General features: G+C 33.5%; 4 protein-coding genes across 6 annotated transcripts; 3 read left to right on the plus strand and 1 right to left on the minus strand.

Moving 5' to 3' along the window:
* Nucleotides 1-2,050: 2,050 nt before the first annotated feature.
* Nucleotides 2,051-57,327, minus strand: LOC112779912 (serine carboxypeptidase-like 50). Its single transcript, XM_025824267.3, has 2 exons — nucleotides 55,656-57,327; nucleotides 2,051-2,104 (listed from the first exon to the last, which is right to left on the minus strand). Exon 1 carries the CDS (start codon nucleotides 57,047-57,049, stop codon nucleotides 55,724-55,726), a length of 1,326 nt encoding a protein of 441 aa, XP_025680052.1. The 5' UTR covers nucleotides 57,050-57,327; the 3' UTR covers nucleotides 2,051-2,104; nucleotides 55,656-55,723.
* Nucleotides 2,987-7,161, plus strand: LOC112776297 (FRIGIDA-like protein 3). Of its 2 annotated transcripts, none has more exons than XM_025820396.3 (4): nucleotides 2,987-3,204; nucleotides 3,846-4,880; nucleotides 5,230-5,402; nucleotides 6,484-7,161. In XM_025820396.3, exons 2-4 carry the CDS (start codon nucleotides 3,848-3,850, stop codon nucleotides 6,901-6,903), a joined length of 1,626 nt encoding a protein of 541 aa, XP_025676181.1. In that variant the 5' UTR covers nucleotides 2,987-3,204; nucleotides 3,846-3,847; the 3' UTR covers nucleotides 6,904-7,161. The 2 variants fall into 2 exon arrangements, with proteins under 2 accessions (XP_025676181.1, XP_025676180.1); XM_025820395.3 differs by having other exon boundaries at nucleotides 3,006-3,204; nucleotides 3,838-4,880.
* Nucleotides 9,337-15,508, plus strand: LOC112775038 (FRIGIDA-like protein 3). Of its 2 annotated transcripts, XM_025818513.2 has the most exons (5): nucleotides 9,534-9,708; nucleotides 10,526-11,583; nucleotides 12,429-12,601; nucleotides 14,037-14,453; nucleotides 15,216-15,508. In XM_025818513.2, the coding sequence occupies exons 2-4, from the start codon at nucleotides 10,536-10,538 to the stop codon at nucleotides 14,451-14,453; spliced, it is 1,638 nt and encodes a 545-aa protein (XP_025674298.1). In that variant the 5' UTR covers nucleotides 9,534-9,708; nucleotides 10,526-10,535; the 3' UTR covers nucleotides 15,216-15,508. The 2 variants fall into 2 exon arrangements, with proteins under 2 accessions (XP_025674297.1, XP_025674298.1); XM_025818512.3 differs by lacking the exon at nucleotides 15,216-15,508 and having other exon boundaries at nucleotides 9,337-9,708; nucleotides 14,037-14,671.
* On the plus strand, nucleotides 21,626-25,039 carry LOC112775183 (feruloyl CoA ortho-hydroxylase F6H1-3). Its single transcript, XM_025818674.2, has 2 exons — nucleotides 21,626-22,208; nucleotides 24,246-25,039. The coding sequence occupies exons 1-2, from the start codon at nucleotides 21,694-21,696 to the stop codon at nucleotides 24,823-24,825; spliced, it is 1,095 nt and encodes a 364-aa protein (XP_025674459.1). The 5' UTR covers nucleotides 21,626-21,693; the 3' UTR covers nucleotides 24,826-25,039.
* Nucleotides 57,328-72,089: the final 14,762 nt, after the last annotated feature.

Here is a 72,089-nt window from a genome sequence, read left to right on the forward strand (position 1 = left end):
GTGTTATTTGTATTGATTTAAATATTTGGTGTTATTAGACAATATTAGTATTAATTGTGGTTATGCTTTAATTTTAGGGAAGAGTTGGTTCTTGTTATATTTTTCTAAGTGAATTTTACCATGTCAAATAATGGTTGGAGTCTTAGACATTTGGATATTTTCACATGCTAACTTACAAGAAGGTAATGTTAACGGCCCGGTTTTCACCCAATTTTTACCCGGTATAATTGTGGCCCAAAAGTGTGTAGGTTTTATCGGGTCTAGGACCGAGTTCGGGTCTAACAAATAGGCTGGTATATATTTCAGGTCGGGTCTGGGTCACATCAAACCCGGTTTTCACCCGTCTCATGAACACTCCTAGTCAATATTTAGCTTTCAGTATATTTTTTGAGAATAAAACTTTATGTCTAAGCAAAATACTTATCTAAATTTATCTAAATTATTATAACAACTTTTTAAATTACGCGTTCCTTTTCCTTTTTTAAAAATCTCCGTGTGTAAAATAGAAGATAAGAAGAAAAACTTACGTGCATGAATTTAAAAGAAGAAGAAAGAAGAAAAAGAGGAAGAGAAAGAGAAAATAGAAAAGAAAAAAACGAAGACAAATAAGTTGCGTGATTAAAAAAAAAATAAAAAATATAAATATTAAATGATTATTAATAAAAAATTATTTTTTTAATCACTTTCTATAAATATAATATTACGTCTTAGATTCTTATCTTAAGAGTTAAAGTTTTTAAATTTAAAATAAATTATTCTATCTATAGAAATTTATAATTTATATTAAGTATATATTAAAATAAGTTATTAATATAAAATATATATTAAAATATAAAATATATATAAAAAAATTTTAGGATATAAATAATATTTTAAAAAAATTTATAAGTGAATGACAAATTATTTTTCATATTCAACCATGAACAGTATTGAAAATATACTGGACTAAATATAAGGTCATCAGTTAAAATAGTCCGAAAACATCACACATATGTTCATTGGGTCTTGAATCGAACGCATCAATTTATTCTAAAAGAATATAATCATAAGTTAAATTAATAATTCTTTTGTTATTTAAATAATAATATAACTTATATGAATTTATGACGTATTAAATTATTAACGAGTACCAGTTTTATTTTCTGTCCAAAAATGACAAATGTTAATTCATTTTTTTAAAGAAATAATATCTTTTAAAATAAAAGAAAAATATTAGATAAATAAATAATTCTTTTACGTTTTTTGTTTCTTTTTTTTCCTTCTAAAATTATTATTTAACAATATTTAAATTATTAGATATTTAGATCAATTTAATTGAATTTAATTATTAAAATAATTTAGTCATCTAACATTATTATTTCCAAAGTTAACTTACTATTATAAATAAATAATAAAAATTACACTAAATTAAATTATAAATTATAAATTTAAATTATTAATATAAAATATAATAAATAAAAATTTAAAATTTATTTAATTAAAAAATATAGCAATTCTTAGTCATTACTCCTTGAGATGCATTTGTTTACTGACACAAAACATTAAAATAGGGATACATTGGCTAATTTTTTTTATATTGATTAAATATATGTGTAATACATTGTTATTGAAAGATTATGTGTTTTTTATATGGTATTTTATTTAAATTGGACGATCCGATTTGTTTGAAGAAAAAAATAAACTACAAATCGGAGGGTTCGATTTGTTTGAAGAAAAAAATAAACTACAAATCGGAGGATCCGATTTATATTTTTTATTTTTTTATTTTTTAAAATAAAAATTGGACGGTCCGATTTCAACATTAAAAATTTTTTTATTTTCGAAATCATAAATCGGACCGTTGTGGTTGTTTGTTTAAAAAAGAAAATAATACAAACAAATCGGTGCCTCTGATTTGTATATCCCATACCAATGTAAAACACACCTCTCCTCACAACTTTTTGTTATATTCCTCTCTCTCTCACATGAAAAATAATAAGCGGGACACAAACATATAAAATTATGTTTTTTTTTTTTTACCAAAGATATGAGACTCGAACCAGCAACCTCTTAATTGAATATGGGAAGACTATGCCATTTGAGCTATAACTCATTGGCAAATTATGTTTGACAGATAAGATATAAACATAAATATTGTGTCTAGAATAAGAGTGGCAAATAGGCTAACCCTCCCCACCTTAGTTAGGTGGTCCCAAATTTTTTCCTTGTCCCGTCTAATGGCAGGTTGGTGGGTTAATCCCGCAAATTCTTTTTTTTTTAATTAATTTTTTAAAATTTTTTATTAATAAACCATTAAATATTAAATAATATATGATTCCACAGCCATTTTAATAAATTTATAATTTCTAAAAACATAAAAAATGTATAATTTATAAATTCGCACACATTCAAATCTTTACAATTCTTAATATATAATAAACATAATTATCAATTAAGTTCTTTGAAACAAAATAATAAAATTATTATAAAAATAAAATAAACATTGTCCAAAATATATAATTAAACATCTAAATCTCAGATCAATCAAATATAAAACATAATCTAGATTATAACTTAGAACATTTTCTATTATCATCAATTAAAAAAACAAGGAATCCGTCGGAAAAATCCGTCCCACCCCGCAGATTAGGCCGTGCGGGTTATGCGGCCTTTTAAGAAAATTCAAATTTTCAATCCGACCCGCCTCTTTTGGTGAGTTACGCAGACTGCTCCGACAAATTTCGGCTCGTTTGTCACCCGTAGTCTAGAGACACTAAATTAATATATTTTATATCTATTTTAACATAAAGAACATAAAAACACCAATAAAAAACATAATTTATTTTTTTGTTTTTTATTATTTTTATTAATTTTTTATTATTATATTTTTTTTCAAATTGTTTAAATAAAAAATAAAATAAATTATACTTTTATAATTTATTCTAATTTATTATTAAATAAAATATAAAAATTTAATATTTATGTCTTTATTCTTCGATGTGTTACTGACTTATTGTCATATTTTATCTTAAGTACCAAACCGGGCTTAGTTAACAAAAAATTAGTGTCTCTCTCTCGTGGGAGTATTAAAGCAGAACAGCACACAAGGCTCGTCCTTTCTCTTTCTTCTCTTTCTCTCTCTCCGAGGGTTGCTGCACTTGCGCACACCAAATGGATTGAGAAGAACTCATCTTTCTTCTACTTATTTCTCTTCCGATCATTCAGGTAACTCTTTTCCACTCTATTGTCGCTTCATTTTTCTTATTTTGGGTTCACTTTTTTTCCTTCTTGCTCTAGATTTTTCTTAGATCGGCTTTGTTTGGTTATCTGGAACAGCAATCCAGTTATCCCGTTCATGAATTCGATTTCGTGTTCAACTAATTTCATAGACATTGCACTCAAAAAATCACTCGTGTAGCTGCTGTAAATGGAATTTCTTAATTTTCGTTTTCTTTTTCTTTTATTTTTTTGGGGAAATTCATTATTATTATTCATTGGAAAAAAATGGAAATTTAGTTAGTTATTCATAAGAAACGTTTTAAGTTTTAATTTCTTATTTGTTGCAGTCTTATCTTTTTCCCTTTCGCGTTTCAATTTCTTGCCTCAATTGTTAGTGGAAATTTTATGCAAATTCTGCTCCCTCTTTTAGGGTTTTCGTCATGGTGGCTCCAAAATTTAGATCCTGAACGGTTTCAACCAATTTTGCTATAATGGATTATCGATGTGGGATTATATACTAGACTAGATTCTAGTTCTGAATTTTCTTTTTCTTTATTTTGTAATATACTTCTAGACTTGGTGGTAGGATGTTGCTCAATTGAAAGTTTTGTATTTGTTCATTGATTTTATCTTGTTCAGCTTTGTAGCTATGGAAGACCCTGAGTCAGTTGCCACACTGATAGATTCTACAACTTCTAAGATACAACAGCTCCAGAAGGCCTTTGCTGAACTTGAAAGCTATCGAGCTGTCACGCTCAACTTGAAATGGAAAGAGCTTGAGGAGCATTTTCATGGTCTTGAGAAGTCCCTGAAGAGGCGTTTTCATGAATTGGAGGACCAAGAGAAAGAGTTTGAGAACAAAGTGGTGAAATCTCGGGAAATGCTGGAGAAGCGCGAAGCTGCTGTATTTGCCAAGGAGCAAGCTTCTTTGGAGAAACTTCAAGAGAAAAGAGATGATGCTTTATTCGCTATTGTTAATGCCCGAGAAAAGCACAGGAAGGTTTCATCAAAAGAATCAGCTATTGTCTCTAGTGTGAGTCAGGGGACACTGGGAGTGGAGGAAAAACCAGTGGAAGCTGCATCTGTTGCGGGGGAAGGGAACTTTGGAGATATGAAATGGAATGTGGAACTTATGGCCTATCCAGAGTTGGTTAAACTGTGTAAAGAGATGGATGCTGGAGGTCTTCACAAATTCATCTCGGATAATCGTAAGAACCTTGCTGCTGTAAGGGAGGAAATACTACATGCATTACGAGTTGCCCCTAATGCTGCCCGTTTAGTCCTGGATTCTCTGGAAGGGTTTTACTGTACAGAACTGTCAAATCAGGATGTAAAGAAGGATGCTAACTTGTTGGGTCTTCGTCGAACCTGTATCATGCTGATGGAATGTCTAAGTGCTTTCTTGGCCAACTCAGATTTCGCTTCTAATGTAATTTCAGAAGATATCAAAGAGAGGGCAAAGGCAGTTGCTGAAGACTGGAAGCCTAGATTGGAGGCTCTTGACATGGATGCCAGCAATGGGAATTCCTTGGAGGCTCATGCCTTTTTGCAGCTTATTGCCAGCTTTGGTATTGCCTCTGATTTTGATGTTGATGAGTTATCCAGGCTAATTCCAATGGTGTCTCGCCGTCGCCAAACCGCTGATTTATGCCGCAGCCTTGGGTTATCAGACAAGATGCCCGGTGTGTATTTTTTTTTTACCCATATATAATGTCTCTTATGCCATCCTGCGTGTGACTGAACATTTGAGTGGTGTGTACTAATATTCTGGGATGGTCAAGGAAAGTTGATCAATGACAATATATATTATATAAGTTATATGCTGAGAGAACTAATGGAACTGAGCAGATTATAGTGCTGCAGTGATGGACTTAAATTAGATAACAAAATTGCTAGGAATTGTCCCAAAATTGCTCATGTGAAAGGCATGCATGGATTTACCATTTGTATCAATTAAAGAAGGAAACATTAAATCTCTTCATTTTGATACTTATTTTTATTCTGTTTTATTTATTTATTATTTGTGTGCAGGTGTAATTGAAGTTTTGGCGAATAGTGGGCGACAAATTGATGCAGTTAACCTGGCTTTTGCATTTGATCTTACAGGACAGTTTTTGCCAGTTCCTTTACTGAAATCTTACTTAAAAGATTCCAGAAAAGTTTCTTCACCAGTCAGAAGTGTTAACTCTTCTCCTGCTGCACAGGTGTGTTGTTAAGTCTCAGCTGTATTAAGTTACTATCCCTCTGATGTATTCCTTTAACAATTTGAATTAGTTATCTGAAATATTGTTGAGTACATCCAATTTTATGTCCATCTTTAATGGAGATCCATCATCCATAATAGTTTTGTTGTTCTAATGAAATATTGACTTTATTAGTTGCAGATGTAGAGGAATCATATAAATTGTTTTAGATTATCTTCACAGTATATGTTGAGTCAGTTATTCCTCCACAAACAGCTCTTATTCATATACAAAATAGTGATTAATTCTCTGTATATTCAGTTAATATTGCTGAAGTTTCAGTGGAAAACGAGCATGAGGCTAGTACAGTGTGGAATATAGCAAATAGAAAGTAAAATACCATAGGGCTATTAGAGGTGCCCCTGCTTCCCAAATTTCCAGAAGAGTGTAACTTATTCTTCCCACAATCCCTTGACACAATGATAGCGCATGTTAACAAAGTATAGGTTCAGTGTCCCTTCAGTGGTCTTCTAAGTTCTTCTAGCACTCATTTCAGCCACAACACTTCAAATATCCCATGTTTCACGGCTCTGAATACAGCTTATGCATAATTCTGGCCTTAACATCCCGTTTTTAGATCTTGTAGTCTCAACAGAGACGGTTTTTCCACCATATCGAAACCTCTGATTTGGTTCATTGGTGTTTCAGCAAGCCTATATCCCTGTGTTGAGTGTACCTGCAACTTGCAGAGGTTTCTTGATTTCTTTTATGCCATAGATCTGTGGGAAACCTTGTCACCAAGTGCCCTTTATATCATTCTGGAATTCCACCTTGATTGTGATTGACCTTAAATAGTAAATACCAATTGGCAACCTATAACTGCTTGCTTTCTTGAGTTGCCTAATGGTTGTCCCTGAATGAACAAAAGCACATATATGTTGTTTCTTTTAGATCCTTAAGTTACCCACTTGATGCACAAAAGCATATATATGTTTTTTTTTTAGATCCTTAGGTTACCCACTTGATGCTCGAGTTTTATTTGGTTTGTGGATCTAATTTGTTTTTGTTTTTAAATATTGTTAACAACCTGCTGTTAATTCAGATTGAGGTTAACGAGCGAGAGCTAGTTGCTCTTAAGGCTGTAATCAAGTGCATTGAAGAGCATAAACTTGAAGATCAGTATGCTCTTGACCCTCTCCAAAAACGAGTTCTTCAACTAGAGAGGGCCAAAGCGGACAAGAAGAGGGAAACTGAAGCTACAAAGCCTCAACCTAAGAGACCCCGCGCCAATGGCGTGGGATATGGTCCCCGAGTTACTAACTTCCCTTCTGACAAAACCTCCTATGCTAGAGTTGCTGACAGGTACCCACCACAGTATGTTTATGACCGACCTTACATGTATCCTGCACCAACTGACAATCATTGTCCTCCTCTCTTCGGTTCTGCCACGTATAACATCTCTGCTAGCCATGGAAACTACTTTGGAAATGGGTATCAGTATCAAGCTACATATCTCCACTAAGTTAGCAAGCAGAGATGGTGAATGCATGACTTTGATCCTTCCCTTTAATGTTGTAGCCTTAAGTCTTAACCCTTAAGCAGCTGTTGTATTGTATGTTGTACTTTATCAATGTAATATTTAAGGATCCTGAAAACGAGATAAAATGACATGTTAAAATTTAACTTCGCAGTAGAACATATTCTGAAATCTGATCCTCTAATGTATTATGTATGCACGATCTGTTTAATTTTTGTAAAAGACACCTTGTTGACTTGTAAATCTTTCTGATTTCTTAGTTTGTCGTTTCTAAGAAAGCGTTTCCTTTTTGTTCTTAGACTGAAAAAGATGGAGATATAGTGTGATCGTAAAAGCCTAAAAATGTCTCGCGTGTTAAATTATATTATTATTATTTTGTAGGGTTACTAAAATTGGCTTTAAAGCATTTTTGTCTATCTATATCATGTTTTGTCTTTCCAGTTTAAAGTACAGAAATTATCTTCTTTTTCTATGAAGAACAATTTTGTGATTTTTGTCACTATTGTTGCTTTTTTACAGTTCGAAATTATAGATCAGCCTTAAATACTCTTGAGCCACTACGAGACATATTTTTTATAGGATGTATGTTTAACGGTGTGATATTTACATAAATTGACATTGATATTATTTGAAATTTAATTATATATGTGAAATCAATTTGGGTTCCTGAATAATCAGTTCATTGGTTGCTTAACTAAATATGATTAAGTTACACTAAATTTTTTATTTTGGTTTTTGTTCCGATAGTTATCTGAAACTGGGTTGTTTTAGATTTAAACGTGAGGTCCAGACTTCTTTTGGGCAATGTTCGACGTCTCCTTTTGGACTCTAATGCTTAAGTTAACAAGAGTTTTAGCAAGTTTTTAGTAGATTAAGTTTTGAATATACTTAAAGGCGTCAGTGTATTTATAGTATAATAGATAACAACCTTTTAGAGAAGATCTTCCTTTGAGGGTGGATAACGGAAAGTTTGTGGAAATCTCTCTTTTAGATAAGTGGCAGATATTTTAGAAGTTAGTTATTTATTCAAATAAGTAGAGTTGAACTGCCATCGTAATGCTCGACCTCCGCGACCTCTGCGAGGTCAGATAAGTATAACAGTAGTTGAATCTCTTGAATAGACTTTTATTCATTTGGGTCTAGCTATATTTTTTGAGTCCAAATATATACATTTTTGTATAATATTATGATCGAAATTTACTCACTTAAACAATTGCATATTCTCCCTTTCAATATTAATTATTCATTACTTCACCTCCCTTAATAAAATCTCTAGTTTAAAATCTTTTCTTGTAAAATTATTTTTAATTGATAATTTTAATAGGTAAGATGAACATAAATTGGTATTTTTCTTAATTTGACATAAAAATTGATTCATCTAATAGAAAAGAAATTAATTTAATAATGAGTAAAGTATCGTTTTTGTCTCTAACGTTTGGGGTAAGTCCTAAAGTTGTTCCTAAAGTTTCAATCGTCCTATTTAAGTCCCTAACATTTCAAAACTGACTCAATGTTGTCCTGCCGTTAGGGATCCGTTAACAGAATTGACGGCGGGACAAAATTGAGACGATTTTGAAACTTTAGGAACTTAAATAGGACGAAAACGTTGGGGACAAAAATGATACATAGAAATAAATTTTAATTTTATCCTTCAATAATATCAATTTTTTACTATACATAGTATTCAATTATTTTTTAATCACATATAAGTAAATTACACTTAATCATATTACTTTCATTTTAAATAAATTAATTTTTTTTATAATTTTACTCTTAAAGATTTTTAGTTATCATGAAATATTTGTAGAATGACTAGTATATAAATTTGCAGAAAAGAAAAAAAATAATATATATACAATAAAATGTAAATTATACCTTTTGTCTCTAATGTATCAAAATTTTTTAAAATTATAAAAAAATAAATTTATTTAAAATAAAAGTAATGTGATTAAGTGTAATTTATTTAGATGTAATTAAAAAATAATTGAATACTATGTACAGTAAAAAAATAATATTATTGAAAGATAAAATTAAATTAAAATTTATTCTTATGTATTGTTTTTGTCCCTAACGTTTTTGTCCTATTTAAGTCCCTAACGTTTCAAAATCGTCTCAATTTTATTCAGTCGTCAATTCTGTTAACGAATTCCTAACGGCAAGACAATATTGAGTCAATTTGAAAGGTTAGGGACTTAAATAGGATGATTGAAACGTTAAGGATAATTTTGGGACTTACTCCAAACGTTGGGGACAAAAACGATATTTTACCCTTTAATAATTAAAATTTGTTAAAAATTAATCCTACTAGAATTTATTTAGAAAATAATTTGGAATATTTATTTTTTATAAATTTAATCCATAATAAAAGAAACTTATGATTGGATTAGGTACGTGATGAGAATAATCAGAGGAATGTTTGTCGAAGACGTGCAGCTCAGACAACACTCCGTTGTGACTAGTCAGTCCTCAGTAGTCAGTAGTAACGAGCAGCAGCTAAACGCCAAAACTAAAACGGAACGGAAAACGAAGTAACTCAAAAATGCTTTTGTCATGCACTGCGTAGAAAAAAAAAAAAACAGAAAAGAAAAAAAAAATAAAAAAATAAGACAAAGACCGCACAGTGTGCCACACACAGTGAGAGTGCTGAAAACTCTTTTCATTAAACCACACCACACTACCACCTCTTCCTTCTTCTTCTTCTTCTTCTTCCTCTTCTTTGAAGAGAGAAAGCATGGATAGAGAATTCTCTCACTCACTTTCTTAATTCATCTTCCTTCACAGATCAATCAGGTGAGCTCAATCTTACTTGCTTTTTCTCCTTCTTTTTTATTTTAATTATTATTATTTTATTTAAAAAGTAGCATTTTAATTTATTGATTGATTTTCTTGCTATCAGCTTAGATCGGCTTTCTTTGTTTCTCTGCAACAACAATCTACTCTTCTATTCTATCGTTTTCGTTTTCTGCTAGAGTTATTTCGTCGACATTGCAGTTGGCTTTCTTCTTTTTTTTTTTTTTTGTTATGGTTTTAAAATTCTGAAATTCATACCTTGGTTTTAATTTTATTATTTTTGAAGTATGTTTATTGTTCAAATTTTGGAGTATTGTCCTTTCTTTTTTTGTGTTGTGCTAATTGTTGAACGTAACTGTCTGAGGACGATTTTTCTCCTCTTTCTAAATTTAGGGTTTGCTTCTTTTTGTGACTCATTCGATCCTATACCTCCGATATGTTGTTTGTATGTTCTAGAATCTAGAATAAACCTATTATATGTTTACTCAGTTCTATATAATATGTAATAGAAATTGTTGAAATCTGCTGGGGTTTTTTTATTTAATTTAATTAATTTAATTTTTAATTTCTTGATATCTTGTGTGTGCACTTTGCAATGAAATGATTATGCAGTTTTATATGAACAACTGAATTATGGAGAAGTGCCTTAAGTTCTAGTTCATTGTCTGATTTTCAGCCTTCACTTGGATGTTATTTATAAAATTCAAACTGAAAGCGCTATAATTACACACTTGCTGAGATTGTTTTATGCTTCATTTTAGTGGCTCCCAATTAATCAACTATACGTAGCTTAATTTTGTTTTTGTGCTGCATTCAGCTTCTTTGCCATGGAAGACACGGATTCAGTTGCTACACTGATAGATTCAACAAGTTCTAAGATAAAACAGCTCCAAAAGGCATTTGCTGAACTTGAAAGCTATCGAGCTGTTACACTTAACTTGAAATGGAAAGAGCTTGAGGAACATTTCCATGGACTTGAGAAATCATTGAAGAGACGCTTTCATGAATTGGAGGACCAAGAGAAAGAGTTTGAAAACAAAGTGGTGAAGTCTCGTGAAATATTGGAGAAGCGGGAAGTGGCTGTTTGTGCCAAGGAGCAAGCTTCTTTGCAGAAACTTCAAGATAAAAGAGATGCTGCTGTGTTTGCCATTTTTAATGCCCGAGAAAAGCACAGGAAGGTTTCATCAAAAGATCTGGACATTTTCCCCGGTGGGAGTCAACGGACACCTGGAGTGGTGGAGAAACCAGTGGATTCTGTTTCCACTCCTGCTGAAGGTAACTTGGAAGATGTAAAACTTTCTCCTGAAGGTGGAAATGTGGATCTATTATCTTATCCAGAGTTGGTAAAGCTATGTAAAGAAATGGATGCTAGAGGTCTTCACAAATTCATATCTGATAACCGTAAGAATCTTGCTGCTATAAGGGATGAAATACCACATGCATTAGGATTTGCTCCTAATGCTGCCTGTTTAGTTTTAGATTCTTTGGAAGGATTTTACTGTGCAGAAGCGTCAAATCAGGATGTAAAGAAGGATGCTAACTTATTGGGCCTACGCCGAACCTGTATCATGCTGATGGAATGTTTGTACGTTTTCTTGAACAACTCAGATGGTGTCTCTAATGAACTTTCAGAAGATATCAAGGACAGGGCAAAAGCAGTTGCTGAAGAGTGGAAACCCAGATTGGATGCTCTAGATGTGGATGCTGGCAATGGGAATTCCTTAGAGGCTCATGCATTTTTGCAACTTCTAGCATGTTTTGATATTGCCTCTGATTTTAACGAGGAGGAGTTTTCCAGGTTCATTCCAATGGTTTCTCGGCGTCGCCAAACTGCTGATTTGTGTCGTTGCCTTGGGTTGTCTGAGAAAATGCCTGGTGTGTATTCGTTCATTGATAATGTTCAATATTGTCTAAAATCTTATAAAACCACCTAAGTTTTTGACACTCTGCTAATTCTCATATATGAAGAACGGAACCTCTAAAGATTGTCTTCATATCAGTATTAGATATGTTCCATGAATGATGGAAACTCCTCAAATATTTTTGGTACTAATATGTAGGATTTCTGGCAAAAGGTACTTTTGTGTCCCAAATATATTGGTGAAATCAGTCAGTCTTCTAAAGAAAATTGATAATCAATTTAGTCTCGATCAAAAAATTCTAAAACTAGTTTGGTCCTTTAAGGAGAATGAAGTCAGTATAACCCACAATCACGGTGATAATATGATTTTCTTTCCTAGAACTCTGTATTTAGTAATTTTATGTTTATTTTTTTATTTTATTATTATGACAATCTTGATGGATGTTCCCTTGCTGAATTACTGAAATGAAAATCTAAAGGAAACATGAATTGTGATTAGTTGATGTCTTGATGACTCTTCTGCTTCCCTGAAAAATGACTGAAGTTAATTGAATGGAATATGCTAATATCTTGGATGTTCATTGACAAAATGATGGATGCAAATTCTCAAATTTGATACCTAACTGATTCTCAAGTTCGATACAAGTTATTAATCTGATATATGTGTCACAAGGCTTTCTCCGTAATTAATGTATTACGGAGCAGCAGTGATCAACCCTTTTTATGTGAACAAAGAGCTTATGGATTTTAACATGCGAGTCTCTTGCATGAATCTAGCATTTGTACCAATAAGAGAGTCCAGCAACTAAAGTATTGCACCTGTTTGTTCTAATGCTGCATTCACTTTTTGGATGTGCAGGTGTGATTGAAGTATTGGTGAACAGCGGGCGGCAAATTGATGCAGTTAATTTGGCTTTTGCATTCAATCTTACAGAACAGTTTTCTCCCACGGATTTATTGAAGTCTTACTTGAAGGATGCCAAAAAAGCTGCATCTCCTTCCAGATGTGTTAACTCATCTCCCACTACACAGGTACGTTGTTGAGTCTCTGCTATATTATGGATAAAAAATATTTTGGTAGAAATTATAACCACCTTTGCCAAAGGAAAAAAGAAAAGACAACTGTAGGGACCAAAACTATATTTAAACCATTAATCGTTCCCTCTCTTTATTTCCTTTTAACGATTTGAATTAGTGATCTGAATTCTGAATTATTGGTGAGTTATTCTGATGTTACGTTCACTTTTAATTGAGGTTCCCAAATTGATGCACTAGAAACCATGTGTTAAACCCAAATCGTCCAACCCTTTTATACCTCTAGTCAAGCTAGAACCTTCAATGAACACACAAGCCTCTGAAATTTCCTCAAGGCTTCATAGAAAGGCACGCTATACATGACTCAGACAGAAGCTAAACTTATAAACAGAAAAAACACACATCCAGGTTCCGAATTTCCCTCTGAATCTCTGATATGTGTCTCGCTGAAGATGTCACAAGAGCTCCGATCAGTCCACCAGCAACTTCATGTTGCTGCTTTCTCATTGGCCCCAGCCATAAATATGTCCTGTAATATGTCCGCACAGACTAAATTAGTAAATTCAATCCAGTACCTCCAATATTTGGATCCACTGTAATATCACTGCCGGGCCAACTACTACTTCTCAACTCATCTACCACTGGGTTGCCTGACAATTTGCAAGTCTGCCAGTCTGCCACCCTTGACTGAGCAGAAGCCAGTTGTGACATGCAATTGTTTTCTTTTCTAAAACTTATTATTTGCAATATATTAAGGAAAGAATAAGAGTTACGCAAAAGGAACGACCGATAATTGCATATACAAAATGTTCATGATAACTAAAACTACTAGTATAAGCTTAATTGAATCATCAAACAGTTCCTGAGATTGTTTTGTTTTGCAAGTACACAATTACATGGATAGTTGATTCAACCATATGTTCTAGAGGTATGATAAGATAATCTGAAGATTTCATTATGTTCTAACAAAGAATATTTTAGAATACTTATGATGCTGACAGGATTATGTGGATAATCCTACTCATCATTTGTTTTCCTGAGTCATCTATATCATGCAAACTCGAGAAAAATGAACAGAACATATCCTTGTGTGAATAGGTATAATGGCAATTAAGGGATTTGCCTTAATTGATATGGTGAATTTTACTCTAGTTTTGTTCATGCGATTGAACAATTGGGACAAATTGCTTGATTACAAAAGTAAGAGAGATGTGAAGTGCAATTTATGAATTTAATGAAAAAAGATATTGATGGAAGGCATCACTGTCTTTATGGCTCTAAGGTTGCATTTGTTTTGTGTCTTCATCTGGTATTTATTTGTATGCTTCAAGATCCTGTACAGAATATATCTGTATGTTTCATTCTCAATTTGTTTATGCAGTGATAATTCTTTTTTTCCCTTTTAATTAATATTCCTTGTGAATTGTCTCAGGTTGAGGTTAATGAGCGAGAACTGGTTGCCCTCAAGTCCATAATCAAGTGCATCGAAGAACATAAACTCGAGGAGCAGTATCCTCTAGATCCTCTCATGAAACGGGTGGTCCAACTCGAGAAAGCCAAAGCAGACAAGAAGAGGGAAACTGAAGCAACAAAGCCTCAACCGAAGAGACCCCGTGCTAATGGTGTGGGATATGGTCCGCGTGTTTCTAACTTCCCTTCTGACAAAGCCTCCTATCCTAGAGCCGCTGACAGGTACCCACAGTACGTATTCGACCGGCCTTATGTGTACCCTGGACCAACTGACAATCATTGCCCCCCTCTCATGGGGTCCACGACCTATAACTTCACCCTGAGTCATGGCAACTACTTTGGAAATGGCTATCAATACCAGCCAACATATCTCCATTAGGTGATGTGAACAGATTATGATCCTTTCCTTTTAATATTTAGTCTCAAGTCTTAACCTTATGTTGTATGTTGCACTTCTTATGTGTAGCCTTTATAAAATGTGATATGCTAAAGTTTAACTTCTGCACTAGAAGATATTCTGATCCTCTAATGTATGAACTCCTCGTTCTGTACAAGGTTACCTTAATGCCTTTTGTAGTATATTTTTGTTGTGTCTCAGATCCGTGATTGTTTTCCATTAACCAATTATGGATAGATTGACATCATTTTGGCAGAAGAAAAAAAGAAAAAGCTAACAAGCTCATTGGGGTTGTGTGAAGTTCGGACCTTGTATTGTTTTGTTTTGCTGAGAAAGCAAAAAGTGCTAATTTCATAAAATTGCTTCATATATCTCCATTGAGTAACGATTTTTCATCTTTAATTCCTTATGTATAACCCGAAAGATTTTATGCAAATTTCTATGCCTTCTTTTCTCCATAAGTTGTGAATAGAAGTTAGATGTGATTTTGTTTGAAGATGTGCTTGGTACGATTAATAATTAGAGTTCAGGATATGATTGGTAACTGGTAAGAACTAAGAAAAGGTGTAGGCCGATCTTATTAAAATTGTTTAAAGGAATGGATTTAAAAGGAGTGGGGACAGCATAGAGTAGGGCTAGGAGTAAGCTAGGTTAAGTTCTAGTATAAAATTTATTTATTTATTTATTATTTTTTAAGTATAGTTTTTTTAAAAAATGTAATTTTTTTTTTTTGGTGTGTACCAGGGTATCCATCAGGCCGGAAGCCCAATGACTAATCCCTCGGGTACTGCAGAGGCACACAAAGTGGGCGACCCTCCCAAGCAAGCAAACTCCATTCCCATCCTCCAGTGAGTATCGAACCCGGGAGAGATGGTTAAGGGACACAGACCCTCATCCATCTGTGCCAACTTGCGTTGGTTAATAATCATGCTAAAAAATTCACCCTGCTTTGTTGAATTAAACGGGCCGACTCGATAAGTTACAGACTCTTTGCCACAACCTAATAAAATGAACAGAGTTTTTTAACATAGGTAAAATGCTTGTCCGTTTTTTTTGGACATGGAAATGCTTGTCCTCTAACAAATTGGGCCTCAGTTTGGGTCTGTTTACACACATTAAACACGTACTTAGAGCTAAATGTAAATTCCAAAAAAAAAACTAAAACATACCTTGAACAGATAAAAAAGTCTGGCTTGAATTTCAAATATGCAATTTTTTTTGGTGACTTCAAATATGCAATTTGAGTACGGTTTATTACTTTATTACTATTTTGCCTGATATAATTTAATTTTTTCCTTGTTTTAGCCTTCTTTTATGTTTTGCCTGAATTAAATTCTTTTGCTTTGATTAGTTAATGTTAGACAATTTATATTTAAAAGTAAAGTATACTTTTTTTCTTAAAATTTGTTAAAATTTTTAAAAATATCTTTAAATTTTAAATTTTTTTATCCTAATTTTTTTTATTTGTATCAAATGTATTTTTAACGACTAAATTTTTAAAAAATTTAAGGACAATTCAACAATAAAGTTGTCACTAACTTCTAAATATCAAGCATTATTGTTAGATTAGTCAAACATAATGTAATTTGGTTAATTTCTTAGACCTAATAGGTTAAAGTCTTAGCTTAACTTGTTTAACAAAAAAAACTAGGTCAAGACATACTAACGAGATTTAGTTGAAGGTCATTGACGAACAAGACCTACTTATATATGCTCCCTATTAAACCACCCTTTATAAGATTTTGTAAGGTATATATATTAAAAGCCAATAAACTATAACTCAAATGGTATAATCTCTCCATACTTACCTAAAGGTCATAGATTCGAGTCTTCTTATCTTTGGTGTAAAAAAAAAAAAGAAAAAAGGTATATATATTAAAAAAGTCATTAAAAATAACTTTGAAGGTGATGCATGTGAGGCTATCTAAATGATCTAATGATGTTTAACTTGCGATTTTACATTTTACTACTTGGAATACTATATGTCCAACAAAATATGAAAAAAAAAAATCTAATTAAAAAGTTGGATCATTGATGAAGAAAATGAGCAGAACCTATAATGTTGCCCCTGAGTTGGTGGACCAAACATCCTCATACATTTTACTAGGAATATTGGTATTTCAAACAAAAAGGATTTAATTAAAAAATGGGATCATTGATGAAGTCAATTAACAAAACACTATAATGTTGTACTCGTCTCCTCGAGTACCATTTCCCTCACTCTAATGACATGCTCCATGCTTTTTTTCATGATGATACCAATTATACGTGTATCTTGCCATATGAGCTGGTGAACCAAAATCAATCACTATTAGTAGCCATACAAATGTTTTATTATAAATATAAATTTAGTTTGATTGTGACTTTGAATTTGATTTAATTTGATTAATATATATATTAGATAAATAATAGAAACCCAAAAAAAAAAAGAAGAAGAAAAAAATGTGGGAGAGCTTTTGAATAAAAAATATAATCAAACTAGATTCATACTTAAAATTAAATCAAATTAATTCATATTTTTAATGAAAGATGTGGCACATTGGTATACACTAAAGCATTTTTTAAAAAATAGTATTAAAAGAAGTTGTTGTTTATGATTTAAAAAGATAAATTTATCTCTTATATTCTTATAAGAATAACAACTTCTTTTTCCTTTTTGTATAAAATCTAAACAATTACACAAAGAACAACATTAAGGGGGAATACTAAATTTTTTTACATGCTACTGTATTCCTTTACGTTTTTGGTAAAAACTGGATAAACAATTTTTTTTTCAGCAATTCTTGAATTGATATGTATTCATAAATCGATATTTAAAATAATATATACTAAACAGTGTACATAAATAAAGAGAAAGTATTAAAAAAAATTGTGTAACTATAAAATATTATTACAAGATATAAAGTATATTTTTTGTTTCTAAATTTTATTAAAAATTTTAAAAATATCATTAAATTTTATTTTATTTTAATTTTATTTTAAAAATTTTTATTTGCATTAAATTTATTCCTTAAAGAATAAAGTCTAGTAGTTTTCAATCAGTAGTTAATAACAAACAATAAAATAGTTGGTCCCCTTAAACGGTATGAACTTTTATTTTCGTATATGTACCTGAACAAAAAGGGGTATGAAGAATATATGAATTATTTGATTATATATATGCTGTTTATAATGAAACGAGTTGAACCAAATTAATTAGCGGCGGTTATTGTGAGTCATTTTCGAAGTTTTAATAAAACTAGCAGTGGATCCGCACATATGTGCGGTGAAAAGATCATTTTTAGGGCAAGTTATCTAATTAAAATGAATTGATTTAAAATTAATCTAATTATAATTTTTTAAAATAGAAGATATGTTTGTAACTTTTTTTTTCTTAATATAAATTGCTATTGGTTATAACTGTTTTAACTTGAACGTAATCTGCTATAAAATAGTGCGAATTACGTGGAAAAAAGAGCTTAATATAGAAACCACTAAAAATAATAGTAATTTTTGAAGGATTCAAGTAATGCATAAATTACTACTGACTATAACGGTTTATGAAAAAATGTTGTTATGGACAATTTGTGGGAGGCTCTAATAGTTTATGTGAAGCTGATTATTTTCAGGTGGATTTTAACGTGTGAAATTTTTTATAATCTTTAGATGTGACTGAATTGACATTTGAGTCTTCCACTATAAATATAAATAATAAGATTAAATTAATTAATTTTATTTTAAATCAGCTCATTATCATCACTATTAAAATTAGTTAATTATATATATATATTACATTTGACATATATAGGTAGCAAGCAATTAAGATTTGAGAATGTTTGAAATAATAAAATAATTCTAATTGAAAATTAGAATTAGTAACATAATCAAAAAATAAATTATTATCATTATCATTTATGTCAAAATATAATGAGAGTTAAGAGATAATGTTAAATAATTATCTTGTGATGATCATTTATTTGGAGTTTGAATAAGCAAATAACTAATCATTATAATGATCTTTATCATTCTACGCTAAACATGTATATTAAAAAAATTAATAAAAAAATTGTTATAAAATATTTAAGCAAATTATTCTATATCTTATTTATTTGTAAATATTTTTATCGCAAAAGACATACACAAATATATTACTATAATACAATACTTTTTTTTTTATTTAATCTGTTTGACTTTATTTTTATTTGTGTATACACAGTATATTAATATGAGATTGGATTCGATTTGCATCCTAATATGATCAAATTACGAATTTTAAGTAGTTTTCGTATATCCTATAAATCCGCAAAATACAAATAAATAAGTAAATATTCTTTTTATGTTTTATTTCAACAAATAATTATTATATATGTTGTATTATTTTATTTTTATTCTTTAAAAAAAATACGTTTAATAATATTTTAGGAGTTAAAAAAATGAAAAAAAATTTATTGATTTTTTAATAAAAATAAGTTTTTTTTTTTTTAAAACATTACATATTTTGCAAATATATCTGATTCATCAAATGAGCGGATCAAATCTAAACTTTAAAACACGCAGCTATTAGATCGAACCGATGATTTTAGTGCAGATCAAATCGAAATTTTGACGATCCGATTCACATTGACCACTTATTTGCATCTAATATAATTTTTATCTATTTAATAAATCATCTTTTTACCTTAAATTATCAAAGATAGTATTTTAATTTATATTCTATTAATTAAATCTCTAAATATCTCCACAACTTTTCAATTACATTGCACTATATATATGTATATATAGAGAAACCAGTTTCACGTCAACCACTAGAGCCTCCCACAAATTGCCTGCTACAGCCAGTAGTACTTTACATAAAGTAAAAAAAGTTGCAAATATGTCTTCGTTTTAAAAAATTGCAATTGAATAAATTCCAAATCAATTCATTTTAATTATGTATCTTGCCCTAATTTTTATGGCTTAAAATTTGATTACATGTTTTTATATATCTTTAAAATTTTATTAGTCATATATTAATTATTTAATATTAGATTCAAATAATAATTAAAAATTAATTATAATTTTAAAAAATAGATAATAAAATATAAATTTTTATAATATAAAAAATATTTAATTATATCAGTATAATAATACAAATTTTTTTGTCTTTCACCTATCGAAATCTTTATGAAAATCTTATTCATCTAGTTTATTTAAATATACTATTTGAATGCAATTTGAATATTAAGCATTAAATTCAAAGAAAAAAAATTATGTTAGATTATCAAATTAAAATTATTCCAACTTAATATTTAATATATATCTAATCAATAATATTTCTATTTCATTAAACAAAATTCTTTCTACAGTGAATGAGAATATAGAATATAAAAAAAATTAAACATTAAATTTAAATAAAAAATATTATTTTAAAAGTATATTTTAATATCCTTTCACCTATTGACACGGGCGGAGCTACATTATAGCAAAAAGGGGCAATAGCTCCCTTAATTTTAATTTTTTACATGTAAATTATATGTAAATTTCAGTTTAGTTCTCCTTAAAATTTATTTTACTCTTATTTTATTATATAAATATTTTTGGCTCCCCTCTAATCTTTCATTTAGCTCCGCCCCTGTCTATTGAGTTCTTCATTTATGGTATATTTGTGTATAACTAAAAACTAATACGTTTTTTTTATTTATTGTCTTAATTATTTGATTATATAATAATATACGCTATTTATAATGAAACTACTAGTTGAACCAAATTAATTAGCGGCGGTTATTGTGAGTCATTTTCGGAGTTTTAATAAAATGGGAAGCAAAATGTATGTTGAATTAAAAAGCGGGTGTTTAAGTGTTTTGTAAAGGTAGAGGACTGATAGGCAGAGACAAGTTCTGGTCCAAATTAAATTTAGCTTGCATATTATATAATTACTAATTACAGTAATGAAAATAATCTGTTACCTAGCATCCCCTCAAACTAGGATTATACATTTCTAGTAATCCTAGTTTGGAGTTGCAAGAATTAAAGAGATCGTTGGAGACAACAATTTTGATATAAGATTTAGTTAACATGTGTATTCTTACAACATATGATAAGTTTACTATTAATGAAAAATTTTAAATATTTTTATTTAATAAATGTAAAATAAATATATTAAAATTTTAAATTTTTTATATTTTTAATAAAATTTTTTAATTTATAAATTTAACATATACCTGACATAAATTAGATAAATCCTTGTATATATTAGAGTTCAAAATTATGAAATTTTATTTATACTTAATTATTGATTCTCATTAAACTCTAAAAATTAAATAAAATAGAATAGTATTTGATTTTATTATATTCTCGTTAGAATTCAAAAATCAGTAAATAATATTGGTTTATCCATTTTATTATCAAAACCGATAAATAATAATAGAGAGACTACCGTATATAAGTTTAAAATAAAATAACTAATTTTTATAATGAAAGATGGTGGCATGTATATTTTGTGGTTTACACAAAATAATTTAAAAAAAATAAATATTAGAAAAAGTTGTTGTTTATGTTTTAAAAATAATAAATTTATCTTTTTTTTTCTCTAAAAATAAGGAAATTCGAACCCGCAACGTCCAAATGAGTATGGGGAGACTATACTGTTGGAGCTATAGCTCATTGGCATAATAAATTTATCTTCTATGTTCTTATTTTTTTAAAAAAATAAATATTAAAATAACAACATTAATTAAGGGGGGAATAAAAAGCTAAACGAATTTGTTATATTCTAAATTTTTTGACATGCTACTATATATTCCTTTATGTTTTAGGAAGAAATGGATAAACCAACTTTTTTTCCAGCAATTAACAATATTCTCTTTTTTATTTTATTTTATTGATCAGTTCACTTGTCTATTTAAGTAAGTATTTGGTATTTGAATCACGTTTATGTATATGCAGTAACTCATTGGCCAATGATAAATCTTTAAATGGAACTCAAATCTGCAACGAATTAATTCTTGTATTGTGGGATTTAAAAATAATACGACTAACTAAAAAAATGTACTACTTGTTCTTAGAGTGTGTGTTAGACTATGGTTAGTTAACTCAGTTGTACGGTCAACCAGTGTGGTATAGCTGTTAACGCAAGTATCCAAATTCTTGTATATAAATACTTGTGCATGCATGAAATGAGTTTTCCAAGCAACAAAGTCACACCAATTCCCAAAATAACCAAAATAATTGCACTGAGCTATTATTTCTTAATCCTCGTCAAGCTATGGCACCAACAAGGTCTATGATGATGGATAGCCCCTCAGATCTAAATGAATTTGTTATGATCCAAGGAAATGGAGTAAAGGGTCTCTATGAAATGGGCCTAAAAACCCTTCCAAAACAATACATCCAACCATTAGAGGAGAGAATGAGCATGATGACCAATAAAGTTGTGCCTCAAGAATCAATTCCCATAATTGACATGTCCAATAATAATAATAATTGTGATGTGGAAGATGCAATTTGTTATGCAGCTGAAAAATGGGGATTCTTTCAAGTAATCAACCATGGTGTCCCCACACAAGTTCTTGAGAATGTGAAGGATGCAACTTATAGATTCTATGAGTTGGCAGCAGAGGAAAAAGTGAAGTACACAAAAGAGAATTCACCAACTAAGCATGTGAGGTATGGATCAAGCTTTAGCCCTGAAGCTGAGAAGGCTTTGGAGTGGAAAGATTATCTTAGTCTCTTCTATGTTTCTGAGGATGAGGCTATAGCTACATGGCCTTATGCATGCAGGTATAGTTAGTTACTTAATTTAATACATTATTGTTTCTTGTTTAATTAATTAACAATATAGTATAACACCTTCTTTTATAGCCACAAGTGCATGCTACTTTCCAATAAGATATTGACTATATGTTTGTCAAAAGCATAATTTTATATTATGTATGGTTTTATTATTATCTAATTGTGTATTTGATGAGTTAAATATATTATTTAATTTATGTATGAAATATAAATTTTACCTAAATTAAATTCATATATAAATATGATGAATAATAATATAACTACTGAGTCATCATATGTGTATAACAAGTTTGGTGAGTTGTATTATATACACTGCTACTCTTGTGTATGTTTAAAACATAGTACACCATTTTTTGATAAAAGCTATTAGAAGTGGTGAATATAAAAAAATCTAATAATTTTTATTATCTAAAGAAAATAGTATACACAAAAAAAAAAAAAAATTTATAACACAACTCAAACTAAGAAAACTGTTGTCTCTCTTCTATTGTTAATTGAATTATTATATTAATTATTTATGTATAACTAGTATTTTTACCCGTAATAATATTATGGGAATATAAATCTTTTAAAATTACGTCGATCCTAACATTATAGATTATGACACAAAAAATTTATAACATTAAACTGCTTTTACAAAAAGATCGTAAGAGACAAAAGTCTCCGTCGGTTAAGAAGAATAAAGTCTCTGTAGATAAAAAATTAAATAATAAGTTTTTTAGTTATTATTTTCATATGAAAGAGTTTACTTTTTTACAAATAATTAGTTTTAACATTCGTTATCTAAAATTTGAAAGAATTTAACATGTCTACTTTTATATTTAATTAAGTATTAATTCTATTGCATAAATAGAAATAATTAATTTTTATGCTTGTTATTTAAAAATAATAATTTTTTTCTCTATATATAAAAATATAATTAAATATTAGCATAAAAAAATGTATATTGATAGTTATAAAATTAACTCAATTTTTTTTTAAAATAATTAAATCTTGATTCTAACTTTTAATCACAGTATTAGTATTTTCTCTAAATTATATGTAGTAAATATTTAAAAGAAAAGAAATAAAAATATAGATTAAAAAGATAAGTAGTAAAAATTTAAAACTAAATAAAAAATATGCAAATAATAATATTTTTTATTTATATTATATTATGTTGTTAATTTTATTTTTTTAGAATAGAAAGGTAGAGAAAAATAGAGAATGACCAGAGAAAAGAGAGAGAAAGATAAAGAAAAAGAATGAGAGAAGGAGTTTGTTAATTTTGAAAGTTAAGAAAAAATTTTATTTTAATTATAATAAAAAATATCTGGTAACACCATTTTGATTTGTCAAATTATTAATATAAAATATAAATTATAAATTATATAGAGTGAGAAAGATAGAGAGAAATAGAAAAAAGAGAGATATAGATAAGAGAATGTAAGAAGGAGATTTACTAATTTTGGAGGAAAATATTTTCTCTAAATTAATAAGAGAATGTCATGTGACGCATTTTAGTTATTAAATTAATTAGTAATATATAAATATAATATATAATATAACTATATTTTAATTTTAATTTTAGTTTAATTTGAATGTAATTAGAGAATGTCATATTGTATATTTTGATTGTTAAATTTGTAATTAGTCATTGATAATGATATATAAGAGAGACAAAGTGAGTGAAAGAATGAAAGAAATAGAGAGAGAGGAGGGGAGAACCTTTTTATTTTGGAAGAAAATATTTGATTTCAATTACAACGAGAGAATGACATATGACATATTTTGGTTGTAAAATTAATAAAATATAATAGATTTTAGAAACTAACAGACTTTAAAAATTAGATGAAAATTCACATATAATTATCTTCATGTGATTGAAACCAATATTTAAAAACCATTAGATAATTTGACAAATTTAATAATTCTTCTATCAAATTCGCATAAATATATGACTGTACGAGTCTTCGTGTAAAAGTTACTCCGTTACTTAACTCTAACGTAATTTTATTGCATACCTGAACTATAAATAATTTGTAGGAATGAAGCACTAGAATACATGAAGAAATCCGAAGCTTTAATCAAACGGCTTCTAAATATTTTGATGAAAAGACTAAACGTGAAGGAAATTGATGAAATAAAAGAAGCAGTCTTAATGGGTTCAAAGAGGATCAACCTCAATTACTATCCAGTTTGCCCTAACCATGACCTAACTGTCGCAATAGGGCGCCATTCAGACGTCTCAACTCTAACCATTCTCCTTCAGGACCAAACCGGCGGTCTATTCGTTCGGACCGAGGATCGGTGTGGATGGATCCATGTGCCGCCAATCCCCGGAGCCCTAGTGATCAACATTGGTGATGCACTACAAATAATGAGCAATGGTAGATACAAGAGCATTGAGCATAGAGTTACAGCCAATGGGAGCAAGACTAGGGTTTCTGTGCCAATTTTTGTAAACCCTAGACCTTCAGATGTTATTGGTCCTTTTCTTGAAGTTCTTGCTAGTGATGGGGAGAAGGCAAAGTACAAAAATGTTTTGTATTCAGATTATGTGAAACATTTCTTTAGGAAAGCTCATGATGGAAAGATGACAATTGAATATGCTAAAATAACTTGAATATGTTAGTTATGTGTTTGGATGAATGTGCAATAATATCCAATACGGAAATGTTTGGTAACCAAAGAAAATTAGCCAAAACAGCCATAACTTACCTTATTTAGCATTCATTAATTGTTGCGACAATTAATAAATGCTAAATAAGACAAATTCTAGCTGTATTTTTTGTCTCCCTAGCATTACCCTATCCAATAATATTAAGTTTTCTTTGCTAGTTCATGATTTTTATTTGTAAACTTTATCATATATATACAAAAGCAAAATATTGTTTTTGTTACCATGTATAATAAAAATCTTAAATTTTATAAAAAAATATGTGTACACATAAAAAATCAATATCAAATAAATATGTGTTATTTAATTTGTTTTAATTTTAATATATATTTTATATTTTTATGTCTTTTGTGTTGATAATTAATTTAATAATTAATTTTTTTTATGTATACGCAATATGATTGTTAATTTTATATTAATAATTAGATTCAAATTATAACCTACTCATTAGGTTAACTATTTTTTTTTTATAAAACTATAAAAAAATGCATAAAATCTACAGATTTATTTGTTATGTCATGTTCTAGAGAGTGTTACACTTACATCTCCTATTAATTTTTTTAAACACATATCAACATTTACCATTAAAAACTAATTTGTTGATTTTTTTTATTAGGTATTAATAGGGAATGAAAGTGGGCTGGGCTATTCGATGGAGGCTCATCATTCGGCTTGTTTTATTGAATATGTCAGGTTTAGATTTTTTGTAAAATCTATTAATTAAAAAAGTTAGGCCTTAGGTTTAAAAAATAGCCTATGAAATTTGTTGGACTAACTCATTAATTTTATTTTGTAAAAATAAATTATTCTTACTTTAGACTTTTAATTATTTATTTATATTAAATACAAAATAAAACTAAAAAGAATTAATAGTCAAGATTAGTTAAGATGATAATTTGTTCAAAAAAAGTTTATGAATTATAAGTATGGTATGATATGTGACTAATGATCAATATATAAATAAATGTGCTTTACAACTTATGAATTATAAATTTTGGAATAATGTATTTAATATCAATTTAGAATTTTTAAGTTTATTGTTTTGAGTTATAATTCACGAAACAAGCTTTTCAAATAGGCTCGTGGGCTTGTTGGACTTTAAACAAGCCGGGTTCGAGCCTAAAAAAAAAACCTATGACCTACTTGTTAGGTTAACTATTTTTTTAGAGTAATGCTACACATTCAAGTCTTTTTATGAACCAAGTTTAACCAAGTTAAACAATAAGATGATGCAGGAGCATCTATTAGGTTATTAGAAATATTAGTTAAAGTAGTAAAGCTTAGTTATGTTATTATAATATGCATATGAATTAGTCCCACATCGCCTAATACTCAAAGGCTCCCTCTCCCCTACTAGTATAAATATGCGTATGTACCCCTTTTATTTATGAGTTGAATTGATTGAGTTATATATTTAAATAAGTTGTGTGCTTATTTTTCTCTAGACTCTTTGAAAGTAAGACGTGCATCCTTGGCTTAGCCAACCAAGGTGGGTTCTTGGCTACTTTCACCATAGTGGGGTTGTTAACCTCGCCAAGATTGGTGGCCCAAGCGACATCTCGGCGTCAGTTTGATATCAGAGCAAGGTCGGTCCTCGACTTGCTCCAGTAAAATTTTATTTGGTTCATGGGTACGGTCTTTAGTGCGGTTCTCTCGCTGTTGGTACGAGTCGTCATCAGTACGGATTGTCTGTTGCGAAGTTCCGGGTAATAACGTTCTTTTCTCTTCTTTTGGTGCCATTTCTGTTGGTGATTATCTTTGTTCATTTCCATCATTATCATCATTGTGCATCCTCATCATCATCACAACATCAACATCCAAGTATCAGTCTCATTGCATATATAGTAGTAAAAGATGGCTTCGAAGCGTAGAACTATTCAAGAAATTGAAGCTGCTCAACATAATCATGGAAACCAGACTGAAGACAGTCTTTCTAGCGAAGAGGATAATGCAAATCCATTTCATTATTCCTCTTCATCTGAAGATTTGTCCACACGAAGAGCACGGCACAATACGACTCACAAAGCTAAAGACTTAGGAATCAAAATTGATATTCCTGAGTTTGAAGGGAGACTCCAACCTGATGATTTCATCGACTGGCTTTGCATAGTGGAAAGAGTATTCGAGTTAAAAGACATTCCAAATGACAAGCGTGCTTGTGGCGATCAAGTTAAAGAAGCACGCATCAGTATGGTGGGAGAATCTCAAGTGTCAGCGAGAAAGAGAAGGACGGAGCAAGATCAAGACATGGGATAAAATGCGCCATGAACTAAGGAAAAAGTTCCTTCCAGAGCACTACAGGCAAGAAGTTTTCATCAAATTTCACAATTTGAAACCAAAATCATTGATCGTGGAGGAATACAGTATGGAGTTTGAAGAGCTTCTTATGAAATGTGACATTCAAGAGCCTGAAGAATAAACTGTTGCTCGCTACCTCAGAGGGCTTAATGAGGACAATGCAAACATTGTTCAACTACATCCATTCTGGACGATGGATGATGTTACAAGACTAGCATTGAAGGTTGAAAGACAAATAACACAGAAGAAGAACAATCGCTTCCCAAAGGAGAGGGGGTGGTTAATCTTCCAAAGCAGAAATGGACTCCTCAACAATCCTCTAAGATAAGCCCTTTAAAAAGTTTACAAGCCAATAAGGAGCACAACTCTTCTCGCTCTACTGAATCCAACAGAAGGTGTTTCAAGTGTCAATGATTTGGGCATATTGCTGCTGATTGCCCAAATCGAAGAGTTATCACTCTCATTGAAGAAGAAAACCATGAAGAGCCAAGTGAAGAGTTTGAGAAGGAGGATGATATTGACTGTGATGCTAAAGAGGAGGTTCCAGCGGATTGTGGTGAAGCTTTGGTGGTTCGCCACATTTTGAACACTGCCATGCTAACTGAAGATGAAGGATGGCTCCGCCATAACATTTTCCACACAAGGTGCACTGCCCAAGAAAAGGTGTGCAAGGTCATCATTGACTCTGAAATTTGTGAGAATATTGTTGTGACTTATATGGTGGAGAAGCTGAAGATTCCAACTGAGGAACATCCTCACCCTTATAAGTTGCAGTGCCTGAGAAAAGGGAATGAGGTCAAAGTGACACGGCGATGTTACATTCAATTCTCAATTGGGAGTAAATATACAGATGAGGTATGGTGTGATGTCATCCCAATGGACGCATGTCACTTGTTGCTAGGACGTCCGTGGCAATATGATCGTCGCGTTGTCCACGATGGATACAAGAATATGTATTCCTTCTTCAAGGATGGAGTGAAGATTGTATTGACTCTATTAAAAAACATGATGAGTATGAAAAGCAAGTTGAGTCGTCCTTAATCACAAGGTCAGACCTTAACAAAACTCATCGAAGGTTCAACTTCATGTTTTTTTTATTGATTTGTGAAGAGAACAAGGAGACTTTGTCTGTGCATGAGGATGTCAAGCCTTTGATTGAAGAATTTTCTGATGTGGTCCCTGAGGAGATCCCTAACGGGTTACCACCAATGCGAGATATTCAACATGCCATTGATTTTGTCCCTGGTTCGGTGATCCCAAACAAGCCAGCATATCGTATGAGTCCTAAGGAGCATGACGAGTTGCAACGCCAAGTAAAACATCTCCTAGACAAAAGCCTAGTTAGAGAAAGTGCTAGTCCTTGCGCCGTTCCTGCTCTGCTAGTTCCAAATAAAGATGGTTCGTGGCGTATGTGCATTGATAGTCATGTTGTGAATAAGATCACCATCAAGTACAAGTTCCCTATTCCCCGACTTGATGATCTACTGGATCAATTACATGGTGCTATTATCTTCTCTAAGATTGATTTAAGAAGTGGCTATCATCAAATCCATATGAGGCCTGGTGATGAATGGAAGACAACTTTCAAGACACGAGATGAATTGTACGAATGGATGGTTATGCCATTTGGCCTCTCTAATGCACCAAGCACCTTTATGCGCTTGATGAACCAGGTATTCCGATCCTTCATTAGGAAGTTTGTTGTTGTTTACTTTGATGACACCTTAATATATAGTAAGGATCATGATGAACATCTAGTCCACCTACGTCAAGTATTTGCGATACTTTGAGAGCAAAAGCTATATGCTAATCTCAAGAAGTGTGACTTCTTGACAAATAGAGTCATATTTTTGGGATATGTTGTGACAAGTCAAGGCATTGAGGTGGATCATAGTAAAATCGATGCTATTGTTAATTGGCATACTCCAAAGACATTTCATGATATAAGGAGCTTCCATGGATTAGCCACGTTCTATCGATGATTCATCAAGAATTTTAGCTCCATTGCTGCTCCACTTACTGAATGTCTTAAGCATGATACCTTTATATGGAGTGCTAAGGTGCAATAGAGTTTTGAGGCATTGAAGGAAAGGATTTTCACGGCTCTTGTACTTGCACTTCCAAACTTTGATTCCATGTTTAAGGTTGATTGTGACGCTTCAAATGTTGATATTGGTGCTATACTTTCTCAAGAAGGCCGACCAATTTCTTTCTTCAGTAAAAAGTTTAATGACGCTAAAATGAAGTATTCCACTTATGACAAGGAGTTTTATGCGATCGTACGAGCATTATGCCACTAGAGCCATTATCTATTACCTAAGGAGTTCATCTTGTATACTGATCACGAGACTCTTAAACATATTAACTCCCAACAAAAGTTGAATCGACGCCATGCAACTTGGAGTGAGTTTCTACAATCTTTTCCATTTCTCCTTAAGCACAAATCTGGGACTCAAAATAAGGTGGCTGGTGCCTTAAGCCGACGACACACTCTCTTTTCCACTCTACAAATTAATGTTGTTGGCTTTGAGGTTGTAAGCAAGGGAGTTATATGAGGGAGATCAAGATTTCGGAGAAATCTGGACGTGCTGCTTGCAAAAACCCTATTGACAATTCTTCATTCAAGAAGGTTATCTTTTCAAGGGCAATCAGTTGTACATTTTCCATTGTTCACTACGCCCATCAATTATCTGGGAGACCCATAATGGAGGATTAGCAGGACACTTTGGAAGGGACAAAATGTAGGCTCTCATAAAAGAGAACTATTGGCCGTGGCTAGTGCCTTAAGCCGACGACACACTCTCTTTTCCACTCTACAAATTAATGTTTTTGGCTTTGAGGTTGTAAGCAAGGGAGTTATACGAGGGAGATCAAGATTTCGGAGAAATCTGGACGTGCTGCTTGCAAAAACCCTATTGACAATTCTTCATTCAAGAAGGTTATATTTTCAAGGGAAATCAGTTGTACATTTCCCGTTGTTCACTATGCCAATCAATTATCTGGGAGACCCATAATGGAGGATTAGCAGGACACTTTGAAAGGGACAAAATGTAGGCTCTCATAAAAGAGAAATTCTATTGGCCAAAACTTGAGTGGGATGTCATTCGACACATTCAGATATGCCACATTTGTCACATTGCTAAAAGCGAGAATCAAAACACTGGTTTGTACAACCTGTTGCCTGTTTCGAAGGCCCCATGGGAAGATGTTAGCATGGACTTCGTTGTGGGATTACCTAGGACACAGAGGCAAAAGGGTTCTTTTATGGTGGTTGTTGACCGATTCTAGCAGAATGGGCGTTTAACGCCCAGCCTGGCAGCATTCTGGGCGTTAAACGCCAGAATGGGCAGCACTTTGGGCGTTTAACGCCAGAAAAGGCTGTCTGGTGTCTGGTTGGCGTTAAACGCCAGAAATGAGCATCTGGCAGGCGTTTAACGCCAGAAATGGGCAGCAGCCTGGTGTTTAACGCCAGGAAAGGTAGCATAGCTGGCGTTTAATGCCAGGAAAGGTAGCAGAGCTGGCGTTAAACGCCAGATTTGGCACAGAATGGGCGTTTGAACGCCAAAATGGTGCAGGAACTCAATTTTCTTGACACCTTAGGATCTGTGGACCCCACAGGATCCCCACCTACCCCCCTCTTATTCTCTCCTCTTCATACCTTTCCATAACACTCTTCCCCAAACACCCTTCACCTATCAAATTTTACCCTCTTCTCCATACTCTCTTCACCACTCACATCCATCCATCAAAAACCCCACCTACTTTACCATTCAAATTCAAACCATTTTCCTCCCAAACCCACCCACACAAGGCCGAAAACCCCCTCTCTCTTACCCTATAAATACCCCTCCTCACCACTTTCATTTTCACCCAACATACACACTTCTCTCCACCTTGGCCGAACCTACACCAACCCTCCATCTCCTCCATTTCTTCTTCTTCTACTCTTTTTTTTCTTCTTTTGCTCGAGGACAAGCAACCAATCTAAGTTTGGTATGGGAAAAGCTAAAACTTTTTGTTTTTCCATAACCATCAATGGCACCAAAGGCCGGAGAAACCTCTAGAAAGAGGAAAGGGGAAGGCAATTGCTTCCACCTCCGAGTCATGGGAGATGGAGAGATTCATCTCAAAGGTCCATCAAGACCACTTCTATGAAGTTGTGGCCAAGAAAAAGGTGATCCCCGAGGTCCCCTTTAAGCTCAAAAAGAGTGAGTATCCGGAGATCCGACATGAGATTCGAAGAAGAGGTTGGGAAAGTCTCACAAACCCCATTCAACAAGTCGGGATCTTAATGGTTCAAGAGTTCTATGCTAATGCATGGATCACTAAGAACCATGACCAAAGTGTGAACCCGAACCCAAAGAATTGGCTCACAATGGTTCGGGGGAATTACTTGGATTTTAGTCCGGAAAATGTGAGGTTAGCATTCAACTTGCCAATGATGTAAGGAGACCCTCACCCTTTCACTAGAAGGGTCAACTTTGATCAAAGGTTGGACCAAGTCCTCTTAGACATTTGTGTGGAAGGCGCTCAATGAAAGAGAGACACAAGAGGCAAGCCGGTTCAACTAAGAAGGCTTGACCTCAAGCCCGTGGCTAGGGGATGGTTGGAGTTCATCCAACGCTTAATCATTCCTACTAGCAACCGGTCTGAAGTTACTATAGACCGGGCTATCATGATCCATAGCATCATGAATGGAGAGAAAGTAGAAGTTCATGAGATCATATCCCTAGAACTCTACAAGGTGGCGGACAAGTCCTCCACTTTGGCAAGGTTAGCCTTCCCTCATCTTATTTGTCACCTCTGCAATTCAGCTGGAATTGACATAGAGGAAGACACCCTCATTGAAGAGGACAAGCCCATCACTAAGAAAAGGATGGAGCAAACAAGAGAGCCCACTCATGGACCTCAACAAGAGCATGAGGAAATTCCTCATCATGAAATCCCTGAAATACCTCAAGGGATGCACTTTCCTCTACAAAACTATTGGGAATAAATTAACACCTCCCTAGGAGAATTAAGTTCCAACATGGGACAACTAAGGGTAGAGCACCAAGAGCATTCCATCCTCCTCCATGAAATTAGAGAAGACCAAAGAGCCATGAGGGAGGAGCAACAAAGGCAAGGAAGAGACATTGAGAAGCTAAAGCACTCCATAAGATCTTCAAGAGGAAGAACTAGCCGCCATCACTAAGGTGGACCCGTTCTTTAATTTCCTTATTTTTTGTTTTTCTGTTTTTCGTTTCCTATGCTTTATGTTTTATTTATGTTTGTGTCTTATTATGTGATCATTAGTGTCTAAGTGTCTATGCCTTAAAGCTATGAATGTCCTATGAATCCATCACCTTTCTTAAATGAAAAATGATTTTAATTGCAAAAGAACTAGAAATGCATGATTTCGAATTCTATCTTGAATTTAGTTAAATTAATTTGATGTGGTGACAATGCTTTTTGTTTTCTGAATGAATGCTTGAACAGTGCATATTTTTGAACTTGTTGTTTATGAATGTTAAAATTGTTGGCTCTTGAAAGAATAATGAAAAAAGAGAAATGTTATTGATAATCTGAAAAATCATAAAATTGATTCTTGAAGCAAGAAAAAAGCAGTGAATAGAAAAAGCTTGCGAAAAAAAAGTGGCGAAAAATAAAAGAAAAAAGAAAGAAAAAGAAAAAGCAAGCAGAAAAAGCCAGTAACCCTTTAAACCAAAAGGTAAGGGTAGAAAAAAAAAGGATCCAAGGCTTTGAGCATTAATGGATAGGAGGGCCCAAAGGAATAAAATCCTGGCCTAAGCGGCTAAACCAAGCTGTCCCTAACCATGTGCTTGTGGCGGGAAGGTGTCAAGTGAAAAGCTTGAGACTGAGCGGTTAAAGTCGTGGTCCAAAGCAAAAAGAGTGCGCTTAAGAGCTCTGGACACCTCTAACTGGGGACTCTAGCAAAGCTGAGTCACAATCTGAAAAGTTTCACCCAGTTATATGTCTGTGGCATTTATGTATCCGGTGGTAATACTGGAAAACAAAATGCTTAGAGCCACGGCCAAGACTCATAAAGTAGCTGTGTTCAAGAATCAACATACTAAACTAGGAGAATCAATAACACTATCTAAATTCTGAGTTCCTATAGATGCCAATCATTCTGAACTTCAAAGGATAAAGTGAGATGCCAAAACTGTTCAGAAGCAAAAAGGCTACAAGTCCCGCTCATCTAATTGAAGCTAATTTTCATTGATAAGTTTGGAATTTATTGTATATTCTCTTCTTTTTATCCTATTTTGTTTTCATTTGCTTGGGGACAAGCAACAATTTAAGTTTGGTGTTGTGATGAGCGGATAATTTATACCCTTTTTGGCATTGTTTTTACATAGTTTTTAGTATGTTTTAGTTAATTTTTATTATATTTTTATTAGTTTTTATGCAAAAATCACATTTCTGGACTTTACTATGAGTTTGTGTATTTTTCTGTAATTTCGGGTATTTTCTGGCTGAAATTGAGGGACCTGAGCAAAAATCTGATTCAGAGGCTGCAAAAGGACTACAGATGCTGTTGGATTCTGACCCTTCTGCACTCGAAGTAGATTTTCTGGAGCTACAGAAGCACAATTGGCATGTTCTCAATTGCGTTGGAAATTAGACATTCTGGGATTTCCAGCAATATATAATAGTCCATACTTTGCTCGAGATTTGATGGCCCAAACCAGCGTTCAAAGTTAGCCCAAAACATCTTGGCGTAAAACGCCCAAACTGGCACCAGAATTGGAGTTAAACCCCCAAACTAGCACCAAAGCTGACGTTTAACTCCAGAAACAGCCCAAGTACGAAAAAGCTTCAATGCTCAGCCCAAGCACACACCAAGTGAGCCCCGGAAGTGGATTTCTGCACTATCTGCACTAAGTTACTCATTTTCTGTAAACTCTAGTTACTAGTTTAGTATAAAAACTACTTTTAGTGATTTATTTTACACCTTTGGACGTTTAGTCCTTAGAGTCTTTTGACCATCTTTTGATATTGTACACGTTTGGAGGCTGGCCATTCGGCCATGCCTAGACCTTTTTCACTTATGTATTTTCTACGGTGGAGTTTCTGCACCCCATAGATTAAGGTGTGGAGCTCTGCTGTTCTTCATAAATTAATACAAGTACTATTGTTTTTCTATTCAATTCACGCCTACTTCTTCTCTAAGATATTCACTCGCACTTCAACCTGATGAATGTGATGACCCGTGACACTCATCATCATTCTCACTTATGAACGCGTGCCTGACAACCACTTCCGTTCTATTTGCAATAGCTTGAGTGTGTATCTCTTAGCCTCCTGGTCCACGACGCATGGTTGCCTCTCCTGAAAATAGAGCCTTCTATTCCGTGAGATCAGAGTCTTTGTGGTATAGGCTAGAACCATTGGCAGATTCCTGGGATCCGAAAAGTCTAAACCTTGCCTGTGGTATTCCGAGTAGGATCTGGGATCCGAAAAGTCTAAACCTTGTCTGTGGTATTCCGAGTAGGATCTGGAAAGGGATGACTGTGACGAGCTTCAAACATGCGAATGTGGGGCGCAAGTGACAGTGCGCAAAAGGACAATGGTCCTATTCCGACGCTAGCGGAAACCGACAGATGATTAGCCCTACGGTAACAGCGCAGATGGATTTATTTTCTTCCGAGAGGATCATACAGCTTGCCATGGAAGGAGGTAACGCATGGTTGGAAGAATGCAGTAGGAAAGCAGAGGTTCAGAAGCAACAAAGCATCTCCATACGCTTATCTGAAATTTCCACCAATGAATTACATAAGTATTTCTATATTTTTTTATATTTTATTTATATTTTATTTATCAAAATCCCATAACCATTTTAATCTGCCTGACTGAGAATTACAAGGATGACCATAGCTTACTTCAAGCCGACAATCTCCGTGGGATCGACCCTTACTCACGTAAGGTATTACTTGGACGACCCAGTGCACTTGCTGGTTAGTTGCATCGGAGTTGTGAAGAAGTGTTGAGATCACAATTTCGTGCACCACAAAGGCGGAAGGAACACAAGGAATTGAAGATTTGGGAAGTTGGAACCGAAGCGTAGCGTGGCTGACGCATACGCGTGATCAAGCCATCTTTCGACCGATGCATACGCATGACTGATGCGTACGCATGGTGAGTGCATTATCCAAGCGACGCATACGCGTGGCTGACGCGTACGCGTGACAAGCGGCATGTGCGTCATTAAAGAGAAAACGCTGGGGGCAATTTCTGAGCTAATTTCTGGCCCAGTTTCGAGCCCAAATTGAGGATAAGACGCTGGGAATGGAAGACAATCACTACACACTTTAGTTTTAGTTTTAGTTTGAATTCTAGAGAGAGAAACTCTCACTTCTCTCTAGATTTTAGTTTCCTAATTCAATTTCACTTGGATCCTTTAGTTAGATCTGTGTTAATTCGAATTTTAGATTGCCTTAATTTGTAGTTTTCCTCCTCTAATTTCATTTAGTGTTTTTGCTATTCTAGTTATTTTGGATCTTTAATTTGGATCTTGTTGAGATTGATTTCTATTAATGCATTGAGGAATTTCATGTTCATCGTTGTTAATTGCTTTGTTATTGTTAGTTGTTTGTAGTGGATAGCTTTAATTTGAATTATCTTCTCAATTTTATAATGTCCTTCATTTTTTCTCACCAAGTGTTTGAGGAAATGTCTCTTGTAGCTATGGAGTAGATTTTTGCTCTTGGCTTGGGGGTTGAGCAATTGGAGACTCTTGAATTGTCAAAGTCTTTTGTTGATTGATAATTGGAAGTTGCTAGTTAACTTGAATTCTACCAAAGCTAGTCTTTCACTAGGATTTGACTAGGATGTGTGGATTAGAGTCAATTATACCACTTGAATTTCCTTCATTGTTAGAGGTTAACTAACTTGGAGCAATGGACAATTCTCGTTACAATTGATGATGATAATGAGGATCGGAATTCCAATTCTCACCCCTAGCCAAGGTTTTTACATTGATTGATTGTTATTCACCCTTGCTAGCTTGATCTTTTAGCTTCCTTATTTTAATTGTTAATGTTCATTACTCTAATTTCTAGCCATTTACTTTTCTTGCATTCAACTCCAAAAACCCCAAGAGAACCCCTAACCAAGGATGTGCATCTTATGTCAACTCCTAGGGAAAATGACCCGGGATTCTACTCTCGGTTATTGATCTTATTGTTGTGACACATTTTCTAACTTTGACTAGAGGATTAATTGTTGGTTTAGGCTATGCTTACAATGAGATTCTTGATGAATTCATATTTGATGATAAATTCTGGATTGATTTGAGTGGATTTCATCATATAAACCCACATTTATTCACCTAAATAGCATGCTTTTGTGTTTTCTCTCTAAATTGTGCCCAATTATGAAAACATGCTATTTTGTGCTTAATTTAATCAATTTTATTCCACTTTCAATCCATTCGATACCTTGATATTTTTGATGAGTGATTTTAGGTGTAATAGGTAGGAATGACTTGATAAGAGTGGAAAAGAATCATGCAATTGGGAGAAAACATGAAGAAAACAAAGGAGAAAAGCATTTCAGAGTGTGCCCACGCACACTTTCTGTGCCTACGCACAAGGGTCAAAATCTGCAACTGTGCCCATGCACAGCTCTGTGCGTATGCACAGAATGAAAATCAACACATGTGCCCATGCACAACTTCTGTGCATACGCTCAAGTACCAGCACGTGACTTCATTAAAAAGTCACGTGGCTCGCTATTTGAGGGGCTTTTTGGCCCATTTTTGAAGGATTTGATGCTTATAAGGAGGGGCAAGCAACCATATATCATACAATACTCAATACCATACATTATACTACACACTTAGGATAGTTTTAGGGTAGTTTAGTTTAGGTTTTTCTCTCAATTTTCCTTAGGTTTAATTAAGGTTTATCTACAACTTTGTAATTTTTCAATTTTGATCTTGGATCCTAGCTTGTTTCTATTGTAAGTATCTCTTTAATTTTCTCTTTTATCACATTGCTTGTTCTACACTTTCTTATATTTTCATTTCTTTTATCAATATATATAGTTTGACAATTTTGAGTTTGAGTTAATGAATTTGATGTTTGATGGCTTTTATATGTTTGTTTGAGTTGCCTTTGTTGATTTTGATCATTTGTGGTTCATAGCTTTTATCATTTTTCCAATTTTGCCATGTTTTATGATTATGCCCTCTATGTATTTGATGAAATGCCAATTTTGATTATGGGGTAGATATTCACCCCTTGGCTTGGGGAAATGAGTATATGGAATACTAGAGTCATAATGTCCGACATTTAGTGATAATTCTTATGTTGTTAGTTGTTATTGTTTCCACTAACGCTAGCTTCTTACTAAGGTAATTAGTAAGATAGCTAGGATTTGTGGATTAATAACAATTATGCTCACTTGACTTACTCTTCGATGTTAAGGGTTGACTTAGTGCGATTAATCCATCATAATTATCATAGTTGTGGTTATGTCAAGGAAGGAATTCCATAACTCATCCCAAGTCAAGGTTCCATTTATGTTTTGAACCACATTTCATCACTTTAAAGCATTACTTGTCTATGTTACATACATAGTTCTTTAATTTCTTTATTAGTTTATTAATTACAATTTTGGATCGTTCTTTTATTTCTTAATTGTTTGCTTCATTATTGAAAAACCCCCCATTTACTTCCCATAACCAAAATTGTGTGCTCTTAGGTATTAGTTCCTAAGGAGAACGACCCGAGGTTTAACTACTCTCGGTTATTTGAATTAGAAATTTTTGAACTTTGATGGTGGGAGTTGGTTGCTGGTTTGGTCTATACTTGCAACGGAAGTTATTTTAAGTGGAGAAATCCAAATCGGCACTAATTCTCAATCACCAAGTTTTTGGCACCGTTGCCGGGGAGCTAGTGCAATGAATGCTATGACTTTGGTTGTTGTGAATATGTGAATAGTGTGAATAGATACTTTTGGGTTGTTTGATTGTTTTTTTATTAATTAGGATTTTGTTTCTTTTATTAATTGATGTCTTTCGTTTTTGTTTTCAATTTTCTCTATGAGTTATCACCCTCTTGGTTTGGAGTATGGTTGTGATCATTTTATAGGGCTTGATAACTTCAATTTTGGATTGCATCATGGGATTGAAGCATCAATTTCGGAAAGAGCAACCTCCTCCATACTATAATGAGCAAAACCCTCCCCAATATGCATACCCAAACCAAGGATATCATGGATTTCACTTTGATTATGCACCTCTACCACCATATACCTATGACCCATACCCTCAACATAATCCTCAATCACCACATTTTTAAACACTACACCAATAACATCATCCACTTCCTTACATACCACCTCAAAACACCTACCAACATGAGTCACCTCCCACACATACAACCTTTCTCCCAAATAATAGACCTCTTTTTTCACTCCAATATGAAGCTTTTCCACCCTTGACCCAAGACCATCAAGACCTTCAAGCCTTTCTCCAAGTGCAAGAAGGATTCTGAAAGACTCAATGGCGATTCATGGCTACCATATCCAAAGCGGTGAACCATTTGGTCCCACTACGCTCATCCGATTAAGGCATTTCTCTTGAGGAATGTGGAAGATCAACTAAAGCTTGTAGTGAAGAGGAGAGCATGGAGCCATAAGGAAAAGAAGAAGTGTTAGATCATGAATTGAAACAAGAGGGAGAAAGTGGAGCATTTGAACCGGAGGAGAGAAAGGGATAGTTGAGGGAGATTGATCAAGATGTGGAATCCATCATTGATGATTTTTTGTCCACCTTGGTCAATCTTCTTAATGATCTTAATGAACCTCTTTCCATTGAGTTTGAAAGAGATATGAAGGTAGATTTCTCACAACCTTCTTGTTATGACTTGAGTGATGGGGAAGAGGAAGTTGGTGAGAAAGCAATTCCGTTCCAACAGCATATTGAGTAGGTGGCAATTTCATCTATGAACTTCATTAGCCGCCATCAATATGCTATCTTGGAGATGGATTACTAACTTAAGGTCCTTCTTGGGTTGGTACATGGTGGAGAAAGGAGTGTTGGTTGCCAAGAGAATCCAAGACTCTTCAAGAAAGACAATTCAAACTTTGGGATTCAAGCATGGTGTAAAGCGCAATTGAGTGGTTTCCAGAGAGTTGGGGTACTTTAAGGGTGATTTGGAAGTTTGCCCATCCGACTTAAAGTATAGAGATCAACAAGAAGGAGAACGGAAAACTAGAATATAGGATCCCGGAGGACCTATGAAGTGCAAGCTTGGATGGAGATTTAAGGAGGAGTGGAAACACAAGCCACCCTAGCAAGAGTCTCCTCAAAGAGTCTAACTTAAGGACTATAAACTAAAGTACCAGGTGGGAGACACCCCACCATGGTAACATCTTTCTTACCCTTTCTCTTTGTTTATAGTCTTGGTTTATTACATTTTTTTTTGTCATGGTTAGCTTAGGATTAGTTTAATTTTGAGTATAGATAGGTTAATTTTCATATGGATCATGATTTTGTGAAGTTTTGGATGTTTGGGGTTGAAATTTTGTTGAGCTAAGGTAGAGTGCCATAGAATTTGAAGAAAATTTTTTGGAAAAAACAGGGCACTGTGCGTGCACACAACCTTGTGCGTGCACACAAAATCACCAATTTCTGCATCCTGTGCATGCGCACCCATCTGTACGTATGCACACTAGCCTGTGCACCCTCTGTTGAGAGCGCTCGCACGCCTTGTGCGTGCGCATCTCCCTTTGTTTTGCGCTCTCTGTGCGTACACACATGCTTGTGCGTAAGCACACTCCCTTACACTCCTTCTGCTGGGAGCGCTTGCACGCCCTATGCGTATGAACCCCTGCCAATTTCTGCTTCTGTGCGTGCGCAAGGACCCGTGTGCGTGTGCACACATGATCCTTTTCTTAAAAAAAAAAAAGAGTCTTCTGTGCGTACGCACACACTTGTGGGTACGCACATTTCTTAATCCCCTCTCTGCTTAGAGCGTTCGCATACCCTTGTGTGTCCGCTCACGTCTCCTGTTTCACCTAGTGTGCGTACGTACACATGTCTTTGTGTATGCACAAGTGCTGTTTTGGGCATGCTTTTCATTGCCCTTTGAATTAAGCCCCAACGTACTTCCGCCCCCTCCATCCCTCTCTTCTCTTGCTTTTTCTAAGTTTTTCTACTGGTCTTACTTAGTGCTTATTGCATCTCATTTTCATTTTAATAATTATATTCGTTTTGCTTTAGTTATTTGTTAATTGAATAAGTTGCAAGTGTTTGTTTGATGTTGATTGGGTTGCTTCTTGGTTGAATTTCATCAATGCACTTATACTTTGCCTTAAATTACTAGCACCTAATTGGATTTGCACAGTTATATTTTGTTGCATATTAGGTGAAATTTTTATAAGCGCACATTGAATTAAGTGAATTGAGTTGAAATTACTTGTTCAGCATGATTCTTCATATCAAATTCATCACATGACCGGTACTTGTTTCTTGATAATACTTTGCATTTGTTTGAGTAACTTGACTTGATTGTTATCAAACTTGTCACTTTTTGCAACAAGTACCTTTCCCATGTGACTATTTCATTATGTTTCATGATGAAAAAGAAGTTTCTTTTTATTGTTGGATTGGTTATTGTTTATTGTGCTTCTATATCAATTTTGCGCTCTTACTTGCACAATTTCAATATCCAATATCTCAAAATTCAATTCACTTTAATTATGGTTACCTAGGTTTTTTTTTGCCTTCACTCTTGCTTATTCTTTACTTGCACCCTAGGCCACTTAATTGAGGAACACATGCTATTTCTTTTGATTATGTGGTTGCCGTTTTCACCCAGCCAATGTGTGTGTTCTAAACCGTGCACACTTAGGATACACACATTATCTTTCATCATACCACACTCATATGACCTCTTCCTCAATTCATGTTTACTTGTTTTCTACAGCATCCTGAGCTCCAGTGCCTACCAGCTGAAGGTGGAGCCTCACATCTCTTCATCCCCGGATTATGTGCATGCACAGAGGACCGTGCAACGTTTAAGTGTGGGGGTAGATCCGCAATTTTGGGGTGTAAATTTTCTCTTCCTAAACACTTTGTATCATTTTCTTGTTTCGATAGCTATGTTTTTGTGAATAATTGTTTGGTATTTCATTACAATGCACTTCACTTAGTTTGCTTTTATATATATCTTAGCTTGCTTATGGTTTTATAGTAGTAAATATTTGCATGTTGCCTAGTATAGGAAATAATTTTGGTGAAAACAACAAATAAATTTTCAAGAAATCTCTTTCAGGGCATTACATTGATTAGATTTGAAAACTTGTTTTTCAACTTGCTTGAAGTATTTTTCTTATAGAACATAGAAAAGAGCTTGAACAAAACACCTAGTGAGATTTGAGCTTTAATGGTGTGGTTGCATATTTTTAACCAAAAATTTTGTTCTTGTGTGTTATTCTCCTTTTATGATTGTGACCTTAGATTTGATTGAGTCTTTATGTCCTATATTTGATGTTTTGAATGCATTTAGTATGATCGAGGCCATTTTTTTGAAATTAAACTCACTAACCCATATGGCCAACCCTTACATCTACCATTGTAAACCACTTTTGAACCTTTAATTTCCCTTTTGTTCTAATTTTAAGCACATCATTTGCCCTAAGCGAAAAACCAGTAATGTCCATGAATTGTGTCTTTGATTAGCTTGGGTTTGAGGAGTGTGTGTTAATCAAGTATGGGGGGAGGGATTTGTGGGACACATTGGCAGTTAGTTTACTTTGGGTGTTTATTGAGAAAATTTGGAAAAATGGATAAACACTCATACATTTATTACTTAAAACATATGCATTCCTTTTTGATATAAAAAAAATAAAAAAAAAAGAGAAAGAAGAAAAAGAAAAAAAGAAAAAGAAAAAGAAAAGAAAATAAAAATGTAAATAAAGGATGCATATCTGTGTGAATTAGAAAGAAGATGCTTAAGTGAATGTGAAAAGGGAAATGAATGGGAAGTTAGGTTGTTTTCTTTTGTGTAAATAGATTAATATAGGATTAGGTGGGATACTTGAGCTAATCAAAGATCCAATTTACTAAGTCCACTTAACCATATTAATCCTACCCTTACCCTAGCCCCATTACAACCCTCCAAAGACCTCATGATATTTGCATTCAAGCATCAAATATTTGTTGATCGTTAGATGACTAGCAAATCTAAGAAAAACATGATTAAAGGAGCATTTAGTGATTAAGCCCTACACACTGAGCGATTAGAGCGTATACACATCTGGTGAGAGGTTCAATTGCTCAATTCTATGTTTCCATCCCTTATCTCGTGTCTTCTTGTAAGTTGTTGAAATTACTTTTAAAAATTTCAAATCAAATCTTTGGATGTTAATCATATTGCATTAATTCATTGCATTAGCCTTAATGATCTATTTTGGATTGATTGGAGTTCTATTGTTTGTTTTTGTCAAATTTCAATGGGGAACCATAGTATAGATATAGGTAGTTAACATTTAACATAGTTGCATGCATGTAGGTAGATGCATTAAATAAGTTGTTTGTCCTTTTACCATTCACCTTTGATTGTGATTAGCATGAGGACATGCTATTATTTAAGTGTGGGGGAATTGATGAATCTATATTTAATGATAAATTTTGGATTGATTTGAGTGGATTTCATCATATAAATCCACATTTATTCACCTAAATAGCATGCTTTTGTGTTTTCTCTCTAAATTGTATCTAATTGTGAAAACATGCTATTTTGTGCTTAATTTAATCAATTTTATTCCACTTTCATTCCATTCGATGCCTTGATGTTTTTGATGAGTGATTTCAGGTGTAATAGGTAGGAATGGCTTGATAAGAGTGGAAGAGAAACATGCAATTGGGAGAAAACATGAAGAAAACAAAGGAGAAAACCATTTCAGAGTGTGCCCACACACACTTTCTGTGCCTACGCACAAGGGTCAAAATCTGCAACTGTGCCCACGCACAGCTCTGTGCGTACGCACAGGAGAAAAATAGCAAGTGTGCGTATGCACACACCTGTGGGTACGCACAAGTACCAGCGCGTGAATTCATTAAAAAGTCACGTGACTTGCGATTTGAGGGGCTTTTTAGCCCATTTCTGAAGGCTTTGATGCTTATAAGGAGGGGCAAGCAACCATATATCATACCATACTCAATACCATACATTATACTACACACTTAGGATAGTTTTAGGGTAGTTTAGTTTAGGTTTTTCTCTCAATTTTCCTTAGGTTTAATTAAGGTTTATCTACAACTTTGTAATTTTCCAATTTTGATCTTGGATCCTAGCTTGTTTCTATTGTAAGTATCTCTTTAATTTCCTCTTTTATCACATTGCTTGTTCTACACTTTCTTATATTTTCATTTCTTTTATCAATATATACATAGTTTGACAATTTTGAGTTTGAGTTGATGAATTTGATGTTTGATGGCTTTTATATGTTTGTTTGAGTTGCCTTTGTTGATTTTGATCATTTGTGGTTAATAGCTTTTATCATTTTCTCAATTTTGCCATGTTTTATGATTATGCCCTCTATGTATTTGATGAAATGCCAATTTTGATTATGGAGTAGATATCCACCCCTTGGCTTGGGGAAATGAGTATATGGAATACTAGAGTCATAATGTCCGATATTTAGTGATAATTCTTGGGTTGTTAGTTGTTACTGTTTCCACTAACGCTAGTAAGATAGCTAGGATTTGTGGATTAATAACAATTATGCTCACTTGACTTACTCTTGGATGCTAGGGGTTGACTAAGTGAGATTAATCCATCATAATTATCATAGTTGTGGTTATGGCAAGGAAGGAATTCCATAACTCATCCAAGTCAAGACTCCATTTATGTTTTGAACCACATTTTCATCACTTTAAAGCATTACTTGTCTATGTTTCATACATAGTTCTTTAATTCCTTTATTAGTTTATTAATTGCAATTTTGGATCGTTCTTTTATTTCTTAATTGTTTGCTTCATTATTGAAAAACCCTCTTTACTTTCCACAACCAAAATTGTGCGCTCTTAGGCATTAGTTCCTAGGGAGAACGACCCGAGGTTTAACTACTCTCGGTTTTTTGAATTAGAAATTTTTAAACTTTGATGGTGGGAGTTGGTTGCTGGTTTGGTCTATACTTGCAACGGATGTTATTTTAAGTGGAAAAATCCAACCCGGTGCAATTCCCACTCATAAATTCTATTAGCGAATTCTAGACTGACACTAATCCTTGCGTCAAACACTCCATTTGTGCGAAGCCTTGATTTTCACTCGCACACCATTCTTTTTCTTCTTCATTTATCTTCTTCTCTATCACAACCCCCTATTCCATTCTTCTCTGCCATGTTCTTATTTACTTCTAAGTTTTGTTTAATTTTTCTTTTTCTTAATTTTTGTTGAGTTAGTTTAATCCTGTTTGGTTAGTTTAGTTTTAGTAATTCTGTTACGTTAGATTAATTTTTCTAGTTAATTAATTTTTTTAGTTAATTGTTTAGTTAGATTGGTTTGCTAATTAGTTGATTCTAGGTTGTCAAATTAGTTATTGTTAGTTGCTGTTAGTTTAATTTAGTTTCATAGGTTTTGCATTGTTACTGTAATGTGTTTAGAATTATTCTGAGTCTAATGGTTGATGATAAATTCATTGTTTTCTTGCTGTTTTTCTAAATTTGCTGCTAGAATTGGTTGATTTGTTTTATATTGTTCATTCTTGATATGGCTGTCAATTTAGCTAAGGTATTGTGATGAAAGTGTTTGGCACTATGCTGAAATTGCTGTGAAACTGTGCTAAACCCAATTGATTAATTGTCTAACTGTATGAATTACTGCTGTTATGCTGAGATACACTGCTGCTTTTGTTTTATTGGGTTGCATTTTGAGAATTAGTGTTGCAAGGTCCTTATTGACGATATTCTGTATTGATGTGACCTTGTACCAAATGACTATCAAATGGCCTCAAAAGCTTTTTAATAAAATATTTTTGGTCAATCTCTTGCTTCAATGCTTGTTTTTCTAGAATTTTACCTAAATGCATTGAAGTGACTGTTTTCAATCTCTAAGTGATAAAAAATTGTGCATTTTACATGTTTGAGGTTTCTTTTGCCTATTATTGCAAGTTGATACATTTTGACCTATGTAACTCATATGCTTCACTTTCTTTATGCTTAATTGGTTTGGGTTACATTAGGCATGAAATTTTCCATTTTTCATATCAATCTTGCAATATTAGTGCTTGAAAGCATTGATGATTGAATATGTATTGTTTTAAAGTTTTTCTTGTTTATTAATCATCAATTGCTTATGCTTATGCCTTGATGATATGTTGACTCTTATTTTTTGACTATGTACACTACACATACTTTAAATCATTCATTTTGGCATAATGCATAATTTGTGAAGTTAGAATGTGAGCTTGTCTATTTTTATCTTTCTGAAAAATTTTCAAGTTCTAAGGGCCATGTTTGGTATGTTACATTACAACTAACTCTTTTTTCACTAACCTCTTTTCTTTTCCTAAGTACATAGCAACCATGTTTTCATACTTTTTGGTTAAATAGGCAATGCGATGAATTGTCAACCATGTTTCATAATTTTACTTATACATCCAATCAATTTTCTTTCCTCCCTCCACTTTCACAAATACTTGGTTATTCGCCTAAGTTCTTATGCTTCTTGTTGATTGCTTGTTGCTTTAACTTGCATATTTATCTTTAAAGCCTCTTAGATACATTAAAATAAGTGAGGATATGTGCACTTTGTGTAGTTATAACATAGCTTTCAAGTGCTAGTGCGTGAATTCTAAACTACGCGCAAACATAGAATTCACTCACTTGCTTTCATCAAAGTCATGAACTAATTAACTCACTTTATTTTAGTGATTATTACCTTATTCTGACAATCTATACTTCCTTATGTTAGAATTCACGTGTCTTAATATATTATGCTCTATATTTTTCAGGATGAGTAATCCTAAGCAACAAGGAAAGTAGAAGAAGGAACTAGGGGTGTGCATGGCCCGGCCCGACCCGAAGGTCCGGCCCGGTCCCGAACACTTTAGGGGCTAATTTGGTGTGATTTCATCGGGTCTAGGGCCGGGTAAGGGTCTCAAAAATAGACCCGGTCATTATTTTGGGTCGGGTCCGGGCCATAGCTCGGGTCACCCGAAATCGGCCCGGTGACCCGGTCACCATACACAATAAATATTTTGTATTATTAGTGATGGATGATGGCTATTATTATGTAGAATTTAAGTATTGTAAACCTTAATATTTTGTGTTATTAGTCATTATATATAAGACTATAAGTTAATGTTTTATATTTAAAATGCATAAGACTTTAGAATAATGCATAATATTGTGTTATTTGTATTTATTTAAATATTTGGTGTTATTAGGCAATATTAATATTATTGATTATGGTTATGCTTTAATTTAGAGAAGAGTTGGTTCTTGTTATATTTTTCTAAGTGAATTTTACCATGTCAAATAATGGTTGGAGTCTTACAAATTTGGATATTTTTACATGCTAACTTACAAGAAGGTATCAAGGTAATATAATGTTAACGGCCCGGTTTTCACCCGGTTTTCACCCGGTATAGTTGTGGCCCGAAAGGGTATAGGTTTCATTGGGTCTAGGGTCGGGTTCGGGTCTCATAAATGGGCCCGGTACATATTTCGGGCCGGGTCTGGGTCACATCAAACCCGGTTTCACCCGGCCCATGCACACCCCTAGAAGGAACATACCGCAATGGATAGAGAAGGGAGAGAACACCTCCTAGTAGCAGCACCACCACCATCATCACAGTTAATCCACCGTATTGTCTTGAAACTTTCTCGGAGGAGGAGCATGATCCACTAGTTGAAGGTGGAGTCGGGTAGAGCTCCAGTATTGTCTTGATTGCACGGAGGATTGTGCATATTTTTAAGTGTGGAGAGGTCGAGCGACCAGATTAGCTGTTGGGTGAAACATTTTCCTTCTGAACACTTGTATTTTGATTTTTTTTATTATGATTTTTGGATGTTTACTAGTACTTAACTATTTTGATTTACCTTTTTATTGCACTTTGTTAGTTGGGTTGTATATTTTTTATAGTTATCTATTCTAGTTTTGCATATTTTTCTTTCTTTAATATGGTTTGTATATATCTTTAGCTTTTAGTTGTGATTAGATAATGTGCTAATTGGACTTAGTTTACTTTCCTATATGCATATGATAATTTGGATTCATAGAGAATAGAAAAAGAATCTAAGATTTTGATTTTTTCATCTAATCACATTATATATATATATATATATATATATATATATATATATATATATATATATATATATATATATATATATATATATATATATAAAATAAGCTTAGTTAAAATAATTAATTTTCAAGACCATTTTTTTATAGGGCATCCTATTGATTTGAGTTGAAAGTTTTTTATCGAACATGCTTGAAATTTAATTGTGGAACATAGATTAGAGCTAGAACACACAACCAAGTGAGATTTGAGCTTTAACGTGTGGTTGCATCATATTAACCACTATTTTATTCTTGTGTGTGTTATTCTCTCTTTATAATTACAATGTTTGACTTGTTTAATTCTTTATGTCTAATACTTTGTTTATGAATGCATTTACATGATTGAGGCCTTTACTTTATTTTAACTCACTTACCTAAATGGCTTTGCCCTTTTATCTTCTATTGTTAACTAATCTTGAGTCTATTTAACCCCATTTTCTTACTTTTAGCACATCACTATCCCTAAGTAAAAAATAATAAATGTCCTTAATTTGGATCTTTGATTAGTTTAGGCTAGTGATAGTGTACATCATCTAAGTATAGAAAAATTTAGGAACATTGGTAGATAGAAAGAAAAAAAATGGGTATTTTACATTTTTGTTGAAATTTTGGGAATTGGATACGTACTCATGCATTGAATGTTGAACCATATGCATTAATCTTTTTGTATATATTATGCTATTGAAAAAAAAAAGAAAAAAAGAAAAAAAAAGAGAAATTAATAAAAAGGGGACAAATGCCACCCCAAAAAGAAAAGTCTAATGAAATAAATACATATGTGATATGAATTGAAAGAATGCATGAGTGTGTGAAAAAGTGAATAATGGGTAGTTAGATTTTGCATTTGAATTGAATAGGTTATTGTAGGTTATGTGTAACTTTAAGTTAATCAAATATTCAAATTCTAGTCCACTTGACCATATATAATCCTACCTTGACCCTACCCCCATTACAATCATTGAAAAGTCCTCATGTTACTTGTATGTATATATTGAATAATTTTTTATTGTTAGGAGAAAAATAAGTCTTGAAAAGCAAGATTAGAAGAAAATTGAGTGAATCAATCCTATATACTTGAGCGATTAGAGAATATACACATCTGGTGAGGGGTTCGATTGCTTAATTCTATGTTTTCACCTTTTATGACTTCTTATCTTGCAAGTTATTATATATCTTAGAGCTCAAATGGATTTATGAGATTGCATTGGTTGCTGTATTGTTTAAGCCCTCTATGTTTACATGTTTTCTTGGAAATTGATTTGTTTTTACCAAGTAGATATAAATAGATACAAGTAGATAGATAGATAGATAGAAATAGATAGAATAGATATACATAGTTTACTTTTAATAAATGTTGAATATCCCTTGATCTTGTCTTTTTTGATATTTAGCATGAGGACATGCTATTGTTTAAGTGTGGGCAGGTTGATAAACCCATATTTTATGATTATTTTTGGGTTGAAATGAGTGGATTTTATCAACTTATCTTGCACTTATTCATTGAAAATGCATAATTTTGTGAATATCTCCTAATTGTGCTTAATAGTGAAAAATATGCTTTTTATGCTTCAAAATTGCTAAATTTAATTCATCATTATCCCATTCGATGCCTTGATATGTTTGTTTGAGTGATTGAAGGTTTACAAGGCAAGAATGACTTGAAAAAAATGGAGAAAAAGCATGCAAAAATAGAGAATTCATGAAGAAATGAAGATTGGAGATTTTCATAGTTATGCATATGCATGGGAGATGCATACACATGACCCCAATCTCATGCCTTACTAAAAATGGCACATGACTCGCAATTTCTAGCCCAATTTTGGCCAAATCCAACTCATTTTTGAAGCATTTGAAGGCAAGAATCAAGGGGGATCAACCAAGTAGGGAAGGAGGTAGTAGTTTAGAAATTATGTTTTAGGTTAATTCCTAGAAATTTAGGATTTTTAGGTTAAATTCTTCTTAAATTTAGGTTTTAATCTTGTTTTAGTTTAGTTTTCTTTACATTATCTTATTTTATTATTTTAATTCACTTAGTTTTACTTGTTAATTCTTTATTTTGTCAATTTAGTTTATGAACAATATTTAGCTTTAATTTTCTTTAATGCAATTGATGTTTTTTCATGTTTATTGTTGCTTAATTGAGTTGTGATTATTGTTTTCTTGTTTTGGTAGTTATAGATTTTATAATTCTTGCAACTTACCATGCTTTTTCTTTTATGCATTTCAAGTATTTGTTAAAATGACTCCTTTAATTTTAGAGTAGATTTTTATATTCTCGGCTTGGAATTGAGGTCTTAGGTGACTTTGAGTCATTAATGTTCAATATTGATTGGTAATTTAGGGTTGTTAGTTAGTTTTGTTTTCACTAAGCTAGTCTTTCACTAAGTCTAATTAGTGAGTTAGTTAGGACTTGTGGATTAAGATCAATTATGCCTATTTGACTTTTTTCCGATGTTTGGGGATGAGGAAGTGGGATTAACTCTTCTTAATTACCATATTTGTGGTCAATGACTTAGATAGGAACCCTTGACTCTCAGTCCTTGCCAAAATATTTTTTAGCACTTAAATTTTTATTTACGCTTTATCTTTCTTGTCATTTAAATGGTTGTCTTTTGCTTTTCAAACCCCTTTTTCTCATAACCAATGATGTGCACACCTCACTACAATTCCTTTGAGAGACGATCCGAGATTTAAAACTCTCAATTTTTATTGATTTGACTTCGTGACAAACAAATTAAACTCTAACACGGGTCATTTGTTGGTTTAGAACTATAATATTGACGAAGCAATTGTTATTGAGAAAATTCTGAACCGACATCTAGCCCGCGTCATTAAGTTTTGACTAATTAAGGTAGGAGCTTTTCTAAAAAATTATTTTATTTCAAGAAATTGTTATAAATCGATGTCATTGTAAAAAAAAATATTTTTTGATGATTGTGCGAGTCTTATGGATTAAATTGAGCTATGCTGGATAAATGCGATTGATTAGTATTTAAATAGAATGTGGTTGTATTGTGCGACTAATTTGTAAAGTTGAATTGTTTGTGGTTATGAACTGTGATTAATTTACTGTTTAATTGAGAAGGCTGGAGAATATGACTTTTAACTGATTATGTTGAGTTGGTTGTGTTAAATGATAAACTGAATTATGATAAGATGATTAATTGAGAATTTTTTGTTGGATATTATTGAAAGGAGATTGATTTGTGGCTATAAATGGTATGTTGAGAAAGCGTTGAGAGATGTTAGTTTGGAAGGAACCCTTGAAGGGTGAAAAGGTCCAAAATTTTTATAAGAATTTGAGTAAAAATTGAATAATAATAATAATGGAAACTAGTGCTATTTTCATATAAACTAGAAATTTTGTTTTGAAATTTTATTTGAAACTTTTGATTGAAGAATTATGTTTTGAGAAATTTTTAGTGAATTTAAAGCATTTGAATTTGATTGGTGATATGAAATATTTTTTTAGTTTTTTTGGGAAAGTCTTAAGCTAAAGAAATAAAGTTGAAATTAGTTTTGGGTACTTGATTAAACAAAAATGAGTTTTGTTTGATTAATTTTGATCAAAGGACTATATTTTTGTGGAATTTTAGAGAAATCTAAAGTAATGGAAGTAAACAGAATAATTAACTTATTTAAATTTGAATAATCATGGAAAGGATTATGTTTTTGGGGTATTTTAGCAAATTTAAAGTAATTGTTTAAGAATAAAATGATTATGTTCAATTAAAATTTTGACTCTTGGGAAAATTTTGCAAGTTTGATTAAAGAAAAGGTTTTGGGTCATGTGAATGTTTGAATGTTGTTTTGGACTGTTAAGCCTCTCCAGCGAGTTTGTAAATTCCTGCAATCGTCATATGGAGTCTGAGAACTATTTTTAAATCTTTGAATATGCTGGGGTGAATAAAACAGATTAAATTGAGTAATTCTCTGATAAAAATTTTGTTAAATAAAATATTTTGATGTTATGTATATATGTAAAATTGACTTTTACTGTGATATAAGATGTTGCTCAGTGTTACGGTAAACAAGTAAGGTTAAGAATTTCCTCTCTTGTCGTATCGAAAAATTGGATAGAAGGTTGATGATTCGCTTCAGTTTGATTCCCAACTATGGTGAGGACAGTGGTTTCATCCCTCTCATGGCTTGAGGATAATTATCCTTGTGATGAATGAGAATATAATGAATTATGATTTTGATTTTGATTATGATATTGGCTATGATTGATTGTGATTATGATTGAAAAGTGTGACGGACACTATATTCCAAAAGTGTGGCAGGCACTATATCCCAGCATTCTCTTTGATTGTGAAGTGTGGCGGGTACTATATCCCAAGAGTGTGGCGGATACTATATCCCAGATAGCGCTTCCTCCAGTGAGATGGTGGAAAGTTGAGCATTTCCTTCTTTATGTTCCTCCTGGAGAAGCACGACAGAGAGACAATGTTCGGGTTAGCTACCGGATGTGTCAGATTCTAGCATTTTTAACCGACAAGTGAGCTCACGGCTAGTAGGACAGGCATGCATCATACTACATTTGTTTGAAATTACTTAGGTCTGCATAATTACTTGGTTTGCCTAACTGATATTTTGTCAACTGCTAATTCTACTACTCGTCATAATTATTTTCTATGTGTGATTATTTGATTGTCTATCAAATTACTTGTGATTATAACTTGTTGGTTCGGATTATGGTGGAGTGTTGTGGTGTATTTTGGGCCGGAGGCCGTGTTTGATTTGAGTTATATCTCTTGATGTGTTGTGGTGTATTTTAGGCCGAAAGCCGTGATTGTTTGAGGAAAAGGCCGTGTTTGATTTGAGTTATATCTCTTGATATGTTGTAGTGTATTTTGGGCCGAAAGCCGTGATTATCTGGGCCGGAGGCTGTGATTGGGTAAGTTATATGTCTTGGTAAGTTTGGTAAAAATTAATATGCATGGATGTATTTGTTGAGGTTAAAATTATAGTGTATTTTAAAATTTCTCTGGTGAGATCGTGCGGTTAGATTCTCACCCCTATAGTCCTATTTTTTTTTTAGAAAACGAACGGAAAGTTTATGAAAATTTTTTCAAGCTTCTGGTTGTACTTTATTTATTTTTACTAGATTTTTTCTCGCCCTTGTTATCGATATTTATATCTTGTAAAGAGGGATAGGAGTTGTAATTTTATGATATGACTTTGTATATATACAAACACTTGTATAAGTTTTCTTGTAATTGTAAATGTATTGAAATGTAAAAGAGTTGTGATGAATTGGATGTATTTATATATGCATGCTTGTTTAAAAAGGAAAAATATTTTTGGTTTTTCAAAAAAAGTCAATATAGTTTTTAGGTAAAGCCTCCTACTTATTATTATTTATATATAAAAGTTGTCGTAGTATCCTTGTTATCAGAGTATTGCAACCGAAAGCATGACACTTTGGTGGTGACGAGGGTGTTACATTAAGCGCCACATATGTCTCTTCCTTTAAGTTTGGTGAGGAAAAATGACGGAAGAGCCGCCATGACTCACGATAGACAAGGATAAGGACGGGTCTATTTTTTTGATAGGAATTGCCTTCTCCTATTTTGGAGTAGACAAGGAATGGGTTAGATATTTATTCTAAAGATTTTAATATTTTAAAATAATTTTTTTAGTTACAAAAAATTCTTAAATTGTGATAAATAAATAACTTGTTACAGACAAAATTGAATTTTGTTACAAATTAATTTTTTATTACAAAATAATTAGATTTTTAAAACAAATAAATATTTTTACAAAATATTTTGAACTATTGCAACAACTTAATCTTTTGTTAGAAATTAAACATTATAAAATTTTTCAACAAAATACTAATTCGTTACAAAAGCCAACATAGTTTATAACAAAAAAATTAAGTTGTTACAAAATATTGTTATTATATAACAAATAATTAATTTTTGTTAAACAAATTTTTTGTAATAATTTTAAATTTAACACAAAATTTTTAATACAAATACTCTATTTTTGTTATAATGTCTAAAATTCATACAAACTTATTTACGTATAAAGTTACCTAACAATTACATCAACAAAGAAACTAGAATCGAAAAAGTCATATATACTGGATTTAGAGCCGAAGAAATTGATTTGATAATATTATTTTAATTTTAATTTGATTAGAATTTAATTTTGATTTGTTATTTATTTTTGTTCTATTAGGTTTTAATTTATATTTAAATATTTTAATTTTAAAAAATATGATTTTTAATTTTAAATATATAAGAAAGAAGATTTGACACATAATATCTAAAAAGAAAAATTCTTTATGCTAACAAATTTTAGTATTTTTGGTTATCATTTAAAATGTATAAACATTAAATTGTATTTAATAAATAAATTTTACTAATTTATATGTGTAAATTTTAAAAAATGAGTGCAAACGGTATTAATTTACGTGTGTAAATTTTGATAAATATAAATACAAATTATATATTTTTTGTATACACAAAATTCTTGTAAATATGAATATAAATTATTGCTAGTAAAAATGATAATATTTTTTAATTATATAGTATTATTTATCTAAAAATAATTATTATAATTATTTTATTAAATTTATATAAATAATAATTAATTAAAAGATAAATAACGATAGATATTTGCATTGTAAAATATTTTACAGTCAAAATCTTTAAACCAACCTGACTTCCAAAGCTTATAAACTTCAATCAATTGAGATCCGGAAAAACTATCAAAAGTACCCATGAAGTTTATGAATGCTGACAAAAGTACCCATAAACTAAGGAAATTAACGCTGTACCCATGAAAGATGGGTTCCGTATGACAAAAGTATCCAAATCCTAATTTTTTGTTGATTTTTTAATAAAATTCCTAAACTACCCTACCCTAACCCCATTCTACCGTCACTCCCTCTCTTCTCTTCTTCCTCTCTCCTCACTTATCCCTAAAAAACCCTCACAGAATCACAGAAACTCTCCTCCTACCTCCTCATTGCCGTCCGCCACCCACCTACTCCATTACCGCCAATCTCTTCCCCTCTCACTGCTTCTCCCTCTCACTATTAAGGTGACTACAACACCTTCATCGCACACCTATGACCCAACCTGATGAGAATACTACCATGGCGCGCTTGTTGCAGCCGATGAGAACGTCGTCGTGGCACGTCTGACCCAGCCGAGGAGAACACTGTCGTCGCACACTTGAGAAGAGAGAGGGGTCGTGGTACTCTTGCATGCAGAAAGCGGGTTCGGTAAAGAGAAATCAGAGAAGAAAGGGAGGCGGCATTGTGGATGGAGGTTCTGCCATTGACGATGTTACAGTCGGCCGGCGAAGAAAAATGTATTTCTTTTTTTTAAAACATTTTTATTTTATTTTTCTTCTTTTCAGAAATTGATTTAGTTACTACTAAAATGATACTGTTCTATTTTTTTTTAAATCTGCTTCTATTTTTTATGAAGGCTGAGATTGATTTACAGAAGATCCAGTTGATGACTACTTCTACTTCTGATTTTTGCTGAAATAAATTTCAAATTGGATGAATGGATTTGTTGATTTTTTATGGTTGATGGCTTTTTCTATTTCTAGTTTTGTTAAAGTGAATTGAAATTGGATGAATGGATTTGAAAATTTTTATGTTTTGAGTATTTTTTGGTGTTTGATTAATTTGGTTTGGGTATGGATTATAAACTTATGGGTGAATCGGTTGAGGTTCGATTCTCTACCACCACCACCACTACCATTGATTTTGGTCTGATTTGTTGTAGGAGTAGTTTTAGACTCCATGGCAAGAGTTGGTGCAAATTGAGTTATGAAAGGTTGAAAAAGTGAGTTGATGTTGAATGTATGGTAGTTTATGAATTTTATTAAAAAATCAACAAAAAATTAAGGTTTGGATACTTTTGTCATACGGAACCTATCTTTCATAAGTACAACGTTAATTTTCTTAGTTTATGGGTACTTTGTCGTAAACTTCATGGATACTTTTGGTAGTTTTTCCTTGAGATCCCAACATAGATAAGGTAAAGGGCATTTGAAAAAATAATCTAAACTTATTTGATTTAAACGAAGGAAAAAATTATTAATTATAAAATTTTGCTAATTTATATCCTAAAAATAATACAGATTAAACATATCATAAAAAAATATTTTATAAAAATTAATTTTTTTACGTTTTTAATATATTAAAAAATTTTATTATTACACATTTTAAAACACAAATTAATATAAAGTACATTAAATGGAATCAAAACTCAAAAGAATATACCCTTTTGCAAGACCCAATCTTCAATCATTGCTTTAGCATTCAAAGGCTGGTCAGCAGGCAAAAGATGGCCACCACCCAAGACGACAACATTGGTGAGTGACTTCCATTGTTGGACATACCCAGCAAGCTCTCCATTCACCTTCCATATCTTCCTCTCTGCATTCACATACTCCACAATCCCTTCCCATTTCATAGTATTCACCCATGCCTCAGTTTGCACCGGACCAGCAGTCAAATCATATTGACCTTGGTACAACAACACCCTAATAGCATTGCTCCTCAACAACCCTTCTACCCTAAACTTGACACTCTTCATTATATCACCTTGGAACGCTGCTCTAATATCATTACTGGACACTTTAAAGACTTGTGATTCGTTCACTCCCAATGCCTTCTTCACTTCAGCTATATTCATGAATTGATTAATCCAATCTTGATAGTGATAAGGATGATCTTTCCTTGTGTAATCATACAAAGTAGCCAGCCCTGACATGTTTTGCAACTTCCCCTGGAGTCTTCCCCATGCAGTCGTTGCTTCACTCCAGTTCCCAATCTGTGCCAACCTAACTACTTCCAGTTGATCCTTCTCCAACTCACTCTTTTGCCTCTCATTGATCAGACCCACATAATAAGCATTAGCCGGTTGCGTGCGTGATTGGGTCACTGCCTCAATTATTCCATTCCCGATAGCCACACCAACAAGATTCACTCTTTTAGAAGCATGCAACTGTGCATTTCTTTTCAATATGTAATTTCCAGTTGTAGACGCATACTTTCCTCCATAACTTTGGCCAACAATATAAATAGGGCGGTGTTTGTAAACAGGATCAAGTCGAAGAAACGTTGTAATAGCAACATAAAGGTGTTTGGAAATACCTTCTTGATTTGTTGGGATCTCTTGAGGTGATGAGGCTATACTGAATCCAGTGCCAATGGGGTTATCAAGAAAGAGAACGCCAAAGAACCTGTTCCAAGCACCAGGGTTGGGTTCAAGGGTGATGGATTCTGTGATACGCCATGGTCCAACCTCATAGAGGTTGCCAATCATGGAGGAGGTTCCAGGGCCACCTTGGAGCCAAATGAGAAGTGGCGTTCTGGAGAGAGGTAAGGTTGAGTTTTGAGCTTCATATAAAGCATAGAAGATTGCAGAAGAAGACGTGGTAGCTACTGGAAGGTAACCAGATTTGGTGGGGTGAGCTTCTTCGGGGAATGGATTGTTGGAGTTTGAAGAAGGTAAGACATGGGCTTGAATGGTGAAGCAGAAGCACAAGGAGATAACAATGGAGATAAGGAAGAAGATGAAGGAATCCATCCTTGTTATATATGCTTTTCGAGTATAATTTCAGGGAAGCTACTTAGTTTATTATATAGGCTATTATGGGTAACAAGAATGGTACTAAGATTTGTTAGTCTTTTTTGCAATTTTATAGTTTGTAATCAATTTTTTTATTTTATTTATTTATTTATTTATTTATAATTTGATTCCTCTCTATTGATGCTACGTCGTTCTGCATTATTGTTGGTCCATAAGTATTGAAGAAAAATCTTCTCATGTATTTATAAACCAATAATATTATAATATGTGTGCTTTCATCATATATGTGATTATTTTATTCCTGAAATTAAATCAAATTGAGAATAGGATGAGATGGATTAAAAAACAAGAGATAAAATTGAATTAGTAATTAAAAACTAGATAAACAAATTTGCTAAAAATGGAGTAAAGTCTAAAAGATTAATCATTACATAAATTAAATAAGTAATTGATTGGTCTTCTGATTCGGAGAAATTAAATTAGTCTTTTTGAAAATTTTAAGTTAGACTCTTATAAGTTATTATAGAAAAAAGTATGAAATAAAAATTTATAAATCTGCTGTAAATTTTTTCAAGATTATTTTTTGAGTAACACATGTTTCTTAAGGATTAGATTAAGATAGATTATTAACTAGAAAATCTTTATAAAATACATATAAACATTTTAAATTTTCAATATAGATGTTACATATTTATTAAAATAAAATATTTAAAATTTTTACTAATAAAAATTTGTATTAGCTAAATTCTTATTATTTTAATTATACTTTTCTTTTTTGGAACTAGAATTATACTTACGTACTGACATATCTTTCTATGTTTTGAACTTGGGGCTGTGAGTGTCTTGGACCCTACCAAGTCCCAATCCAACTGTCTTTGAAAAAAAATAAAAACAAACGTGATTAAAAACTTGCTCTCGTAAGTCGTAACCAACTACCATAAACATTAAAGTCTAGCGTTGCAACGATAATTTATTTGTCGGAAAATATGTAAGAGTCTCGCTAAATAGATAATGGAATATCTCTATAATATCTACAATAAACTATTTATTTAACCCAATATAAATTAAAAATAACAACCAATCCACATTTTAACCTAATTTCAAATAACCCATTAAATTTTATTTTAATCATAACCATTCAAATCCTAATCAAATTTACCCCAATCCTATTGTTCTTCTCTAACGGCAACCCTTTTCACCAAACCCTCGCCGTCCCTGACCATCCCACTGCCGCATCTCCATCGGCCCAGACCTGTCCCACACGACTCATCCTCTAATAGCGCCAACTAGACCCCCGAGACTCGCCGTCCATCAGCACTGTACAGGACCCCCGCAGCTCACCCTCCATCAGCGTTGAACAGGAACACCACGGGTCACCCCCAACGGCGCCGCACCAGACCACCGCGACGCACCCTTCTTCAGCGGCGACCAGACCACGCGTTTCACCCTCCAGAGCGCTCCTCTTCCGTCGCCGGCAGAACTCAATGTGGTCGCCCCCTGTTTCCCGTTGCGGGTGTCACTGTTACGGCCCCAAAATGCCAAACGTCGTCCATAAACAACTGGAGGTTAGTGGGTTGATTTTTTTATGTGATTATAACTGTTTCTATTGCTACTAGTTTTACATGCAATGAATTTTGTTGAGGTGTTTGATTGTTCATAGTGAAAAAATTAATTGTTGCAACTTCACTATACCGGGACGTGTATAATATGTTGAAATGAATTGTACAAGTTGTTGCTGATTATGGTTGCATTGATTTTTATTCTAGTGTGTAAAATTTTACAGAATTTCGATTTAATTAGTACAGCAGTTTTGGCTCACCATTTGGTCTTTTGAATGCAACGTCACTTAAATTAGTTGATCATAGTCGATCTGTATTTGACATAAAATGAATGGTTACTTTACTAATTATCCGGATGATTGATTTTCGTTATAACGAATGCTATTTGTCTTTCCTATCTTGTTGATATGTTTGAATCAGGTACTGTATGAATTTTGTGTATGTTGAATACAAGAGCACAGATTTACTCGAGCAACATGGTGCTGTTTTTTTGTTTTTAAATTCCTTAGATCAGTCACCGAAACTTTAAAAGTTTCGCTTAAATCAGTCTGTGTCTATATGGTCCTCAATTTTGCTCTTTAGGTTCTCAAGAAGTGCTATATTGTGGAAATTGTAAGGCAGGATCCAAGACTTCTTGATGCACTAGGTTAGACATTTTTTAAAGAAAATAAAAGGAATACATTACACCATTTAGGAGTATAACTATGACAAGCCTTAAAAGTATCTTTCTGCTTATTATGTTTAATTCTATCTATTTGACATTTGGTTAAATTTGTGCAATGTTACAGTGGTTGAGAATAGAGAAAAGAGAAAATTGGAGTGTTGGACAAATGCAACTTATTTGTCTTGCTAGGCTGCTATTGAAGAATAGAAGGATTTTGGTTCTAGATGAAGCAACAACATCCATTGACACTGCAACACAATTTAATTCAAAAGACTATTAAAAATGAAATTAGTGAATGATTTTGGTTAATGACGAATTAACTACACATTTGTTACTTATTGCAGTGTCTCTTATATTCATGAATGTTCTTAAAACGGGAATGCTTCTATGAGAGAAAACATGCAACAATTATTCTAAATCTATGAATGAGAAATTTAATGTACATATTAAAAATTGTGGTCAATTCATAATATGCTAGATGTTCATTTTATTAGATATACAAATGCTTATTTTCATTTTTAAGTGGATGTTTAGTTGATTGAATTGAATTTTAAGTAAATACAATTATAATATTCTGGATGTTTAATTCAGTAGGTTTGCAGATGGTTATTTTTATTCTTACGTGGATGTTTATTTGATTGGATTAAATTTAAGTAAGTACAATTAAAATACGTCAGATGTTCAATTCACTAGGTGTGTAGATGATTATTTTTTACAATAAAGTAGATGTTTATTTGATTAGGTTGGATCTAACAAGAAAAGTAGATGTTTATTTTAATTATATTGGTATTTTGTTTGAGTTGCTAGATTTTGCATCCATTTCTCATATGAAACAATCATCCACATACATAGTAAAATGAGCATCCTCAGATGATGGAAAATAAGTTTATGAATTGAAGTTAGTATAAAATACTAGGATTATAAGAAAACTTAGAAAAGGAGAAGGAGATTCGGTTAGTTTATGAATTGAAGTTAGTATAAAATACTAGAATTATAAGAAAACTTAGAAAAGGAGAAGGAGATTCGATTGGTGCTACTGTATATTATAGTACTGAGAAAGTAAAGAGAATAGTAGCATCATGACCAAATATTCACCGATCATTGGCTCTTAGAAATTCTGCATCCTGCAGTACCACCTTACTCCCAGTCCCACCAAGTCTCAATTTTTTGTTTCACTGATTATGCCATAATAATTAGAGTAATTAATTAATTATTGAACTGAATACCATATAATTTGATTATAGGACTACTAAGTACTAACCTCAGCTCTTTCACATTGACTCCTACATCTATAATCCGCTTAGATGTACTTTACAAGTTACAACGATAAGATATATATGTCATGCCCTTCTAACACTGCACTTCACATGACACTTCAAAATCATGTCACTAATGCATGCACCTAAGATAAAATAATTCACAATAATCTTTCAAAAATGCTGATCATATTAAAATATAACTTCCATAATTTATTACAAATTTACTATTATAAACTCATAAGAATAAATTAAATTTTTACACATCAAATTCTACACTAGATGTAAACCTTTCTACTCAATCAAGAACTACTCCTAAAACTTCTTGACATTATCAATCTCAGAACTCCTCGTGCAGCTTTCTAACAAACATATATATGTAGTCTTGTAAGCATTTCCAGGCTAGTTGAATGATTTGATACCAAATAATGTTGCTGAGTATTTACAAGAAAGGCACAAAATTCATCTTCCCAAACCTACAACAGTATTTGTTTCTACATTTGATTATGCAGCTGGTCTAGGTACTTTCATGCTGAATCCATGCTTCATTTTGTCAACTCTATTAAAAAAAAAACTTGTGGTGTAAACAATGATATAAGGAGTCAAGTACTAAGACAATTTGAACAATAAGCAAACAAAACTGAAACTAAGCACTTTTTTAATTAAAAAAAAAGAAAATAAGACTTAATTCTGGTGAAAAATGAAGATAGATAAATCTCTTCTACAACTTTCAAATAGTAATCAAACTTAAAATCTGATAAATAAAATAGTGAAGAGAGAAGACAAAAAGTTTTTTTAGTAAAGCAAGCATTGCACAACATCCCATAATAAATCTACAATGATTTGAAAACAAAAATCATGTTCTCATCCTAAACTAGAAATCTTATAGTTAATAAATAATAACTAGAGCATCCTATAATCCTAAGTAACATTATAAGTGTAAGTGCATTAGATACAAAGAGATAGGCAGTTATTACATAATATAAGGACAGAATAAGTAAAATCGAAGCACTTAAACATCTTATTCTCATATGAAATAACCATCCATATACATAGAAAAATAAACATCCTCATTGGTTCTTCATTAGCAACTAACAAATTGACCAAGATGCCACCCGTGCACCATGTTTAAATGGCTTAACTCAGATTCAAGTTCAATTCAACCAAAATTAAAGAACATTTGAACCCTAGGTGTCAAACAAACATACTCTATAGAGTAAAACAATAGCTTTATACTGACTTTTTGTAGTCCAAGAGAGGGACGAAGAAAAGCGTCACGATACAACTATACAAGAATTGTCATAAAAATCTCAACCAACCAACCATATTTTTATATAAAACATCAATTCCTGTCCAGTTTGCAATAGGTATTTTAAAGCTACATAAATTTCAAAACTTTAAGCCTTCAGCATTCTCATGCCACAAGTGATGAACAAAAAAATATATATTCTTCTTTGGCATTTTTCCAAACAGTTAGCGTGCTCATTAGAAATGTCCCGATGAGTGCTTACTTGTAGCTGCATTAAATTTTTCTTGAATTTAATTTAATTTTTTTTCCTTTTTGTCAAGTTTTTTTAACTTGAATATCCAACTATCTACTAACAACAAGTTTCTATCAGCTTCTTGGAACACTAACTTAAAATTTTATCAACAAAAAAATTGCATAAAAGGAACATAAAAAGGATAAAGACAAATCAACATCTACCTCCTTTCCAAGTTGACAAAGAGAATCATTTGTCACTTTGTCATTAATGAATAACTAATTTGTTTTCCCTGAAAAGTCCCAAATATACATCTGCACAATCAACACCAGCAAATTATACATAACCAATGTAACATTGAAGCCCATGCACAAAATCAACTAATAGTTAGATAACTCACAGACTATACTCAAAGTCAAATGTGTCACAGGCTTTCTTGTAGAATTTGGCCACATGGTATCACACTATCACATAACCTATTAATCAATCAGCAGATTTCAATCATCCAAAAAAAGCAACAATTCACAGCTTATCCAACCATTGCATATTTCAATCAACCAAGGTATAAATCAATGCAAAAATATAGAAAAAAAACCCACAAAATATCCAACACACTTTTATTCAAACCTGAAAAATTAATAACACGAGAAACATACAAATTGAAACAGCACTGCAGAGAGGAGATTACCGTGTTGGTGGGTGTCAGTCACGGGGAGCAGGATCGCAACAAGCCCGGTGGCAAGCAGGGTGGAGGCCGTCGGGCAGCAGAGGGTGGCGAGCTTCAACGGCCGCGCTAACGATGGTCGGGATCGTGGTAGCATGGTGGAGGGCGACATGAAGGAAAACGCGCCTGCTGAGGCGCGATTGAAGAGGGCGATGCGAGGGGGGCTTGGTGCGGTGGATGATGGCAACACGAGGGAGAAAGAGAGGACGCCGGTGCTGAAAGGAAAAAAGAAGGAGAACGCCGGTGCCGTTTTTTTTTGTTTACGTCACTGAAGGAATCCTAATTTCTTTTAAATTTTAAATATGAATTGAAAATTAATTAATGGACCCTAATTTATTTTTAATTTCAATTTAATCCCATTGTACACATTGTATATTAGGTATATTGGCTCCTCATACTTTCCCAATATGTAATTAGTTACTTGAGAAGAAAAAAAGATGCGATACTGACACATTACGAAAAAATGTTAATGCGTGTAACACTTTTATTATGAGAATGTCACGTTTTTAGTCGTGTCATTTTGATATTAAAATTATTACCACAATTTTCATATAATTAATAAGAATTCTATTAGAGAGATAATAAAATAATTATACAATAATTATAATAGACTGTTTATTAAGCCTAATTAAATTTAAAACAGAAAATTAATATATCAATAATCCTAATCCTCTTTTGGTTGTTTACTTTTAACACACCACACAATTTCAGATATTTTTATTTTTTTTCCAACCTCCAAATCCATTTCGTTGTCACCCTTTCAGTTCCCCACCCAAACCCTCCCAATCGTTGAACATCCCGATGACGGTGCAGAACCGTGAGCGCCGCAAGCGTTGCTGAACATCCTGCATTTTCCTCATTGTTGCCCTCAAGTACGGCGCCCTGTTGCTGCTGAGCATCTCGCCGTCGCTCCAACCGAGTCCTTGGGTGCTACGCTGCCGATCAGAACTGCAGCCACGGGAGCGCTCAATGCCGGACCGAGTAGCTAGATAGTCATCCTCGCGCGGGCGCTGTCGTCTTCGAGCAGCGGAGGAGCCGACCCTGGAACAACAGCCGCCTGATCGTCAATATTTCACTGGCCACAGAGCGATAATCATGACCGGAAGAATCCTAACCATCCAAGGTAAGTGTGGACCATGTGCATGCAACGTAACATAAACTCGCTGACCATCGTTGAAATTTAGTTGATATCTGTTGGATGGTTACTTTAGTAGGATATTGGATGGTTATTATTGCAAATTTTCTATAATTTGGACAATTTCCAATTCTTACTGTGTTGCTGTTATCACTGCAGCCAAAAAATTACCTGTACCTGTTGTTATTCATTTGTAATAAAATTAAAATAATTTTTTTCTCAGACCTGATGATGACATGTTACCATGTCATGTTTTTCTATGCTTTTTCCTTTGGTTTCAATAGGTTTTATGCACTTTCTTGAGCCACAAGCAAGTCAATTAAGTAGATTTTCATGCTTCCTTTGATTTAATCAACCATGTATGAATTCATGCTATTTCATGAGGTTTTATGCTATAATTGTCACATATTATGAAAGAATGAATATCTCATGATTTTGAGCATAGCTTTGATGTGTTTGGTTGATCAATGATAGGTGAAGAAAGCTTGGAGAAAGGTTGAAGCAAGAAGGAATAGCTAGGAGTAAAGAGAAGACAATGGAATAAATGAAAATGAACCAGGAAGCAAAAAGCTGGACCTAGAGTTAGCATCAAACTTTTGCACAAACTTTTGGGTGAAAAGTTAGCCCCAACGTTAGACCCCTAACTTGGAGGCTAACGTTGGCACATGAAATTCACCCCTGGGCACCAAAAGTTTGCGCCAACGTTAGCCCCCTAACTTTGAGGCTAACGTTGGCATGAAGAGAACCTCCCTGGGCACCAAAAGTTTGCGCCAACGTTAGACCCCTAACTTTTGGGCTAACGTTGGCACATGAAAATCACAAGGGGAGGAGCAAAAGTTTGCGCCAACGTTAGCCCCCTAACTTGGTGGCTAACGTTGGCGCCACACACCACAACAGCTTGAAGGGGTATACTTCCAACAAGAATAACTTGAGCTACAGAGCTCCAAATGAGGTGATTCAAGAAGCATTGGAAAGTAGGAATCAAGAGCTTTCCAAGCATATATGGCACTGCATGGTGGACACTAAAATTGAGGGAGAAAACTGCCCCGCAATGTGCACAAACGAACATGGTGGCAACCTGCAGTGAGGCCAACTGACCTCTGCACCTTCAACGGAGTATAACTCGAGCTGTAGAGCTCCAAATGATGTGCTCTCAACGGCATTGGAAAGTAGACATCCAGGGCTTTCCAAAATTTATAATAGTATGGGGTGGACAATACGTTTGAGCCTCCAGAACTGGCGTTTTCGCCAACGTTTGAGGCAAACGTTACCTCAAACGCTGCACACCAAAGCCAGCGACCATGCCCTCTTCAAATGATCATAACTTGAGTTGTAGATGTCCAATTGAAATGATTTTAAGTGGGTTAGAAAGCTGACATTCAGAGCTTTCCAACCATATATGATAGTCTATATTGGGCATAAAATTGGCAACATGACAAGAGGACAAAATTGGCGCCATAAATGTGCATAAGGGAGGCCAACGTTGGAGCAAAAGTTAGACCCCTAACTTTTGCCCCAACGTGGATAGCAGCAAATTTTGTGGGCTGATATGAAAAGTTAGACCAAAAGTTAGACCCCTAACTTTTGCTCAAACTTTTGGTCCAACTTTTGCAAAACTCCAACCCGGTTCATTTGGTTCACTTCGGTTCCTCCTCAAACTCCAAGAGCAATCAACCAAGGCCTCTTTCAACCCAATTCCACCAAGAGCAAAGGCCCATGATCATCACTCAAAGGCACAAGAAATAGATAAAATAGAAATTTCATTTAATTGTAATTTGTTTTTAATTTCATTTTCATTTCCATTTTGTAAAGCCTATATAAGGCATCATTTTCACATTTGTAAGGAGGCTGGCTCTGCTAGAGCATTAGGAGTAGAGTAGAATAGAAAGTCCTCTTTGATACACTTTTAATTTTCTGCAATTGTCATTTTCTAATATTGAATTCAGTTTATGAAATCTCAGTTTCTACAATTCTCTGCTACACTTTTCTTTCCTGCAAGTTTAATTTTCGGCAATTGGTCTGAGTTCAAATTTACTGCTTCCATTTAACTTTCCAGCACCCAGCCCCTTTACGTTTAATGCAATTTATATCTCTTGGCATTTAAGATTCTTGCAATTTACATTTCTTGCTCTTTAAGCTTCTGCCCATTTACATTCTGCAATTTTAATTTCCCTGCAATTTTTACCTTCTGTTGCTCAACTTCACACAATTCACTCTATGTTAGCTTGACTAAACTAATCACCCACTAAAGTTGCTTGATCCATCAATCCCTGTGGGATCGACCTCACTCCCGTGAGTTTTTATTACTTGATGCGACCCGGTGCACTTGCCGGTTAGATTTGTGTGTTTTGGGAGAAATTCATTTTTCCACCAAAATACTCATCACCTGAACCGTTAGAATTTTAACTCTGAATGAAAAAATTGCATGTAGGAGACTCTAACAAAATAATATCTACTGTATGGATATAATAAAAGAATTGATGGACTTGCGGTACATCTTTGTGTTATGCTGTTTTGTGTAAACTAAATTTAATTATGTTTTTCTATTTTTTATTTTTAGTGTGTGCCTGAGAAAGCATTAAAACAATCTCAGGATCCCAAGTTCAAGGTTTATTCAAGACAGGCGTCTGTAATTGATAGGAGGTGAATCCCTTTAGTTTAGTATTCCTTATATATTAATTTTCACAACATTTATATTAGTTTATAGCACTTTACATCACTATGTCCACTTTCTCTAATAAAAAGAATTAGAATAATTTTGAGTTAGAAGAAACAAAAATGAATAGTAACACACAATAAACAGTTGAACAATAACTAGTAATGCGAAGATTTACTGCAAATAATGCCAACAGGAGTAACAGAGAAGCCATTAAGGCACTGCTGCTTATTGTTATTGCAAAGAAGAAAGAAGCCATTCATATAGCACCAAAGTAAAGCACTTGGTTAGTATTGTGTTTCATGAGACTCAGTAGTCTTAAATGCGGCATATATATAGAGTTTCAGAAGAAAAATGAATCGCATTTGGAAATTAAGAGAGAGTTTCAAAAGAAAACTATAACCCAACTGTGGGACTTTGTCTTTGCCTGTCCAATGGACACCGAGCAACAGAGGATGACCTTTAGAAGATACTTTATCATGGTTGTTTTGAAGATATTTCTTAATCTGACAAGCCAGCAGACTATTTCCCCATGGCACCTCCCTCCAATATTGGATGTCTCGAACCCAAGAAGATTTCATTGGCCATATCAGATACTAAATTGGCTGCGAGCGAGATGCGATAAGGAAATTCCAAGATGAGAAACGGGAAACATGCGGCGGGTGCATGTTCGTATTGCTGGTATTGCAAATAAATTACATAAATTTAAAAACCATGTACGGCTTTAGGTGTAAGTCCTAATATTTTAGTTACTTGTGTGTAGGTTTTGTACTTTCAGCGCTTAAAGCATGGTCCGCTACATGCACGTCAAGTACCCGAGCCTTGGATTGTTGAACGGACCACTAATGAACTTGATAAGAAGGCCGAGCATATTATCTCACAGGTTCACTCTCTACTAGTCTCTGTTCTATAATCTAGTTGAACACTAGTGCAATTGGAGGTTCACGTTGATTTTTTTCATCTCTTTGTTGTCTCATGTTGAACACACAGGGTTGCATAGTCAACAATGCAAGAAAACGGAAAAAACAGAAAAAACAGTCTTCTAGTAAAGCAGTTCACGAGAAAGGGAGGTGTAAAAGGCCTCGAAAGGATGCTGACCAAGCTTCGTCTAACCAAGGCAGGACTACATCTCATCCAAGTTATAAGGAGGCGGATAAGGTGATCTGCTTTCTTTGTGATAGATCGTGTGCTCATTTAATTGTATCCTTACTTATGTGATAGGATGGTTGATTCTTATCATAGAATTTGCGGTAACAAAATTGGAAAGTTGCTTCTGTATGTGGCTGCATGGTTGGTTTTGATGTATGATGTTTATAAAGGAAAACCTGGTATAGCTGAGTTCAATGACCGTGAATGGTATTTACATGTTTTTATGTTGAAGATTTGGTTGAATACAATTGTTGCGTCGTATTTTTGCTAAGATTTTATTTGGGTTGAGTTTGGTAAGTAAACAGATGCAGTTAAGATGCTCAAACTGGGTTCTGATCTGAACTGGATAGATAACTTATGTTTGATTTATTTGGATGGCTTCTGTATGTATGATAGAATTACTTTATGGGGCTGCCTATTTGATGGATTGTGTGAAAATAATTTTCATTGATCGCTGGCGTGGTTGTAATTGAGGGCTGTGCTGCTCCACGTAGGACATTTATGTTTTCCGTCACTCATTTGGATGTTCACTTTATTAGGATATTGGATGTTCACTTTAGTAGGAATTTGGATGGTTGGTTTTTATGATAGATAGTTAGTCTTATATGCTGGATTGTTACTCGATTATCTGATTGGATGGTTGTTCTATTTCATAAATCTTGGATATTTATAGTTGGAAGGTGTTCACACCCTGGGCCGAGCTATCCGACCCAAGATGTTCAGTGACAAAGCGACCGACCTCTTTAGATCAGGCTATCCGACCTCTTCTCAAAGAGGTCGGCCAAATCGACAGGAAAGCCCAATAAAGAGCCCAAATAGAGGAACACGACCCAAATCCAAAGGCCGTCCAAGGCTATAGAGATAAGGGCGGTTCCCTTGAAGATAAGCTGACCTCAACTCAAAGATAAAGATAAGATAAGATAACTAACTTATCTTATCTAGAAAGGTCACTCTACAACCACTATAAATACACTGGAGTACCCAAGTATAACTCATACTCTGATTCTACAATAAACCTGCTTAATACCCGTGCTAACTTAAGCATCAGAGTCTCTTGCAGGTACCCCTCACCCTCCGGTGACCAAGGATCAGAAGTGCAGCCAGTCCAACAAGTCAGACACAACAGCTCCGGCCGCTACCAACCAGCCGGACACGTCATCTCCGACCAGTACAGAAGATCTCATCCGAGATCGACCTACAGTTTCAGGTAACCCTCGGAACATTGGCGCCGTTGCCGGGGAACCTGGAAGTCATCCCATCCCTATGGCAGACGACCATGACAACGACCACGATTCAGATCTAGAGGACAGAACGCCGCACAAAAATGCGGACGCTACACCAAAAGATACTCCAGAATCTAACGGAGACAAAAACTCATCAAATCCAGGAGTAATAAAAGCACTTCAAAATCGTTTAAAGCAACTTGAAAAAGAAAGCCAGCATCAACGAGAAGTTGGCAAGGATCTACAAAGAGAGGTAAGGCGACGTCGAGAGCTAGAAGATAAAATCCTACAACTCGAAGCCGATCTCAAAGCAAAGGCTACCCGGACCACCCCTGTTCATACCCTGGGTCGAGTTACCCGACCCGGGATGATTGGCGACAAAGCGACCGACCTCTTCAGGTCAGGCTATTCGACCTCTTCTCAAAGAGGTCGACAGAAAAGCCCAATAAAGGGCCCAAATAGAGGAACACGACCCGAATCCAAAGGCAATCCCAGCCTATAGAGATAAAGGCGGTTCCCTTGAAGATAAGCTGACTTCATCCAAAATAGGATAAGATAAGATAAGATAACTAACTTATCTTATCAGAAAGGTCAGCCCACACTACTATAAATACACTGGAGCACCCAGGTATAACTCATACTCTGTTTTAAGCATCTTTATGGGAGGATCTCCCTAAAATTATTACCACAATTTTCATATATTTAATAAGAGTTCCATTAGAGAGATAATGAAATAATTATACAATAGTTACAATAGGCTGTTTATTAAGCCAAATTAAATTTAAAACAGAAAATTAACATATCAATAACCCTAATTCTCTTTTGGCTGTTTACTTTTAACACACCACACAATTTCAGATATTTTTATTTTTTCTCCAACCTCCAAATCCATTTCGTTGTCACCCTTTTACTTCCCCACCCAAACCCTCCCAATCGTTGAACATTCTGGTGACGGCGCAGAACCATGAGTGCCGCAAGCGTTGCTGAACATCCTGCCTTTTCCTCTTCGTTGCCCTCAAGTACGGCGCCCTGTTGCTGCTGAGCATCTCGCCGTCGCTCCAACCGAGCTCTTGGGTGCTACGCCGCCGATCAGAACTGTAGCCACGGGAGCGCTCAATGCCGGACCGAGTAGCTGGATAGTCATCCTCGCGCGGGCGCTGTCGTCTTCGAGCAGCGGAGGAGCCGACCCTGGAACAACAGCCGCCTAATCGTCAATATTTCACTGGCCACAAAGCGATAATCATGACCGGAAGAATCCTAACCATCCAAGGTAAGTGGGTGGAGTTATTCATTTTTGGAATGGTAATCACTGTTGCATGTTGGAATGTAGATAAATTCTGTTGATGATATGCGTGAGTACCCATGGTGAGGAAGCAGTACCTGCAATTTTATTATCCCAGAGCCTGTGGAATATGTAGTTAGTTTGGTTTGTTGCTCATAAATGGATTTATGAGATTGCATTGGTTGCTGTATTGTTTAAGCCCTCTATGTTTACATGTTTTCTTGGAAATTGATTTATTTTTACCAAGTAGATATAAATAGATACAAGTAAATAGATAGATAGATAGAAATAGATAGAATAGATATACATAGTTTACTTTTAAGAAATGTTGAATATCCCTTGATCTTGTCTTTCTTGATATTTAGCATGAGGACATGCTATTGTTTAAGTGTAGGCAGGTTGATAAACCCATATTTTATGATTATTTTTGGGTTGAAATGAGTGGATTTTATCAACTTATCTTGCACTTATTCATTGAAAATGCATAGTTTTGTGAATATCTCCTAATTGTGCTTAATAGTGAAAAATATACTTTTTATGCTTCAAAATTGCTAAATTTAATTCATCATTATCCCATTCGATGACTTGATATGTTTGTTTGAGTGATTGAAAGTTTACAAGGCAAGAATGACTTGAAAAAATGGAGAAAAAGCATGCAAAAATAGAGAATTCATGAAGAAATGAAGATTGGAGATTTTTATAGTTATGCATATGCATGGTAGATGAATACACATGACCCCAATCTCATGCCTTACTAAGAATGGCACATGACTCGCAATTTCTAGCCCAATTTCGGCCCAATCTAACTCATTTTTGAAGCATTTGAAGGCAAGAATCAAGGGGGATCAACCAAGTAGGGAAAGAGGTAGTAGTTTAGAAATTATATTTTAGGTTAATTCCTAGAGAGAGAAGTTTAGGATTTTTAGGTTGAATTCTTCTTAAATTTAGGTTTTAATCTTGTTTTAGTTTAGTTTTCTTTACATTATCTTATTTTATTATTTTAATTCACTTAGTTTTACTTGTTAATTCTTTATTTTGTCAATTTAGTTTATGAACAATTGTTAGCTTTAATTTTCTTTAATGCAATTGATGTTTTTTCATGTTTATTGTTGCTTAATTGAGTTGTGATTATTGTTTTCTTGTTTTGGTAGTTATAGATTTTATAATTCTTGCAACTTACCATGCTTTTTCTTTTATGCATTTCAAGTATTTGTTAAAATGACTCCTTTAATTTTAGAGTAGATTTTTATATTCTCGACTTGGAAATGAGGTCTTAGGTGACTTTGAGTCATTAATGTCCAATATTGATTGGTAATTTAGGGTTGTTAGTTAGTTTTGTTTCCACTAAGCTAGTCTTTCGCTAAGTCTAATTAGTGAGTTAGTTAGGACTTGTGGATTAAGATCGATTATGCCTATTTGACTTTTTTCCGATGTTTGGGGATGACGAAGTGGGATTAACTCTTCTTAATTACCATATTTGTGGTCAATGACTTGGATAGGAACCCTTGACTCTCAGTCTTTGCCAAAAAAATTTTTTGCACTTAAATTTCTATTTACTCTTTATCTTTCTTGTCATTTAAATGGTTGTCTTTTGCTTTTCAAACCCCTTTTTCTCATAACGAATGATGTGCACACCTCATTACAATTCCTTTGAGAGACGATCCGAGATTTAAAACTCCCAGTTTTTATTGATTTGACTTCGTGACAAACAAATTAAACTCTAACACGGATCATTTGTTGGTTTAGAACTATACTATTGACGAAGCAAGTGTTATTGAGAAAATTCTGAACCGACATCTAGCCCGCGTCATTAAGTTTTGACTAATTAAGGTAGGGGCTTTTCTAAAAAATTATTTTATTTCAAGAAATTGTTATAAATCGATGTCATTGTAAAAAATATATTTTTCG

This window comes from Arachis hypogaea, chromosome 19 (genome assembly GCF_003086295.3).
Source record: "Arachis hypogaea cultivar Tifrunner chromosome 19, arahy.Tifrunner.gnm2.J5K5, whole genome shotgun sequence".
Classification (NCBI taxonomy): domain Eukaryota; kingdom Viridiplantae; phylum Streptophyta; class Magnoliopsida; order Fabales; family Fabaceae; genus Arachis; species Arachis hypogaea.

Bases quoted from the DNA above. Each gene is read 5' to 3' on its own strand.
- LOC112775038 (XM_025818512.3), top strand. From the start codon at position 10,536: ATGGAAGACACGGATTCAGTTGCTACACTGATAGATTCAACAAGTTCT. The intron at 11,584-12,428 runs GTGTGTATTCGT...TTGGATGTGCAG, and splicing joins GTTGTCTGAGAAAATGCCTG to GTGTGATTGAAGTATTGGTG. The intron at 12,602-14,036 runs GTACGTTGTTGA...GAATTGTCTCAG, and splicing joins ACTCATCTCCCACTACACAG to GTTGAGGTTAATGAGCGAGA.
- LOC112776297 (XM_025820396.3), top strand. From the start codon at position 3,848: ATGGAAGACCCTGAGTCAGTTGCCACACTGATAGATTCTACAACTTCT. The intron at 4,881-5,229 runs GTGTGTATTTTT...ATTTGTGTGCAG, and splicing joins GTTATCAGACAAGATGCCCG to GTGTAATTGAAGTTTTGGCG. The intron at 5,403-6,483 runs GTGTGTTGTTAA...CTGTTAATTCAG, and splicing joins ACTCTTCTCCTGCTGCACAG to ATTGAGGTTAACGAGCGAGA.
- LOC112779912 (XM_025824267.3), bottom strand. From the start codon at position 57,049: ATGGATTCCTTCATCTTCTTCCTTATCTCCATTGTTATCTCCTTGTGC.
- LOC112775183 (XM_025818674.2), top strand. From the start codon at position 21,694: ATGGCACCAACAAGGTCTATGATGATGGATAGCCCCTCAGATCTAAAT. The intron at 22,209-24,245 runs GTATAGTTAGTT...AATAATTTGTAG, and splicing joins ACATGGCCTTATGCATGCAG to GAATGAAGCACTAGAATACA.